This window comes from Oncorhynchus nerka, linkage group LG1 (assembly GCF_034236695.1).
Source record: "Oncorhynchus nerka isolate Pitt River linkage group LG1, Oner_Uvic_2.0, whole genome shotgun sequence".
NCBI lineage: Eukaryota > Metazoa > Chordata > Actinopteri > Salmoniformes > Salmonidae > Oncorhynchus > Oncorhynchus nerka.
Window position 1 is genome coordinate 59,268,942 of NC_088396.1, and position 72,089 is coordinate 59,341,030.

The 72,089-nt window shown below is 42.6% G+C and overlaps 2 protein-coding genes across 2 annotated transcripts; one reads left to right on the plus strand and one right to left on the minus strand.

Moving 5' to 3' along the window:
- The first annotated feature begins 5,650 nt into the window (after positions 1-5,650).
- Positions 5,651-6,671, plus strand: LOC135573667 (trace amine-associated receptor 6-like). Its single transcript, XM_065023168.1, has one exon. The coding sequence runs from the start codon at positions 5,709-5,711 to the stop codon at positions 6,669-6,671; it is 963 nt and encodes a 320-aa protein (XP_064879240.1). The 5' UTR covers positions 5,651-5,708.
- A 15,524-nt stretch (positions 6,672-22,195) lies between these two features.
- Positions 22,196-23,186, minus strand: LOC135571815 (trace amine-associated receptor 13c-like). The gene is made up of 2 exons (XM_065018816.1): positions 22,682-23,186; positions 22,196-22,509 (listed from the first exon to the last, which is right to left on the minus strand). Exons 1-2 carry the CDS (start codon positions 23,121-23,123, stop codon positions 22,196-22,198), a joined length of 756 nt encoding a protein of 251 aa, XP_064874888.1. The 5' UTR covers positions 23,124-23,186.
- Positions 23,187-72,089: the final 48,903 nt, after the last annotated feature.

Consider the following 72,089-nt stretch of genomic DNA (forward strand, 5'->3'; position numbering starts at 1 on the left):
TGGAATATCTACATAGGAGTACAGAGGCCCATTATCAGCAACCATCACTCCTGTGTTCCAATGGAATATCTACATAGGAGTACAGAGGCCCATTATCAGCCACCATCACTCCTGTGCTCCAATGGAATATCTACATAGACGTACAGAGGCCCATTATCAGCCACCATCACTCCTGTGCTCCAATGGAATATCTACATAGGCGTACAGAGGCCCATTATCAGCAACCATCACTCCTGTGCTCCAATGGAATATCTACATAGGCGTACAGAGGCCCATTATCAGCAACCATCACTCCTGTGTTCCAATGGAATATCTACATAGGAGTACAGAGACCCATTATCAGTAACCATCACTCCTGTGTTCCAATGGAATATCTACATAGACGTACAGAGACCCATTATCAGTAACCATCACTCCTGTGTTCCAATGGAATATCTACATAGGAGTACAGAGGCCCATTATCAGCAACCATCACTCCTGTGTTCCAATGGAATATCTACATAGGAGTACAGAGGCCCATTATCAGCAACCATCACTCCTGTGTTCCAATGGAATATCTACATAGGCGTACAGAGACCCATTATCAGCAACCATCACTCCTGTGTTCCAATGGAATATCTACATAGGCGTACAGAGGCCCATTATCAGCAGCCATCACTCCTGTGTTCCAATGGAATATCTACATAGGAGTACAGAGGCCCATTATCAGCAACCATCACTCCTGTGTTCCAATGGAATATCTACATAGGAGTACAGAGGCCCATTATCAGCAACCATCACTCCTGTGTTCCAATGGAATATCTACATAGGAGTACAGAGGCCCATTATCAGCCACCATCACTCCTGTGCTCCAATGGAATATCTACATAGACGTACAGAGGCCCATTATCAGCCACCATCACTCCTGTGCTCCAATGGAATATCTACATAGGCGTACAGAGGCCCATTATCAGCAACCATCACTCCTGTGCTCCAATGGAATATCTACATAGGCGTACAGAGGCCCATTATCAGCAACCATCACTCCTGTGTTCCAATGGAATATCTACATAGGAGTACAGAGACCCATTATCAGTAACCATCACTCCTGTGTTCCAATGGAATATCTACATAGACGTACAGAGACCCATTATCAGTAACCATCACTCCTGTGTTCCAATGGAATATCTACATAGGAGTACAGAGGCCCATTATCAGCAACCATCACTCCTGTGTTCCAATGGAATATCTACATAGGAGTACAGAGACCCATTATCAGTAACCATCACTCCTGTGTTCCAATGGAATATCTACATAGGAGTACAGAGGCCCATTATCAGTAACCATCACTCCTGTGTTCCAATGGAATATCTACATAGACGTACAGAGGCCCATTATCAGTAACCATCACTCCTGTGTTCCAATGGAATATCTACATAGACGTACAGAGGCCCATTATCAGTAACCATCACTCCTGTGTTCCAATGGAATATCTACATAGGAGTACAGAGACCCATTATCAGTAACCATCACTCCTGTGTTCCAATGGAATATCTACATAGGAGTACAGAGGCCCATTATCAGCAACCATCACTCCTGTGTTCCAATGGAATATCTACATAGGAGTACAGAGACCCATTATCAGTAACCATCACTCCTGTGTTCCAATGGAATATCTACATAGGAGTACAGAGGCCCATTATCAGTAACCATCACTCCTGTGTTCCAATGGAATATCTACATAGACGTACAGAGGCCCATTATCAGTAACCATCACTCCTGTGTTCCAATGGAATATCTACATAGACGTACAGAGGCCCATTATCAGTAACCATCACTCCTGTGTTCCAATGGAATATCTATCTATCAGTAACCATCACTCCTGTGTTCCAATGGAATATCTACATAGAGTACAGAGACCCATTATCAGTAACCATCACTCCTGTGTTCCAATGGAATATCTACATAGGGGTACAGAGACCCATTATCAGTAACCATCACTCCTGTGTTCCAATGGAATATCTACATAGGAGTACAGAGACCCATTATCAGCAACCATCACTCCTGTGTTCCAATGGAATATCTACATAGGCGTACAGAGGCCCATTATCAGCAACCATCACTCCTGTGTTCCAATGGAATATCTACATAGGAGTACAGAGACCCATTATCAGCAACCATCACTCCTGTGTTCCAATGGAATATCTACATAGGAGTACAGAGGCCCATTATCAGCAACCATCACTCCTGTGTTCCAATGGAATATCTACATAGGAGTACAGAGACCCATTATCAGCAACCATCACTCCTGTGTTCCAATGGAATATCTACATAGGCGTACAGAGACCCATTATCAGTAACCATCACTCCTGTGTTCCAATGGAATATCTACATAGGGGTACAGAGACCCATTATCAGTAACCATCACTCCTGTGTTCCAATGGAATATCTACATAGGAGTACAGAGACCCATTATCAGTAACCATCACTCCTGTGTTCCAATGGAATATCTACATAGGCGTACAGAGGCCCATTATCAGCAACCATCACTCCTGTGTTCCAATGGAATATCTACATAGGAGTACAGAGACCCATTATCAGCAACCATCACTCCTGTGTTCCAATGGAATATCTACATAGGCGTACAGAGACCCATTATCAGTAACCATCACTCCTGTGTTCCAATGGAATATCTACATAGGCGTACAGAGGCCCATTATCAGCAACCATCACTCCTGTGTTCCAATGGAATATCTACATAGGAGTACAGAGACCCATTATCAGCAACCATCACTCCTGTGTTCCAATGGAATATCTACATAGGAGTACAGAGACCCATTATCAGCAACCATCACTCCTGTGTTCCAATGGAATATCTACATAGGCGTACAGAGGCCCATTATCAGCAACAATCACTCCTGTGCTCCAATGGAATATCTACATAGGCGTACAGAGGCCCATTATCAGCAACAATCACTCCTGTGCTCCAATGGAATATCTACATAGGCGTACAGAGGCCCATTATCAGCAACAATCACTCCTGTGCTCCAATGGAATATCTACATAGGCGTACAGAGGCCCATTATCAGCAACAATCACTCCTGTGCTCCAATGGAATATCTACATAGGCGTACAGAGGCCCATTATCAGCAACCATCACTCCTGTGTTCCAATGGAATATCTACATAGGCGTACAGAGGCCCATTATCAGCAACAATCACTCCTGTGCTCCAATGGAATATCTACATAGGCGTACAGAGGCCCATTATCAGCAACCATCACTCCTGTGTTCCAATGGAATATCTACACAGGCGTACAGAGGCCCATTATCAGCAACAATCACTCCTGTGTTCCAATGGAATATCTACACAGGCGTACAGAGGCCCATTATCAGCAACCATCACTCCTGTGTTCCAATGGAATATCTACATAGGTGAACAGAGGCCCATTATCAGCAACCATCACTCCTGTGTAACAATGGAATATCTACATAGGTGTACAGAGGCCCATTATCAGCAACCATCACTCCTGTGTTCCAATGGAATATCTACATAGGTGTACAGAGGCCCATTATCAGCAACCATCACTCCTGTGTTCCAATGGAATATCTACACAGGCGTACAGAGGCCCATTATCAGCAACCATCACTCCTGTGTAACAATGGCACGTTGTGTTAGCTAATTCAAGTTAATCATTTTAAAAGGCTAATTGATCATTAGTAAACCATTTTGCGATTATGTTAGCACAGCTAAAAACTGCTATTCTGATTAAAGAAGCAATAAAGCTGGCCTTCTTTAGACTAGTTGAGTAATTGGAGCAACAGCATTTGTGGGTCCGATTACATGCTCAAAATGGCCAGAAACAAGTTTCTTTCTCCTGAAACTCGTCAGTCTATTCCTTTTCTGTCTACTCCATGTGAGAAATTGCCTAGTAACTGAAGATCTCATATAACGTGGTGAACTATTCCCTTCACAGAACTGGCTCTAAACAGAATAGAAAGACTATTGAGTCTGTAATACCAACATGTTTCAAGCAGACCACCATAGTCCCTGTGCGCAAGAACACAAAGGCAACCTGCCTAAATGACTACAGACCCGTAGCACTCACGTCCGTAGCCACGAAGTGCTTTGAAAGGCTGGTAATGGCTCACATCAACTCCATTATCCCAGAAACCCTAGACCCACTCCAATTTGCATACCGCCCAAATTGATCCACAGATGATGCAATCTCTATTGCACTCCACACTGCCCTTTCCCACCTGGACAAAAGGAACACCTATGTGAGAATGATATTCATTTACTACAGTTCAGCGTTCAACACCATAGTACCCTCAAAGCTCATCACTAAGCTAAGGAACCTGGGACTCAACAGCTCCCTCTGGAACTGCATCCTGGACTTCCTGACCAGCCACCCCAAGGTGGTGAGGGTAGGTAGCAACACATCTGCCACACTGATCCTCAACACTGGAGCTCCCCAGGGGTGCGTGCTCAGTCCCCTCCTGTACTCCCTGTTCACCCACAACTGCATGGCCAGGCACGACTCCAACACCATCATTAAGTTTGCAGACGACACAACAGTGGTAGGCCTGATCACCGACAACGATGAGACGGCCGATAGGGAGGAGGTCAGAGACCTGGCCGAGTGGTGCCAGAATAACAACCTATCCATCCAAGACAAAGGAGATGATTGTGGACTACAGGAAAAGTAGGACCGAGCATCCCCCCCATTCTCATCGACGGGGCTGTAGTGGAGCAGGTTGAGAGCTTCAAGTTCCTTGGTGTGCACATCACTAACAAACTAACATGGTCCAAGCATATGTAGACAGTTGTGAAGAGGGCACGACAAAGCACATTCCCCATCAGGAGACTGAAAAGATTTGGCATGTGCCCTCAGATCCTCAAAGTTTAACAGCTGCACCATCGAGAGCACTGGTTGCTTCACTGCTTGGTATGGCAACTGCTCGGCCTCTGACCGCAAGGCACTACAGAGGGTAGTGAGTACGGCCCAGTACATCACTGGGGCCAAGCTTTCTGCCATCCAGGACCTCTATACCAGGCTGTGTCAGAGGAAGGCCCTAAAAACTGTCAAATACCCCAGCCACCCAGGTCCTAGACTGTTCTCTCTACCACTGCATGGCAAGCAGTACCGGAGCCCCAAGTCTTGGTCCAAGAGGCTTCTAAACAGCTTCTACCCCTGAAGCCATAAGACTGCTGAACAACTTATCAAATGGTAATTTGCATTGCCCCCCGCCTCTTTTACTCTGCTGCTACTCTCTGTTTATTATCTATGCATAGTCACTTTAACTCGACCTACATGTACATATTACCTCACTTACCTCGACTAACCAGTGCCCCGCACATTGACTCTGTACCGGTACCCCCTGTATATAGCCTCCACATTGACTCTGTACCGTTTCCCCCTGTATATAGCCTAGCTATTGTTATTTTACTGCTGCTCTTTAATTATTTCTTACTGTTATTTTTTACTTATCTATTTTTCACTTAACACTTATTTTTTCTGCATTGTTGGTTAACGGCTTGTAAGTACGCAATTCACTGTTCAGCAAAGAATAAAATGTGGTTTGATTTGATTTGTACCTTTTCTTTCTATCAGTAACTCAGGGATAAACAGAAAGGCAGAGCTAAGAGTTTGTCAGAAGATGGACCTGACAGGGTCACACACAGGACCAAGCAGGAGCAGGACCTCAGCATTTTTACTTTTTAATACAAATGGAGAAACATGAAGATGTTCAATACTGTTTTCAAGACAGAAACTCTTCTTGCAGAAAGGCTTTTCTATCGACATCTATCTACATAACACTGTACATCTTCTTCTCATTGATTTCAGCAGTTACAGTATTTTTGAACCTACTGGTGATCATCTCCATCTCTCACTTCAAGCAGCTCCACACTACAACCAACCTGCTCATCTTCTCTCTGGCTGTGTCAGATCTCCTGGTGGGACTGATTGTGATACCAGTAGCGACTTTAACAATAATGGAACCATGCTGGGGTTTTGGGGAATATTTCTGCGTGTTTCAATTCTACATTACTTTTTTATGTACTTCTTTATCGCTGGGTAATTTGGTCTTGATATCTATTGACCGCTATGTTGCTGTGTGTGATCCCTTATTGTACCACTCTAAAATAACAGTAACAGGAACTATCTGTTGTATATCCATTACCTGGTGTTGTTGTATCATATACGATGCTGTTATTATACAAAACTTTGTACATGTACAGACACCCAGTAGGTGTTTAACAGAATGTGTTATTGTTGAAGGAATAACATGGGTTAATATAATGTACATTGTAATTATAATGTTTGTCCCGTGCTCTATTATTATAACACTTTATTTGAACATCTTTGTGGTGGCCAGATCACAGGCCAGAAAGGTATTTTCAAAAGAGGCTGACAGTGAGTCTGGTGTTCAAACTGTACATGCAAATAAGTCTGAGAGAAAAGCAGCAAAAACTCTAGTTATTGTTGTTTTCACCTATCTCCTTTCTTGGATTCCATCTCTATTTATTTACTTTGTTTTTTCTGTTATAGGTGATCATTTAATATCATATTTCACTAGTTATCTGGCATTTGTTAATTCCTTAATTAATCCAATAATGCATGCTTTCTTTTATCCATGGATCAAAGTGACAGCCAAACTTATTTTAACTTTGAAGATAAGACGATTATAGTTCCTATAATATGATTTCCTAGTTCGGCAAACATAGGTTTGATATAGTTTTGTTCAACAATCGTTGTAATTATTTCATGTTACAATACACCGACATGACTTATCTCAGTGTTGTCATGATTGATACATGTGGTGTTGATACAGAATGATTGTCTGGATTGGATTGGAATGAATTGGAGAAGTTATAAGAATGCATAAGCTTGTTTTATAAAAGACATTGTAGTCATTGTGGATTGTGTACTCCAAATAGCTTAGGCTGTGGTTGTTCCATGTTACTTAATGATAAATAGTATGTAAGTGTTCTAATATAACATTCAGGGGACGTCATGACTCATGCTATATGTTGTTTAACATCTCCCTCTAGTGGCTCAATTGTGGCACAACGTCTTCATCAAGTAAAGTAAAGTTCAAATGAACAAGGAATTTACAGTCTGCTCACCATTTAATATTAAGGCCACATTTACTAACTAGAGAGAGAGAGAGAGAGAATGATTAGTAAAGCAGTTTAAATACCCTGAGCCCAGGTGACTTGTCACGGTGCTGACTTCGCCTGCAGCAAAAGCCTCTATCCTGTCCTCTGGCTGGGCAGAGTACTTTAGGATTTTAGTCACTTCGGTGTAACAAGGGCCTAGCCGTGCGGCCCTACCAACCCTTCTATTTATTCGTAATGGCCCTTTGCGTGAGTTGGGTTTGTTCCTTCGTTCACGTTGTCAATCCCTTTATCTCCCGGTCTAGTATGGGGCCTTGGATAAATGTACTCTTCTTAGTATGCTAAGTTTATAGATTCTTCCTATACACCCTTACCTTGAGTCTTTTTCTCTTATATATCAATACCTAATAACTAATCTTCTGTTAGTTATTATGCTCGTCAGCTAGTAGTCACTTGGAAACTAGTATTGGTATATGTTTTGACTCTCCTAAAAATATATTATTGTCCACACAATGAAATATTCTTTAGTGCAATCACTTTAACCTACAACCAGGGTCACTTTCTGTTCCGTGAGAGTGTCAAAGGCGTTTGCTCTCCATATCGTTAATCTGGCCTAGTTGTCAAAGTTTCAAGCTTTTACTCTGTTTTTTGTCTTATACACGTTATTACAATTCAATGGTTCTACAGTTTCTCAATACAACAATAATGCTCAATCAATCCTTAATGCGCTATACTATGCCAGAAAATATTGCAAATATAATCAGCTTAAACAGTTTCTACAAACTCTTAATCAAAGCAAATAACCATATATTTACCTTCCCGAAACTGGTCTTTATAAGAGTAATATCAGCAGCCTCTGCTGTCTACAATATTTTAATCTCTTATTTATTCCAAATTTCATAGGTTACACTTTTCACTGCCTGCTGCTTAGATATGGACTTTTTTTGTTGACCCTTGGCTACTACGAGGCTTATGGCTTCCTGGGCTTTTTCAATCTTGCCAAACTGCAATTGTCCCTCGCACACCAAAGATGGAACCGGTGCTCCCAAGAGTTCTTCTAGGCCTCGCTCTGTTGAGGGGTGAAGTTCTCTCTTACACAACCTTGTCCTCTTACTCTTATAAGTGGTGTGAGCTTCCAGTGCACAACACAATTCTTAAGATTACCAGTCAAAACTGTGCTCGTGCCTTGATGTCAAAAATAGTCAATACAAACAGAGTATAGTAAAAAGTAATTTACCTTACCAGATGATTCTCTATGATGTTCAAATCATAATGGTATGAGGATCGTACCTTAGGTACTGATCTCTCCTTTTATACTCCCTTAGAGACCCAGTTTGGGGCGGGGGGGCGCTTGGGAGTTCAATTCATTTTATCTCATTGTGCTTCTCTTGCAGTATACTCAGAATTATGTAGGACTCAGTCCAATGTTAAGTCCCTCAGTACTGATGCCCATAAGTCTTCTTCCGTTGGGGCGTCGGTTTGGTAGAGCTGTTCATGCCACTCCTCCTCAGGTTTCACATAGAACTGGAAATAAAACAAGAACCAACCTATCAGAGCCTGTTCGTTTGGCTCCCCCTGCTGGTCACTTTCCGTTGTGGCAGTTTCTTCCTGCACTCCTCAGTCAATAGTTAGTCCTAGAGCCCATAGATGTGGCTCTGGATCTGGGCCGGTTACTGGGGGAGGGGTCCGATCTCTTTTGGTTTTTGCCAGACTCCAATCACTAACGACCCTCCTCTGCCTGCAGGAGGAACCGCCCCTGCACTGCAGAGGAGCCGTCGTGACAGTATGAACAATACCACTACTCTCACTACATCTCTGCTGCCAGGTCAGGGGTCACACCAGAGCAGCTCTCTCAGATGCTGTTTACTCTGAATGAATATAAAGAGTGGGTTTCACAATAAATAATTTATAATGGATCAGTAAATTGTTTATTCATAATTTATGTCATTAATCTGATATTTAAATAAACTGGTAATTCACATAATTATAAACAACTTTTATAGTACATAATGATTCATAAGATCATTCCAAAGATGTGAAAATGTATTTTAACCATTTAATACTCAGTAAAGTAGTTTTTCCCTAATCTAAAGCGAAGACTATTCTCTCTAAATGTTTTGAGCAGTGACCAGTTGTCACGCCCTGGTCGAAGTATTTTGTGTTTTTCTTTATGTTTTGGTCAGGCCAGGGTGTGACATGGGTTTTTGTATGTGGTGTGTAGCTTAGTGGGATTGTAGCTTAGTGGGGTGTTCTGGGAGAGTCTATGGCTGTCTGAAGTGGTTCTCAATCAGAGGCAGGTGTTTACCGTTGTCTCTGATTGGGAACCATATTTAGGCAGCCATATTCTTTGGTTGTATTGTGGGTGATTGTCCTTAGTGTCTTGATGTCCTGAGTCTGTGTTAGTTTGCACCAGTTTAGGCTGTTTCGGTTTTCATTACGTTTATTGTTTTGTTGAGTTTATATTTTGATTCGTGTTACGTTGTTTTATTAAACATGGCTCGAAATCTACACGCTGCAGTTTGGTCCGACTCTCCTTCTCCATTAGAAAACCATTACACCAGTGTAATTTATCACATAAAGATGGACATGCTATTGGTAGATATTCCAGCAGTACCTGATGCTCCTTAAGATCTCAAATTGACCTGGAACATATCAATGGTTAAACAATAAGCAAACAACACAGAGGACGATAAAGGAAATATATTGAACATTTTATTCCAAAACAGTCACACTTGTAGTAGAGTGCTGAAGGAAGTAATGTGTTTGGCTGAAAATTATGGCATTCTTGTTTCTTCTTTCTGATTGCAGATGTAGTGAGAGTTTTATGTCACTCAGTAGAAATAAAATAAAAACTTGTCAAAAGCTTTTGTTTAGCCGATGTTATTGCAGATGTAGTGAGAGTTTTATGCACCTAGTTCCAACAGTGAAGAAATATGTAACAATTTACCAGATACCTAATACACATAAATCTAAGTAAAGGACTGGAATTAAGAATATTTTAATATATGGATGAGCAATGTCCGAGTGGCACAGACTAAGAGCAGTTCAGACTGCTTACAGGGGAAGGGAACCAGTATCTAAATACATAAATTAACTGAACATTACATTTAAAGGGTTACTACCTTTAATACACTACCAAATCAAAATCATATTTTATTGGTCACATACAAATATTCAGCAGATGTTGCAGCTGAAGCAAATTACTTGAGTTCCAAGCTCCAACAGTGCAGTAGAATCTAACAATTCACAATACACACACACACACACACACACACACACACACACACACACACACACACACACACACACACACACACACACACACACACACACACACACACACACACACACACACACACACACACACACACACACACACACACACACACACACACACACACACACACACACACACACACACACACACACACACACACACAAATAAATAAAAGTAAAAGAATGGAATTAAAAAAGATAAATATTTTGTTAAGCAATCTCTGAGTGGTATTGATATACAATACAATACATATATATACACATATTAGATGAGTAAAGCAGTATGTAAACATTAAATTGACTAGTGTTCCATTATTAAAGTGACCAGGGATTCCATGTCTATGTACATAGGGCAGCATACTCTAAGGTGTAGGGTTGAATAACTGGGTGGTCGTCTGCTTGTGCTGGCTATTTAACAGTATGAGGGCCTTGAGTGCCAGCTTTGATGCACCTGTACAGACCTCGCCTTCTGAATGACAGCGGGGTGAACAGGGCGTGGATCGGGTGGTTGATGTCCTTGATGATCGTTGGGCAGACCACACCACTCTCTGGAGAGTCATAAGAATTCAGATCCTTTACTCAGTACCTTGTTGAAGCACATTTGCCAGTGATTCCAGGGTATGACGCTTCAAGCTTGGCACACCTATATTTGGGGAGTTTGGCCCATTCTTCTCTGCAGATCCTCTCAAGCTCTGTCAGGTTGGGTGGGGAGTGTTGCTGCACAGCTATTTTCAGGTCTCTCCAGAGATCTTCGATCGGGTTTAAGTCCGGGCCACAAAAACATTGAGACTTGTCCCGAAGCCAATCCTGCGTTGTCTTGGCTGTGTGTTAGGGTCGTTGTTCTGTTGGAAGATGAACTTTCGACCCAGTCTGAGAACCTGCTCAGAGCTATCAGTACTTCAAGGATCTCTCTGTACTTTGCTCCGTTCATCTTTCCCTCAATCCGGACTAGTCTCTCATTCCCTGCTGCTGATAAACATCCCCACAGCATGATGCACCACCACCATGCTTCACCGTAGGGATGGTGCCAGGTTTCCTCCAGACGTGACACTTGGCATTCAGGCCAAAGAGTCTTGTTTTTCCATGGTCTGAGAGTCCTTTAGGCAAACTCCAAGGCTGTCATGTGCCTTCTACTGTGGCGTGGTTTCCAACTGGCGACTCTACAATAAAATCTTTATTGTTGGAGCGCTGCAGAGATTTATCCTTCTGGAAGATTCTCCCATCTCCAAAGAGGAACTCTCTCGTGTTCTTGGTCACCTCCATGACCAAGGCCCTTCTCCCCAATTGCTCAGTTTGGCCGGGCTGCCAGCCCGGGCTGCTAGGAAGAGTCTTTGTGGTTCCAAACTTCTTCCATTTAAGATTGATGGAGTCCACTGTTCTTGACATTTTTTTGACCCTTCCCCAGATCGGTGCTTCTGCACAATTCTGTCTCGGAGCTCTACAGACAATTCCTTTGACCTCATGGCTTGGTTACTGCTCTGACATGCACTGTCAGTTGTGGGACTTTATATAGAGAGGTATGTGCCTTTCTCAACAACAACAAAAAAAACATTTTAACTCAGAAAGTCAGTTAAAAATAAATGATTTACAAATGATGGCCTACATCGGCCAAACCCAGACGACGCTTTGCCAGTCGTGCGCCGTCCTAAGGGACTTCCAATCACGGCCAGTTGTGATACAGCCTGATTTGAACCAGATGCAGTGCCTTAGACCGCTCTGCCATTCAGGAGCCAAAATCAATCAAGTTGTATTAATATCTCAAGGATGATCAATGGAAACAGGATGCGCTTTAGCTCAATTTTGAGTCGCATAGCAAAGGGTCTGAATACTTATGTAAATGAGGTATCTGTTTTTTTATTTTTTTTCAAAAAACCTGTTTGTCGGGTATTGTGTGTAGATTGATGAGCGGTAAAAAATAACTTAAGCAGTTTTAGAATGTCTGACGTAACAAAAAGTGGGAAAAGTGAAGGGGTATGAATACTTATAATGTCGCCTCATATTAAACATTTAACCTCATATCCAAAGTAAAGAATAAAGAGCAACATTTCTTTAAACATTTTCCTGCAGAGTGAAACAGAGGACAGGTATTGCTTTCAGTATGTACAGTAGCCAGAGGAAGGCATCATCAATCACAATCTGTGACAGAGGAATAACTTTACTTATTCCATTCTGAACAAAAATATAAATGCACGATTTTACTGAATACAGTCATATGGAAATCAGTCAATTTAAATGAATTCTAGGCCTATGATTTGAATCCAGGCTGTATCAAAAACTGGGAGTCCCATAGGGCGGCGCACAATTGGCCCAGCATCGTCCGGGTTTGGCAGGTGTAGGCCGTCATTGTAAATAAGAATTAGTTCTTAACTGACTTGCCTAGTTAAATAAAATGTTTGGTTTTTAAAGGCTGTTGAATGTTGTCCTACTCCTCTTCAATGGCTGTGCAAAGTTGTTGGATATTGGCGGGAACTGGAACATGCTGGATTGGATTTGAAGGATTTGAAGAAGGCATAAGTCTGTTGTTTTTCCATGTTATTCAATGATAAATAGTATGCAAGTATTCTAATTGTACATTCTGAGGACGTCATGAGTCGTTCTATATGTTGTTAAACACCTCCCTCTAGTGGCTCAATTGTGACACAGCGTCTTCATCAAGTGGAGTAAAGTTGAAATGCACAATACTCCATGATATCAGATAACATCCAAGTCTATCACACTGGTGTATTGTGTAAGTAGTTGAGGGTAAAATGCAAGAATATGCAATTAAGGGTAACACTATAATGTTAAGTAATAAAAACTTTGTAAGTCATTTACAGGTTGTTCACAATACATTAATCATTCCTCCCACATTTGTTAAATTTTAGTCAGCCTGGGATTCTCACATGTATAAATAACTACAATATGCATGAATGATTAAGCACAACAGCACAGGAGACCACAGCAGACAACACCACCACCACTCTCATTACTGCCAGGTCAGGGGTCACGCCATAGCAGCTCTCTCAGAGGCTGTGGAGTCAGAATTAATATAGCGACTGTAAACATTTAATAGCAACACTTTGTAATAAAGAATGTATAATGGATTAGTAAATAGTTCATTCATCATTCATGTATCATTACTCCCCCATTTGTTTAAGTTAGCTGGTTATTCACACATTAATTAACAACTTTTATAGTCTGTAATAATGATTCATAAGATAATTCATAAGATGTTTAATGAGTTAACTTAAAAGTCATTTTGCAGCCCCGAATCTAAAGTGAGGACTATACACACTTTCTAATACTTTATAAATGTTTTGAACAGTTTATCACAAAAATATGGACATGCCATTGGAGGACATTCCAATCCTGATTCTACTTAAGGTCTCAAAATAATCTAGAACAAATCAATGGTAAACGATAAGCACACAGCACAGAGGATGTTAACTAAAGGAGATATGGTTGTCACGGTCGTCCTCCTCTTCATCTGAAGAGGCGAGAAGGATCGGAGGACCAAAATGCGGCGTGGTCTGTGTTCATGATGAATATTTAATAAAAGAAAGCACCGAACACTGAATAGAAACTATACAAAAACAATAAACAAATAACGACCGTGAAGCTATAAATGAGACCTGTGCTGAACACAAGCAACTAACATAGACAATCCCAGGCTACCTAAGTATGATTCTCAATCAGAGACAACTAATGACACCTGCCTCTGATTGAGAACCATACTAGGCCGAAGCATACAAATCCACAAATCATAGAAAAACAAACATAGACTGCCCACCCCAACTCACGCCCTGACCATACTAAATAAATACAAAAAAAAGGAAATAAAGGTCAGAATGTGACAATGTTGAACATTTTATTCCAAATCAGTCAAACTTGTAGTAGTGTGCTGAAGGATGTAATGTGTTTTGTCTGAATATGATAACATCCGTGTTTGTTGGCAGTGACTACCAAACCCAAAGTGTGGATTGCAGTCACCCATTAGAGCAGTTCATAGACTGCTTACAGGGTAATGGAACCAATATGTAAATACTTCATTTCATTCATTAAGTTTAAGGGGTTACAACCTTTAACCATACTTCTTCAAGTTGAGGTAGACTTTGTCTCAGTTACATCATGGGGACAAATACTATTTGTCAGACATCTTAACAACCACACTGTAATCTGACCCAATCGTCCCTTGATGTTGTTTTCCATTTCTGTGGTGGTGTTTTCTCAGAAGAAAATGTGACTGAGAAATGTGATTTCTAGTTCAGTTGTATCAATCAATGATCTCAAAAGCATCTCAAGTAATTAGGGAAAGTTAACAATTTACACTGAATCTTTTCATGACCCTCCCTTTGTACTTAAAAATGTATCCAAAATAATGTCTGCGACCACAAATAACAATAACTGTAGCAACCCTAAAAATGTGGGTATAGACTTTGCCACTTCAGGATGCTTTTGTGGCGATGACGATGCCACTCAGGGCTACGGGCCAGAAGGTTGAGGGTTCGCCGACCACTAAGAACCAGCTCACTCTCCCTGTCTGTTTCATGAGGCCTACACTACGATCAGAGCTGGCCACAGATAATGATCAGCTAGGGGGATATCAGATTTCCAACATTTTGATGCCAATTTCATAACATCTATGCAACTCGTTTTCCACCAACAGGTGTCTCTTGTAAACTCTGTAAATGCCCCTGAAGGTTGGTTCCTCTTCTCCTAAAAACTCCAAAGCCTGAACTGGAAGAACATCTGGAAAAGGTCCACCAGGACATGAAAAGGCATGAGCAGATAGTCATCCCACATGACATCCCACCTATTCAACCACCAGAATTCAATCTGGACACTGACCCTCCAAAATGGAGGGAAGTAGAGAACGTTGTCCGAAGAGCAAGAGCGGCCTCTGCTCCTGGGCCTAATGGAGTACCATACAAGCTCTACAAGAACGCCCCGGATGTTCTACGCTTTCTTTGGAGGCTCATGAGGATAGTGTGGCAGAAGGAAATAATACCAAAGGCATGGCGAAGGGCTGGTGGTGTGCTAATCCCGAAAGAGAAGGATGCGACAGACATCAGTCAATTCCGACCAATCTCCCTTCTCAACGTCGAAGGGAAGATCTTTTTTCAGTATAATAGCACAGAGGCTGTCCACTTATCTGGAAAGGAACAAGTACATTGATACATCTGTACAGAAAGCAGGCATTCCTGGTTTCTCTGGTTGCCTGGAACATACTAGTATGATTTGGCACCAGATCCAAACAGCTAAGAAGGACAAGAGAGACCTCTATGTCATCTTCCTCGACCTGGCCAATGCCTTTGGCTCAGTTCCCCATGAACTCCTCTGGGAATCCTTCAACATTTTCCACGTACCAGAACCCATCACTACACTGGTAAAGGCCTATTTCCAAGACCTGCAATAGTGTTTCACAACACCTGACTTCACAACAACATGGCAGCGCTTGGAAGTAGGCATAATGGCAGGCTGTACAATTTCTCCTCTGGCCTTCACTATGGCCATGGAAGTCATCATCAGGGTATCGAGATGGGTGGTCGGCGGTGAGAGAACTAAGGAAGGGCTCCGTCTCCCACCTATCCGAACATACATGGATGACATGACTACACTGACCACCACTGCAGCATGCACCAGGCGGCTACTTGCAAAACTGCAAGATAACATCAAGTGGGCCCGGATGAAAATCAAGCCAAGCAAATCTCGAAGCATATCCATAGTCAAGGGACAGCTTAAAGATGTGAGGTTCTGCATTGTAGATGACCCGATACCAACGGTGTCTGAGCAACCCATCAAGATCCTGGGTAGATGCTACAACGAAAGCCTCCGGGATAAAGATCAAGTGCAGCAAGTAAGGCAGGACATCGCCGACGGTCTTGAGAACATCAACAAGACCCTACTGCCTGGGAGGCTCAAGCTTTGGTGCCTACAGTTTGGACTTCTTCCCCGGGTAATGTGGCCACTCACCGTCTATGAGGTCCCAATAACAACAGTGGAGAAGATGGAGCGAACCATTACCTCATACGTGAAGAAATGGCTGGGTGTCCCACGATGCCTGAGTAACATCGGCCTCTATGGCAAAGGGGTCCTTGAACTACCTCTTACAAGTCTAACGGAAGAGTACAAGTGCTCTAAAGTAAGACTTCAGATGACATTGAAGGACTCCAAAGACCAGACCATTAGCAAGGCTGCACCTCCCCTACAAACTGGACGGAAATGGACATCATCCAAGGCTGTGCAGCAAGCAACATCAGCCCTGAAACACCAAGACATTGTGGGGAATATCCAGCATGGAAGAGGAGGCTTTGGCCTGGCAGCAAGCAAACCAACGTTCCATAAGGCAACAACATCTGAACGCAAGAAGCTGGTGGTCGAGGAGGTGCGCAGACAGGAGGAGACTGCAAGAAGTGCAAAGGCTGTCTCTCTGGCTAAACAAGGGCAATGGACGCGGTGGGAAGGCCTGGAGAGGAGAAAGATCAACTGGAGTGAGCTTTGGCAAATGGAGGCAAGCAACATCAGCTTCATCATAAGAGCTGTTTATGATGTGCTTCCATCACCAAAAAATCTACATCAATGGTATGGCGAGGACTCGACCTACCCCCTCTGCCCAGCTCCAGCGACTCTCAGGCATATAATGACAGGTTGCAAGACCAGCCTCTCACAAGGCCGCTACACCTGGAGGCACAATCAGGTCCTCAAGAGCCTGGCTGCAGCACTTGAGACCAAGAGGAGTGCAACCAATTCATTACCTCCAAAAACAAGCAATCCCGTCAAAACAACAACATTCATCCGGGAGGGACAGAAAAGGCCCAAGTATCCTCCTACAAAGCCAGAAACTGGACACCTAGCCATGGCCCGGGACTGGAAGATGCTTGTCGATATTGGCCAGCAACTCATTTTTCCACCTGAGATTGCTTCTACCAACCTTAGGCCAGACATGGTACTCTGGTCCCCTTCACGAAAGGCTGTGTACATCATAGAGCTCACAGTCCCGTGAGAAAACTCTGTTGAAGAGGCCTACGAGCGTATGAAACTGCGTTACACAGAGTTGGCAGCAGACGCCACTCAGCGTGGCTGGAATGCAAAAGTCTGGCCAGTTGAAGTGGGATGCAGAGGATTCGTGGCTTCTTCCATCATCAGGTTGCTGAAAGAACTTGGAATCCATGGACAGGCTCTGTGGCAGACCGTCAGAGCAGTTTCTCAAGCAGCTGAAAGAGGCAGCCAGTGGATCTGGATCAAACGGAAGGACCCTTGCTGGGCTATAACTTCATGACCCCCCACCCCCACCTGAGAACCCAATTCAGATCCCTCCAACTTGAGGAGGGCATATGAGGTATGCGGTCAGCTGTATGGCTGGCTCAGGGAAGAGGACGCCCCTGCCTTGCATAGTCCCGTGGGACATCTTAATTGGGCATGGGACACAAGCTAAGGCTTGATCACCCTTTAGCTGGCCACCTTTGATGAGGGTGTTTAGTGATTAAAGGCCGAAACACCCACTGATTCGAAGGCACACTACTGAGGATGAGGATGATCTTACCCCAGTCTACGAAATAAACCTCCCATGCCACTCTGTCAACATCACGGCAAATCTCATGCGAGTGCATTCCATCTATTGGCACAATGGACAGTTTTTAACATCTCGTCCCGTGTTTTATGATTCTCTGGACAGGTCGATGTTTGTAGCCGAGGGTATCTGGATAACAGCTCAGGCCCAAAGTTGGTTCTTGTGGATGGTGGTCTGTTAGAGCCATAGCTCAATGCTCTTTGACCTCCCTTCTGGAGGACGGTGTTCCCCAGAGGTAATGTTACTGGCCCATTCAACCCCCCGGCCAAGAGGCAGCTTTGTAGCCTGTCCACCAGGGACTTTGCTTCGGCCCCCATGGGTAGACTTTGGAGACCATTGTCAACATAGAAGGTGTGCTTGACTGACTCCTTAACATCTGTGTTGCCATCATGGTGGTGCTGAGAATGTTTCTGGTGGGCATAGATGGCACAGCAGGGCCTACACATCGTTACGAAGGGTAAGACCTGCCATTCATAGGTGTTCGGCACTGCTTTTCAGTCTAAATTAAGATCCACAACATTTATTCCACGGGACAAAACTAGGTCCAGAGTGTGACTATGGCAGTGAGTAGTTCCGGAGACATGTTGGACAAAACCCACTGAGTCGACTATGACTCCGAAATACTTTTGAAGTTGGTCTGGGGATTTTTCCATGTGAACATTAAAGTCACCAAAAATTTGAATATTATCTGCCATGACTACAAGGTCCGATAGGAATTCAGGGAACTCAGCGAGGAACGCTATATATGTAAACAGTAGCTATAAAAAGTGATTGAGTAGGCTGCGTAGAGTTCATGACTAGAAGATCAAAAGACAAAAAGTTTGGTTTTACCATCATAAATGTTAGCAACACCTCCGCTCTTGCGGGACGCGCAGGGGATATGGTCACTAGTGTAACCAGGAGGTGAGGCCTCATTTAACACAGTAAATTCGTCAGGCTTAAGCCATGTTTCAGTCAGGCCAATCACATCAATATTATGATCAGTGATAAGTTAATTGACTATAACTGCCTTTGAAGTGAGGGATCTAACATTAAGTCGACCTATTTTGAGATGTGAGGTATTACAATCTCTTTCAATAATGGCAGGAATGGAGGAGGTCTTTATTCCAGAGAGATTGTTAAGGCGAACACCGCCATGTTTAGTTTTGCCCAACCTATGTCGAGGCACAGACACGGTCTCAATGGGGATAGCTGAACTGACTACACTGACTGTGCTTGTGGCAGACTCCACTAAGCTGGCAGGCTGGCTAACAGCCTGCTGCCTGGCTTGCACCCTATCTCATTGTGGAGCTAGGGGAGTTAGAGCCCAGTCCATGTTCGTAGATAAGATGAGAGCACCCCTCCAGCTAGGATGGAGTCCATCACTCCTCAACAGGCCAGGCTTGTTCCTGTTTGTGGATGAGTCCCAGAAAGAGGGCCAATTATCTACAAATTCTATCTTTTGAGAGGGGCAGAAAACTGTTTTCAACCAGCGATTGAGTTGTGAGACTCTGCTATAGATGTTACGATCTTCTTAATCTGAGGAACAGGAATATGAAAGATCGAACCAAAGTACAGTGTGGTACGTGTCCATGTTAAATGTATTACAACTGAACACTGAATCCAAAATAACAAAAGTGAAACAACGAAAATTGAAACAGTCCTTTCAGTTGACACAACACAAAACAGGAAACAACTACCCTCAAACACAGGTGGGAACAGGCTACCTAAGTATGGTTCTCAATCAGAGACAACGATAGACAGCTGCCTCTGATTGAGAACCATACCAGGCCAAACACAGAAACACAAAACATAGAACAAAACATAGAATGCCCACCCCAACTCACGCCCTGACCAAATCAAAATAGAGAACTAAAAATCATATCATATCAAATCAAATGTATTTATATAGCCCTTCGTACATCAGCTGATATCTCAAAGTGCTGTACAGAAACCCAGCCTAAAACCCCAAACAGCAAGCAATGCAGGTGTAGAAGCACGGTGGCTAGGAAAAACTCCCTAGAAAGGCCAAAACCTAGGAAGAAACCTAGAGAGGAACCAGGCTATGTGGGGTGGCCTGTCCTCTTCTGGCTGTGCCGGGTGGAGATTATAACAGAACATGGCCAAGATGTTCAAATGTTCATAAATGACCAGCATGGTCGAATAATAATAAGGCAGAACAGTTGAAACTGGAGCAGCAGCACGGCCAGGTGGACTGGGGACAGCAAGGAGTCATCATGTCAGGTAGTCCTGGGGCATGGTCCTAGGGCTCAGGTCCTCCGAGAGAGAAAAGAAAGAGAAGGAGAGAATTAGAGAACGCACACTTAGATTCACACAGGACACCGAATAGGACAGGAGAAGTACTCCAGATATAATAAACTGACCCTAGCCCCCCGACACATAAACTACTGCAGCATAAATACTGGAGGCTGAGACAGGAGGGGCCAGGAGACACTGTGGCCCCATCCGAGGACACCCCCGGACAGGGCCAAACAGGAAGGATATAAAAAAAAGGAACTTAGGTCAGGACGTGACAGTAGAGCTCATCACTCCCCCTAACTGGGAGGGGGCCAGAGACAATTACACGATGCCGACACATCTTTCTAGCTGATTTACACGCTGAAGCTATGTTGCGCTTGGTGACCTCTGACTGTTTCATCCTAACATCGTTGGTGCCGATAACAATATCCCTATACTCTCTACACTCGCCAGTTTTAGCTGTAGCCAGCACCATCTTCAGATTAGCCTTAACGTCGGTAGCCCTGCCCCCTGGTAAACAGATTAGCCTTAACGTCGGTAGCCCTGCCCCCTGGTAAACAGATTAGCCTTAACGTCGGAAGCCCTGCCCCCTGGTAAACAGTGTATGATTGCTGGATGATTCGTTTTAAGTATAATACTGCGGGTAATGGAGTTGCCAATGATTAGGGTTTTCAATTTGTCAGAGCTAATAGTCAGAGGCTTCGGCGTCTCAGATCCTGTAACGGGAGGAGGAGAGACCAGAGAAGGCTCGGCCTCTGACTCCGACTCGCTGCTTAATATGGAGAACTGGTTGAAAGTTTCTGTCGGCTTAATGAGCGACACCGGTTGAGCATTCCTACAGCATTTCCCTCCAGAAGACATGGGAAAGTTGTCTGGCTGCGGGGACTGTGTGAGGGGATATATACTACTATCTGTACTTACTGGTTCTACAGACGTTGTTTCATCCTTTCCTACACTGAAATTACCCTTGACCAATCACCATCCTATGGCCACAGCACATACTGAAATGAATCCCTGCCCACTGGGCACAGACATGAATTCAATGTCAACTCTATGTTGGATTAAAAAAAAAACATTGATTCAACCAGTGTTGGCCCAATGGGTGTAATACACCTTCACTTGTAGTGTATTAAAGGTTGTAACCCTTTAAATATAATGTTCAGTTAAATGATGTATTTAGATATTGATTCTATTACCCTGTAAGCAGTCTATGAAGTACTCTAATGAGTGTCTGCAATCGACACTTTGTTTTAGATTCTCAAGGCTAACAAACACTAATGTTATAGTTTTCAGACAAACACGTTACTTCCTTCAGCACAGTTTGTTTTTGGAATAAAATGTTCAATGTATTTCCTTATGCTCTGTTGTGTTGAATAATTCATGTATATACTGTAGTAGTTATTTATAAATGTGTGAAAACATAGCTGAATAACATTTCACAAATGAGGCCTTAATATTAAATGGTGAGTAAACTGTAAATGCCTTTCAAATGGTTTATTACTGAATGGTATTATAAAGTGTTACCCATAATTGCATATTCTTACATTTTCAACTACTTACACAATACAGCAATTATTTAGACCTGGACGTTATCTGATATCATGGAGTATTATACATTTCAACTTTACTGCACTTGATGAAGACGTTGTGTCACAATTGAGCCACTAGAGGGAGATGTTAAACAACATATAGAATGACTCATGACGTCCTCAGAATGTTATATTAGAACACTTACATACTATTTATCATTAAGTAACATGGCACAACCACAGCCTTAGGTATTTGGAGAACACAATCCACAATGACTACAATGTCTTTTATAAAACAAGCTTATTCCTTCTTATGCCTTCTCCAAGTCATTCCATTCCAATCCAGACAAATCATTCACTATCAACACCACTTGTATCTATGATGACAACACTGAGATAAGTAATGTCAGTGCATTGCTATATGAAATAAATAAATACAACAGCTGTAGATCAAAACTATATCAAACCTATGTTTGCCAACCTAGGGAATAAAATTATAGGAATTATGAACGTCTTATCTTCAAATGTAATAAAAGTTTAGCTGTCACTTTGAACCATGGATAAAATAATGCATAAATTATTGGATTAATTAAGGAATTAACAAGTGGCAGAAAAATGATGAAATATGATGAGAAAATGTCAATTAAAAAAGAGTAAAAATGGTAAATAAATAGAGATGGAATCCAACAAATGAAATAGTTGAAAACAACAATAGACAAGAGTTTTTGCTGCTTTTCTCTCAGACTTATTTGCCTGTACAGTTTTAACACCAGACACACTGGCAGCCTCTTTTGAAAATACCTTTCTGGCCTGTGATCTGGCCACCACAAAGATTTTCATGTAAAGTGTTATAATAATAGAGCACGGGACAACCATTGTAATTACAATGTAAATTCTATTAACCCATGTTATTCCTTCAACAATAAAACATTCTTTCAAACATGTAACAGCATCGTATATGATACAACAACACCAGGTAACGGATATACAACACGTGATTCTTGTTGTTGTTATTTTAGAGTGGTACAATAAGGGATCACACACAGCAACATAGCGGTCAATAGATATCAAGACCAAATTGCCAAGTGATAAAGAAGCACATAAAAAAGAAATGTAGAAATGAAACGCACAGAAATGTTCCCCAAAACCCCAGCATGGTTCCAATATTGCTACAGTCACTACTGGTATCACAATCAGTCCCACCAGGAGATCTGACACAGCCAGAGAGAGGATGAGCAGGTTGGTTGTAGTGTGGAGCTGCTTGAAGTGAGAGATGGAGATGATCACCAGTAGGTTCAAAAATACTGTTACTGCTGAAATCAATGAGAAGAAGATGTACAGTGTTATGTGGATAGATGTCGATAGAAAAGCCTTTCTGCAAGAAGAGTTTCTGTCTTGAAAACAGTATTGAACATCTTCATGTTTCTCCATTTGTAATAAAAAGTAAAAATGCTGAGGTCCTGCTCCTGCTTGGTCCTGTGTATGACCCTGTCAGGTCCATTTTCTGACAAACTCTTAGCTCTGCCTTTCTGTTTATCCCTGAGTTACTGATAGAAAGAAAAGGTACATTTTCTCCAATTCAAATCATATCAAACCACATTTTATTATTTGCTGAACAGTGAATTGCGTACTTACAAGCCGTTAACCAACAATGCAGTTTTAAGAAAAAATAAGTGTTAAGTAAAAAATAGATAAGTAAAAAATAACAGTAAGAAATAATTAAAGAGCAGCAGTAAAATAACAACAGCTAGGCTATATACAGGGGATACCGGTACAGAGTCAATGGGCGGGGCACCGGTTAGTCGAGGTAATTGAGGTAATATGTACATGTAGGTAGAGTTAAAGTGACTATGCATAGATAAGAAACAGAGAGTAGCAGCAGCGTAAAAGAGGAGGGGGGCAATGCAAATGACCATTTGATAAGTTGTTCAGCAGTCTTATGGCTTCGGGGGTAGAAGCTGTTTAGAAGCCTCTTGGACCAAGACTTGGGGGTACCTCTACCGCAGTCTATGCTCTCGATGGTGCAGATGTTGAACTTTTTTTTTTTTTTGTTGAATTATTTTATTTTTTTGCCCATTTTCTCCCCAATTTTGTCGTATCCAATTGTTGTAGTAGCTACTATCTTGTCCCATCGCTACAACTCCCGTACGGGCTCAGGAGAGACGAAGGTTGAAAGTAATGCGTCCTCTTAACACAGCGTGCAACATGAGTTATTGTTATAGTTTGTTCCATTTAACATTTTACATAGATACAGATACATTACATAGATACAGATACATTACATAGATACAGATACATTACATAGATACATTACATAGATACAGATACATTACGTAGATACATTACATAGATACATTACATAGATACAGATACATTACATAGATACATTACATAGATACATTAAATAGATACATTACATAGATACATTACATAGATACAGATACATTACATAGATACATTACATAGATACATTACATAGATACATTACATAGATACATTACATAGATACAGATACATTACATAGATACATTACATAGACACATTACATAGATACATTAAATAGATACATTACATAGATACATTACATAGATACAGATACATTACATAGATACATTACATAGATACATTACATAGATACAGATACATTACATAGATACATTACATAGATACATTACATAGATACATTACATAGATACATTACATAGATACAGATACATTACATAGATACAGATACATTACATAGATACATTACATAGATACATTAAATAGATACATTACATAGATACATTACATAGATACAGATACATTACATAGATACATTACATAGATACATTACATAGATACAGATACATTACATAGATACATTACATAGATACATTACATAGATACATTACATAGATACATTACATAGATACAGATACATTACATAGATACATTACATAGATACATTACATAGATACATTACATAGATACATTACATAGATACAGATACATTACATAGATACATTACATAGATACATTACATAGATACATTACATAGATACATTACAAAGATACATTACATAGATACATTACATAGATACAGATACATTACATAGACACATTACATAGATACAGATACAATACATAGATACAGACACATTAAATATATATATTTGACATAGATACAGTACATACAGTTGAAGTCGGAAGTTTGCAGCCCCATCACAGAGATACAGACCGAAAAAGGTTGTACTTTTCACACATTAGCCAGCTTTTGACCTTTTTAAAATTTGTTTTGGTTGGTACAGCTTTGAGTTATTGTAGTAGTTTGTTCCATTTAACAGTGCCAGTGTATATAAATGTAGTTAAACTCTTATATTTAATATAGTGAATATGAGACTTTCTGACTCAGGTTTTATGATGGTGGACATCTCTCTTACAAATGGAAAATAGTTATATTGGTACCTGGGGGCTGAGTCTGTGATAATTATGTGGACCAGACGAAGTTAAATTAATACTACTCTTTTTTTCCACAGATGGCCAACTTAGCTGCTTAAAATGCTTGACTTCCAGAGGAGTATGAGGCGGGAGTTTAAGTACAATTCTTACAAGCTCTTTGGCTGGTCTGTAGCTTATTCTTTCGATGTTTGGGGCTGCTGGTGAACTATCATGTACAGGCATAATCAAAGTGACACTAGACTAGTACACTTGCCAGAGACTTTTGGGTGACACTAGCAAGGTTTTTCATCCAATTGGCGACAGACATTAAAAAAATGGTGAAAGCCCTTAATGGTGCTGCCCAAGCCAAAATAAGCTTTGGGCCAAGAGGGCCCTCTATCCACTCAATGATCAGTTCAAACAGCTGAGCTCCAGAAAACAGAGGGGGCAGCTGTTCTGAAGTTGCCCCTTACCTGACTTTTCAGCTGCTTCTTCAGATGTAGAAGAGATACAGTAGTATGTGATCAGCTGAAGTGTGTATCTGCACACTAAAAACAGATGGTTCTGTATGGTGCCAATTGAGTTCTTTATCTTGTAACCATCGCAGATCCCTTTTTGGTGAAATATTGAACACTTTGTTAAGGTTCTACCTGTCTACCTGGGCCTGTTTTGACAATGGATTTATTATTGGATATGAAACAAACCTTCACGTGAACCTGATTGGTCAACTCCCCTAACCCTCCTGCATCAATTAACATGAACCTTTCCCATTCAGAGGGCTATAAGAAAACTCCATCTGTCACCAATGATGATTATTTGTTTATATTTGACCTTTATTTAACCAGGCAAATCAGTTAAGAACAAATTCTTATTTTCAATGACGGCCTAGGAACAGTGGGTTAACTGCTTGTTCAGGGGCAGAAGATGTTGGATAGAAGTCAGGAATTCAATTGGTGAGGGATGAATATAGCACCATTCATGTAAGTAGAGACCGTGAACCGTAGGAATATGGTAGCATAGTGGAAACATGGTGGAAGGACCTGGTCTCATTGAAATGTAAGAAAACCAACACCACCTGAAAATGGATTCATTTCATTCACACATATGCAATTAACATAATTCATACACATTTGACATCAGTCCTCATTCAATTTGAACAGTGCTTAACTACATACAGAGTAAAATCCAATGTAAGCAGACCTAAAGTAATGTTTGTAATATTGTTGAGATTAGTAAAAATGTTATGCAAATTGCTATTCTATAATGGCATAGCTGGTATGACCCTCTTGACTTCTCAACTGTCTGGTAGAGTTGGGTTATTTCCAAAATAAACATCAAGTTAAAAAATAATTAACAACTATTGGAAATTCAACATGTGTTTCAAGAAGGGACATGATCGTAAGGTTCTAGTTGAAACCAACAAGCCTGCTATCATAAGATACAAAACTAATGGCAAGCGTTGGAAGCCAAATCTGATGATAGTCTCTGTAATGTGTTTTCGGACCTTCCCTTGGTCGTATTCTCGCGCGGCAGAAATCTCAGAGACCAATTGGTACACTCTGATTTACCACCCCAAGATATTCCTGAACAACGTCTATTTGCGCCCCTACTGGATGGAAATTACAAGTGTAATGGCTGTGCTCAATGCAATGGCACGTATAAATGTAGATCCTTCAAACACCCACAAACAGGAAATCAATCCCAATCAAAGGTGTTATTACGTGCTCCACTCAGGCAGTTATTTATCTTATAACTTGTCCTTGTGGTAAAAAATTATGTGTGTAGAACAAAGCGTGAATTAAAAGTACGTATCTCAGAGCATCGTAGCACCATTAGGTGTAAAAACTTGACCTACCCAGTTGCGGCCCACTTTTTGGAGGCAGGCCACATGATTTCGTCTCTGCGTTACATTGGTATTGAACATGTCACCCTCACTAGGAGAGGGGGTGACCTTGATAATTTGTTGTTAAAACTAGAGGCTGCCTGGATCTTTAACTTAAAGACCCTTGCTCTCTTCGGTCTCAACGTAGACTTTGATCTGAAGCCATTCTCGTGATTGTGACTTTGCCATTGTAATTGTTTGTAAACTTGTGTAGTCTAAAATGAATCTATGATCATATGCTATCCACTTGTTGTTTGTATGCTGCTCTTTCTATGCCATTTTAATATTTGAGAAATGAACCAATGATATTAGGCCACTCTTGGCCATGATTACAGACACGTGTGTCTTGACGCTATATAAACGAGACATCCCGCAGTGTTTGTGATTGTACGCTGATGAAGACACCTCGGCTGTCGACAAGTTGGTAAACTATTATTTTTGCATCTGAGTGTGCGGCTCTCCTTTATTTTTAAGCGTTAGAAGCCAGCCCTGCCAATGAAATGCAAAATGTGAAACTGAAGTTCTTTAGACATAGAATATTCAAGACAACAAAATGAGACTTGGAAGGATGGCCTTGTGAAACTACAGGACACATCATGGCATATGTCATTTGGCCAGTGCATAAGAAAATAACAGTCAGGCAGTTGATAAGACGGTACATCTTTATGGTGTATGTTCTCATGGCATTTCATAGGAACATTCCATAGACTTGTACAAATGTCCATCTGAACTGAATTATGAAACAATGATTCAAGTTGAGGGAGACAGTTACATCATTGGGACACATAATGTTTGCCAGAGATCACTCTGCAGTATTCTGACCCAATCATATTTTTTGTCTAATTAGTTGTCTCAGATTCAAGAGGGACCTGTTAGCACTAATATGCAAGGCTCTGTAATAATGACACGTCACTCTACCAATTAAAGGTGTCAAACAAGAACACACACACACACACACACACACACACACACACACACACACACACACACACACACACACACACACACACACACACACACACACACAAACACACAAACATGCAAACATCATCTAGTACACTGTCATTTCACCTCTCTAGTTCTCATGATTCTCAAAGAGCATATTGCATCAGCAAAACTCAATCTGACTATGTCATGAGACTATATTGTCTCTACTGGGTAAGTGAAAAACTCTTTAATAATGTTAGTTTTACTTTTTAAAGTTTCTGACACCAGAGGGTCCTGTTATCCAATGTATCCAAGGCTCAGGAACAATGAGGTCCAAAACTCTAAGGAATTCTACCAATTAAAGGTGTTGGAAACACACAAATGCTTTCCTCCAGGGCCCTAATAAGGCCCCAATTCAGCATAAACATTCAAAGTGAACCTAAGTAAAGCTCTATTGTCGTTTGTGTGAGTGTAACAGTGTTCCTTCTGTACCTCTCCTCACCCTTACCTGGGCTCGAACCAGGAACCCTCTGCACACATCACCCTCGAAGCATTGTTACCTATCACTCTACAAGAGCCGCGACCATTGAAGAGCAAGCAACAACTACTTCAAGGTCTCAGAGAGAGTGACGTCACCAAATCAAATGCTATTAGCGTGCATCCCGCTAACTAGCTAGCCATTTCACACCGGTTACATGAGCACAACTTCCATTAGGCCTCAGCCTCAATACAACTCTTACCCCAAACACATCTCATCAGGAGACCATGAGTCTGACTCACCTCTGCTACACATTTTACATTTTAGTCATTTAGCACATTGTGGCATTGATAAAGATACTCATGAAGAGGTAGGTTTTCAGACTAAACCTCCCCCTAAACTCACTCAAGTCTCAATGCTACACCCTCTCTGTAGTGTCTTTGACAAATAACAAGACATTTTCACAAGTACAGAACTGAAATTACATTTGTTTTACCTGGCCTCTCTGAGTTGGCACATCCTGATTTCATGGAGCATGGTCCAGGATCAACACATATATAATATGATCCAGGGTCAATATAGACATATCTAACATGCCAAAAGACTCTTGTGTGACCCCTGACCTGCCAGCAGTGATGTAGGGAGAGCAGTGGTAGTGAGAGTAGTGGTAGTGAGTAGTGGTAGTGAGAGTAGTAGTAGTGAGAGTAGTGGTAGTGAGAGTATTGGTAGTGAGAGTAGTGGTAGTGAGAGGTGGTAGTGGTAGTGAGAGTAGTGGTAGTGAGGTATTGGTAGTGGTACTGAGAGTAGTGGTAGTGAGTAGTAGTAGTGAGTAGTGGTAGTGAGAGTATTGGTAGTGAGAGTATTGGTAGTGAGAGTAGTGGTAGTGAGGTAGTGGTAGTGAGTATTGGTAGTGAGTAGTGGTAGTGAGAGTAGTGGTGTGAGTGAGTGAGTAGTGGTAGTGGTACTGAGTAGTGGTAGTGAGTAGTGGTAGTGAGAGTAGTGTTAGTGAGTAGTGTTAGTGAGTAGTGGTAGTGAGAGTAGTGGTAGTGAGGTAGTGGTAGTGAGTAGTGGTGTGAGTGGTGGTAGTGAGTGGTGGTAGTGAGTGTGGTAGTGAGTGGTGCTAGTGGTAGTAGTAGTGACAGTAGTGGTAGTGAGTGTATTGGTAGTGAGGTATTGGTAGTGAGAGTAGTGGTAGTGAGAGTGGTGGTAGTGAGTGAGTGGGTAGTGAGTGAGTGGTAGTGAGAGTAGTGGTAGTGGTACTGAGAGTAGTGGTAGTGAGAGTAGTGGTAGTGAGAGTAGTAGTAGTGAGAGTAGTGGTAGTGAGAGTAGTGGTAGTGAGGTAGTAGTGGAGGTAGTAGTGAGGAGAGTAGTGGTAGTGAGAGTAGGTAGTAGTGAGAGTAGTGGTAGTGATAGTATTGGTATTGAGAGTAGTGGTAGTGAGAGTAGTTGTATTGAGAGTAGTGGTATTGAGAGTAGTGGTATTGAGAGTAGTGATAGTGAGAGTAGTGGTAGTGAGGTAGTGGTGGTGAGAGTAGTGGTAGTGAGAGTAGTGTTGTGAGTGGTGTGGTAGTGAGTGTGGTAGTGAGTAGTGGTGGTGAGAGTAGGGTAGTGAGAGTAGTGGTAGTGAGTAGTGGTAGTGGTAGTAGTAGTGACAGTAGTGGTATTGAGTAGTGGTAGTGAGGTAGTGGTAGTGAGTAGTGGTAGTGAGAGTAGTGGTAGTGAGAGTAGTGGTAGTGAGAGTATTGGTGTGAGAGTAGTAGTAGTGAGAGTAGTGGTGTGAGTGGTAGTGGTGAGTAGTAGTAGTGGTAGTGTAGTGAGGTAGTGGTAGTGGTAGTGGTAGTGAGTGGGTAGTGAGGGTAGTGGTAGTGAGTAGTGGTAGTGAGTGTAGTGGTAGTGAGTAGTGTTAGTGAGAGTAGTGGTAGTGAGTGTAGTAGTAGTGAGTAGTGGTAGTGAGAGTAGTGTTAGTGAGAGTAGTGGTGTGAGTGTAGTAGTAGGAGAGTAGTGGTGGTGAGTGTGGTAGTGAGTGTAGTGGTGTGAGGTAGTGTTGGTGAGAGTGGTGGTGTGAGTGTAGTAGTAGTGAGTGGGTAGTGAGAGTAGTGGTAGTGAGAGTAGTAGTAGTGAGAGTAGTGGTAGTGAGTGTAGTAGTAGTGAGAGTAGTGGTAGTGAGAGTGGTGGTAGTGAGTGTAGTGGTGTGAGTGGTGGTAGTGAGTGTAGTGGTGTGAGAGTAGTGGTAGTGAGTGTAGTAGTAGTGAGTAGTGGTAGTGAGAGTAGTGGTAGTGAGTGTAGTAGTAGTGAGTAGTGGTAGTGAGTGTAGTAGTAGTGAGAGTAGTGGTAGTGAGTGTAGTAGTAGTGGTGTTGAGTAGTGTTAGTGAGGTAGTGGTAGTGAGAGTGTGGTGTGAGAGGTGGTGGTGGAGTAGTGGTGGTGAGGTAGTGGTAGTGAGTGTAGTAGTAGTGAGAGTAGTGGTAGTGAGTGTAGTAGTAGTGAGTAGTGGTGTGAGAGTGTGGTAGTGAGTGTGGTAGTGAGTGTAGTAGAGAGTAGTGGTGTGTGTAGTGATAGTGAGAGTAGTGTTAGTGAGAGTAGTGGTAGTGGTGTAGTGGTAGTGAGAGTAGTGGTAGTGAGTGTAGTAGTAGTGAGTGAGGTGGTGAGTGTAGTGGTAGTGAGAGTAGTGGTAGTGAGTAGTGGTAGTGAGAGTAGTGTTAGTGAGAGTAGTGGTAGTGAGTGTAGTGTTAGTGAGGTAGTGGTAGTGAGTGTAGTAGTAGTGAGAGTAGTAGTAGTGAGAGTAGTGGTAGTGACAGTAGTGGTATTGAGAGTAGTGGTAGTGAGTAGTGGTAGTGAGTGTATTGGTAGTGAGTAGTGGTAGTGAGAGTAGTGGTAGTGGTACTGAGAGTAGTGGTAGTGAGGTAGTGGTAGTGGTACTGAGAGTAGTGGTTGAGGTAGTAGTAGTGAGTAGTGGTGTGCTATTGGTTGAGAGTGTGGTTGAGATAGTGGTAGTGAGCTAGTGGTGTGAGAGTAAGTGAGGAGTGGTAGTGAGACTGAGTGGTATGAGAGTAGTGGTAGTGAGACACAGTGGTACTGAGAGTAGTGGTAGTGAGACTAGTGGTAGTGAGAGTAGTGTTAGTGAGACAGTAGTGTTGAGTGAGGTAGTGGTAGTGAGACAGTGGTAATGAGAGTAGTGGTAGTGAGACTAGTGGTAGTGAGAGTAGTGGTGGTGAGAGTAGTGGTAGTGAGAGTAGTGGTAGTGAGAGGTGCTAGTGAGAGTAGTAGTAGTGACAGTAGTGGTAGTGAGAGAGTCTATTGGTAGTGAGAGTATTGGTGTGAGAGTAGTGGTAGTGAGAGTATTGGTAGTGAGAGTAGTGGTAGTGAGAGTGTGGTAGTGAGGTGGTGGTAGTGATAGTGGTGGTGGTGCCAGTGGTAGAGGTTGGTAGTGAAGTTATGCCCTGGTGGTAAGAGTAGTAGTAGTGAATTGGTAAGACTCAGTGAGAAACATGAGAGTTAGTAGTTTTAGTGATAGTATTGGTATTGAGAGTGTGGTGAGTGAGAGTATTGGTATTGAAGTAGTGGTATTGAGAGTAGTGGTATTGAGAGTAGTGATAGTGAGGTAGTGGTGGTGAGTGAGTAGTGGTAGTGGTGAGTTTAGTGAGAGCAAAGTTAGTGAGGTAGTGGTGGTGAGAGTAGTGGTGGTGAGTGGTGGTGGTGGTGAGTAGGTGGTGGTGAGTAGTGGTAGTGAGAGTAGTGGTAGTGAGAGTAGTGGTTTTAGTAGTGAAGTAGTGGCAAAGAGTAGTGGTGGTGAGTAGTGGTAGTGGTTGGTAGTGAGAGGTGGTGTGAGAGTAGTGGTACAGTGGCACTGAATTAAAGCTACAGTGAGTAGTGGTAGGGAGGTAGTAGTAGTGATTCACCAATTAGTATGAGAGTTGGTAAAATGCTGGTTGAGAGTAGTGGTAGTGGAGGGTCAGTGAGAGTGGTAGTGAGTATGGTAGTGAGAGTGGTGTTAGTGAGCACCCTGAGTGTAGTAGTAGTGAGAGTAGTGGTAGTGAGAACGACAGTGTTAGTGAGAGTAGTGGTAGTGAGTGTAGTAGTAGTGAGAGTAGTGGTAGTGAGAGAGTGGTAGTGAGTGTAGTGGTAGTGAGAGTCGTGTTGGTGAGGTAGTGGTGTGAGTGTATAGTGAAAGTGGTAGTGAAAGTGGTAGTGAGAGTAGTAGTAGTGAGGAGTGGTAGTGAGTGTAGTAGTAGTGAGAGGTAGTGGTTGGAGTACTGGTAGTGATGTAGTAGTAGTGAGAAGTGGTAGTGAGTGTAGTGGTAGTGAGTAGTGGTAGTGAGTGTAGTATTAAGTATGGTTGAGATAGTGGTAGTGAGTGTAGTAGTAGTGAGAGTAGTGGTAGTGAGTGTGTAGTAGTGAGAGTAGTGGTAGTGAGTGTAGTAGTAGTGAAGTGTTAGTGAGAGTAGTGGTAGTGAGAGTAGTGGTAGTGAGAGTAGTGGTAGTGAGAGTAGTGGTAGTGAGTGTAGTAGTAAAAGTGGTAGTGAGTGTAGTAGTAGTGAGAGTAGTGGTAGTGAGAGTAGTGGTAGTGAGAGTAGTGGTAGTGAGTGTAGTAGTAGTGAGAGTAGTGGTAGTGAGTGTAGTGATAGTGAGAGTAGTGTTAGTGAGAGCTGGTTGAGTGTAGTGGTAGTGAGAGTAGTGGTAGTGAGTGTAGTAGTAGTGAGAGTAATGTGAGTGTAGTGGTAGTGAGAGTAGTGGTAGTGAAATGGTAGTGAGAGTAGTGTTAGTGAGAGTAGTGGTAGTGAGTGTAGTGTTAGTGAGAGTAGTGGTAGTGAGTGTAGTAGTAGTGAGTAGTAGTAGTGAGAGTAGTGGTAGTGAGTGTAGTGTTAGTGAGAGTAGTGGTAGTGAGTGTAGTGGTAATGAGTGTAGTAGTAGTGAGAGTAGTGGTAGTGAGTGTAGTGGTAGTGAGAGTAGTGGTAGTGAGTGTAGTGGTAATGAGTGTAGTAGTAGTGAGAGTAGTGGTAGTGAGTGTAGTGGTAGTGAGAGTAGTGGTAGTGAGTGTAGTGGTAGTGAGAGTAGTGGTAGTGAGAGTAGTGGTAGTGAGTGTAGTAGTAGTGAGAGTAGTGGTAGTGAGAGTAGTGGTAGTGAGTGTAGTAGTAGTGAGAGAGTGGTAGTGAGGGTAGTGGTAGTGAGAGTAGTGGTAGTGAGTGTAGTAGAGTGAGAGTAGTGGTAGTGAGTGTAGTGGTAGTGAGAGTAGTGGTAGTGAGAGTAGTAGTGAGAGTAGTGGTAGTGAGAGTAGTGTTCATAACCAGCATGTTGAGGTTGAAGTGTCTCCTGCTCTGTTGTGTTTCCATCGTTCAGCTAGTTGATAACAGGAAGAGGATTGTCACAGGTTAGAGACACAGGGTTGTTCACCACCAGACTCACATGTTCTAGACCTGGTTCTGACCACAGATAATGGGGAAACTGGAGGGACAAAACACACAGACTGTATATTAACACACACACACACACACACACACACACAGCAAGGTGTCAGATCGATTAGATCCTGGGTGGCCGTGTGGCGCTCCATCGCTGACCCTGGGTTGTGGCTAATAATGTGGAGTTGCCAAGAGGTTAGCCATTATGCCCTTAAAGGGAAATTAAACTCAAAAACATCTTTAGTTTTTTTGTTTACTAGTCCACTGTTGATAGAGTCCCAAAATGATTTTACTGTCATATGTCAACTTTTCAAGATATTGGACTTTCAAGAATCAAAGTGTCACTGGCCACAGCATCACACAGTATGATGATGCCTTTTGCATCATACAATCTTTGCTTCATCATGATGATGTGGCTGTCGACACTTTGGTTCTTGTTTTTGAGTGACATTTCCCTTTAAAGATGGAATTCGTAATGGTGAAACTGCCATGTCCGTTTGCGATATTACAGGTGGGATTGTCACACCCTGATCTGTTTCACCTGTCGTTGTGCTTGTTTCCACCCCCCTCCAGGTGTCGCCCATCTTTCCGTTATCCCCTGCGTATTTATACCTGTATTCTCTGTTTGTCTGTTGCCAGTTCGTCTTGTCTTGTCAGGTATTACCAGCGTTCTATGCCAACTTCCTGTTTCTCTAGTTCTGTTTCCTAGATTTTCCTGAACTTTCTTAGACACTACGTTGCCAAAAGTATGTGGACAGCTGCTCATTGAAAATCTCATTCCAAAATCATGGGTAATAATACGGAGTTGGTCGTAGATGACTAGATGGCTAATTGCTGCTGGGACTTCCATTCAGCTTCCATTCAGCCACTAGACCATTAGTAAAGTTTGTCATTGATGTTGGATGATTAGGCCTGGCTCGCGGTCGGCGTTCCAATTCATCCCAAAGGTGGTCATTGGGGTTGAGGTCAGAGCTCTGTGCAGGCCAGTCAGTTCTTCCACACAGATCTCAACAAACCTATTTATGAATGGACCTCACTTTGTGCATGGGAGCATTTTCATGCTGGAACAGGAAATGGCTTTCCCCAAACTGTTGTCACAAAGTCTAGAATGTCATTGTATGCTGTAGTGTTAAGATTTCCCTTCACTGGAACTAAGGGGTCTAGTAGCTCCAACCATGAAAAACGGCCCCAGAACATTATTCCTCCACCACCAAACTTTACAAGCAACATGCATTGGGGCAGATAGCATTCTCATGGCATCCAACAAATCCAGATTTGTCACTCCAGGGAAGGCATTTTTCACTGCACCAGAGTACAACGGTGGTGTGCTTTACAACACTCGAGCCAACACTTGGCATTGCGCATGGTGATTTTAGGCCAATGTGCGGCTACACGGCCATGGAAACCCATTTCATGAAGCTCCTGACGAACAGTTCTTATGCTGACGTTGCTTCCAAAGACAGTTTGGAACTCGGTAGTGAATGTTGCAACTGAGAACAGAGGACTCCCGCCTTCCCGTTCTTTGAGCTTGTGTACCACTTCTCGGCTGAGACATTGTTGCTCCTAGATGTTTCCATTAAACAATAACAGCAATAACAGCTGAAAGGGGCAGCAGGGCAGACATTTGATGAACTGACTTGTTTGAAAGGTGGCATCCTATGACGGTACCACGTTGAAAGTCACTGAGCTCTTCAGTCAACCCATTCTATTGCCAATGTTGGTCTATATGCCAAAGTTGGTCTATGGAAATTGCATGGCTGTGTGATTGAGTTTTTACCACTGTCAGCAACGTGTGTGGCTGAAATAGCCAAATCCACAAATATGAAGGGGTGTAACCATCTTATATATGTATATCATATGTATATTTGTATTCCCAATCATGTGAAATCCATCTAATGAATTAATTTCAAATGACTGATTTCCTTATGACTGTATTCAGTAAAATCTTGCGTTTATATTTTTGTTCAGTATAGAATAAGTCAAGTTATCCCTCTGTCACAGATTGTGAATTATACTGCCTTACTCTGGCCACTGTACATACTGAAAGTAATACCTGTCCTCTCTTTTACTCTGAAGGAAAACATTTTTAAAAAATGTAGCTCTTTACTCCAGCACTTTGGATATGAGATCAAATGTTTAATATGAGGCGACATTATAGAATGTCACCTTTTATTTGAGGGTATTTTCATATATGAAGGGCACAATTCGGCATTTGCTGTATGATTGATGAGGATCTCCATATCGCAAACGTACAGTCCCTTACTAGACGTCCGCAAATGTTTTTAAAATAGACTAACATCCTGGAGCCGTACCCCAGGGCCAGATCTACAGGGAAGTCATCAAAATAAGTCTCTCGGACATTTGTTTTCCATTTAATTATTTTAATTTATTTTCCCGCTGTTCGGGAAAATTCCACCAAATGGGGAGTGGCTGCTTAATGCAAATGGACAAAACATCACCAATGTGACATGGCCATTTCTCCTAAATGGAAAAGACTTCAAAGATGAAACTCGGTGAGCACGGGTTTGGCCAAATGAGCTGTTAGCCCAGAAACATGATGGTGTCAAGGCATCAACGCTTTTTGAGTTAAAAAAAATATTAGAAAATAAATATTTAAAAAAACAGTACACCCTTTGGAAGTCCTCTAACACAATATTTTGCTGCCTGTGCCATGTCCCATAGCAGTCTCTTTCTGATGTAAAGCAGAGGCAAACTGAACAAGTGGTGCAGTTCATGCAACACAGAACACAACAACGCCTTCATGCTGTGCCCTTTTGGCCCTGAGGCACAGTCATGCCTGCAGTAATGAACTGTGGTATAGGAACACCACTGGGGGCAGAGGTAGAGCGGGCAGCTTGGCACCGGGGGCTCCCAGTCAGAGTTGCTATCACTGTGGAAGAAAACATTAAGAAAATATTTGTATTGTATGAGCCTTTTATCGTCACATAAAATAAACAGATATGTATTGTATAGAGCAGAGGGAACAGTCACTAAGGTGAAGTGCTGTTCCATTCAACTCCGGCCATTGTTGTGGGCCTGCCCTCCCCTGAACAGCACCCAATGGCTATTTCAAATGGAAAAGGAGAGGAGTAGCAGGCGCAGTGGCCATGTGTGTGTTTGCTGTTCTACTCCATTCCATTTGAATAAAATAATGGAATATATAATCCGACATGGAAAATATATATATCTGACATGGAATATATATATATATATATATATATATATATATACACATACATATATACACACACACACAAACAAACCACACATTTTATTGCAAATTGCAAAATACATATATATATATATACTGTATATGTACATACTCTGCAATGCCTTCACCACGTGTAGTAAAATGTAAATGTACAATATGCATGATATCAGATAACATCCAAGTCTATCTCAATGGTGTATTGTGTAAGTAGTTAATGGTCAAATTTAAGAATTTGCAAATATGGGTAACACTTTATAATAGCAGTCAGTAATAAAACATGTGTAAGGAATGTACAGTTTGTTCACCATTTATTAATCATTACTCCCAAATGTGTTAAATGTTAGTCACGTAGGTATTCTCACATGTGTAAATTACTAGTATGTGCATGTAATAATGTCTGTAATAATGATACATAAGATCATTCATAAGATGTTTAATGAATATCCTTATAAACTATTTACTAATCATTAGTATATGCATTAATGATTAAGCACAACAGTGAAGGAGACCACATCAGACAGCTCAACCTCAACATACTGTGTATGAACAGTACCACTACTCCCACTACATCACTGCTGCCAGGTCAGGGGTCACACAAGAGCAGCTCTCTCAGATGCTGTGGAGTCTGAATTAATATATAGATTGGTAACAGTTTATAATAACACTTTGTAATAATGAATGTAAAATGTTTATTTTGACTCCACATCATTAATGACTCATTACTCCCACATTAGTTTTAGAAAGCTAGTTATTTATTTTTTTAAACATTTTTATTTCACCTTTATTTAACCAGGTAGGCAAGTTGAGAACAAGTTCTCATTTACAATTGCGACCTGGCCAAGATAAAGCAAAGCAGTTTGACACATACAATGACACAGAGTTACACATGGAGTAAAACAAACATACAGTCAATAATACAGTATAAACAATTCTATATACGATGTGAGCAAATGAGGTGAGATAAGGGAGGTAAAGGCAAAAAAAAGGCCATGGTGGCAAAGTAAATACAATATATCAAGTAAAACACTGGAATGGTAGATTTGCAGTGGAAGAATGTGCAAAGTAGAAATAAAAAATAATGGGGTGCAAATGAACAAAATAAATAAATAAATAAAATAAATACAGTAGGGAAAGAGGTAGTTGTTTGGGCTAAATTATAGGTGGGCTATGTACAGGTGCAGTAATCTGTGAGCTGCTCTGACAGTTGGTGCTTAAAGCTAGTGAGATCAGTGTTTCCAGTTTCATTCACACATTGATAAACAACTTTTACAGTATGTAATAATGATTTTAATGATCTCTCATCAGATGTTTAATAAATTAACGTATAAACCATTAACTGATCATCAGTAAAGTTGTTTTGCAGTCCCTAATCTAAAGGGAGGACTATTCAGACTTTCTTAATACTTTATAAATGTTTTGAACAGTGACCAGTGTAATTTATCACATAAAGATGGACATGCTATTGGTAGACATTCCAGCAGTACCTGATACTCCTTAAGATCTCAAAATGACCTAGAACATATCAATGGTTAAACAATAAGCAAACAACACAATAATGGACACAACACAGAGGATGTTAAAGGAAATATATTGAACATTTTATTCCAAAACAGTCAGATTGTTGTAGTGGTGTGCTGAAGGATGCTAAAATCTTTATCTGAAAATAATAACATTCGATTTTGTTGGCAGTGACTATCAAAACCAAAGTGTGGGTTGCAGTCACCCATTAGTGTCACAAACATGTGTTTAGCAGATGTTATTGCGGGTGTTGCGAAATGCTTGTGCATCTAGTTCTGACAGTGCAGCAATATCTAACAAGTAATATCTAACAATTTCACAACAAACACCTAATACACATAAATCTAAGTAAAAGACTGGAATTTAGAATATTTTAATATATGAGTTTATATTTTGATTCGTGTTACGTTGTTTTATTAAACATGGATCGAAATCTACACGCTGCAGTTTGGTCCGACTCTCCTTCTCCATTAGAAAACCGTTACACCAGTGTAATTTATCACATAAAGATGGACATGCTATTGGTAGATATTCCAGCAGTACCTGATGCTCCTTAAGATCTCAAATTGACCTGGAACATATCAATGGTTAAACAATAAGCAAACAACACAGAGGACGATAAAGGAAATATATTGAACATTTTATTCCAAAACAGTCACACTTGTAGTAGAGTGCTGAAGGAAGTAATGTGTTTGGCTGAAAATGATGGCATTCTTGTTTCTTCTTTCTGATTGCAGATGTAGTGAGAGTTTTATGTCACTCAGTAGAAATAAAATAAAAACTTGTCAAAAGCTTTTGTTTAGCCGATGTTATTGCAGATGTAGTGAGAGTTTTATGCACCTAGTTCCAACAGTGAAGAAATATGTAACAATTTACCAGATACCTAATACACATAAATCTAAGTAAAGGACTGGAATTAAGAATATTTTAATATATGGATGAGCAATGTCAGAGCGGCACAGACTAAGAGCCTTCAGAGACTGCTTACAGGGTAATGGAACCAATATCTAAATACATCATTTAACTGAACATTACGTTTCAAGGGTTGCTACCTTTAATACAGGGTATTTGGTGATTTTCTCCCATTCTTCTCTGCAGATCCTCTCAAGCTCTGTCAGATTGGATGGGGAGCGTCGCTGCACAGCTATTTTCAGGTCTCTCCACAGACGTTCGGTCAGGTTCTAGTCCGGGCTCTTGCTGGGCCATTCAAGCACATTCAGAGACTTGTCCCGAAGCCACACCTGCATTGTCTTGGCTGTGTGCTTAGGGTCATTGATCTGTTGGAAGGTGAACCTTTGATGCCGTCTGAGGTCCTGAGTGCTCTGGAACAGGTTTTCATCAAGTATTCCTCTTTACTTTGCTCTATTCATCTTTCCCTTTATCCTGACTAGACTCTCAGTCGCTTCCACTGAAAAACATTCCGACAGCATGATGTTGCCACCAGTATGCTTCACCGTATGGATGGTGTCAGGTTTCCTCCCAACGCAATGCTTGGCATTCAGGCCAAAGAGTTCATTTTTGGTTTCCTTTAGGTGCCATTTAGGTGCCAAAAGAGTCCTTTATGTGCCATTTGGCAAACTCCAAGGCTGTTATGTGCCTTTTACAGTGGTGTGGCTTCAGTCTGGCCACTCTACAATAAAGGCCTGATTGTTGGAGTGCTGCAGAGATGTTTGTCCTTCTGGAAGGGTCTCCCTTCTCCACAGAGGAACTCTGGAGCTCTCTCAGTGACCATCAGGTACTTGGTCACCTCCAGGACCAAGGCCCTTCTACCCGATTGCTCAGTTTGGACGGGCAGCCAGCTCTAGCCAGTTCAGCTTTTGTGGTTCCAAACTTCTTCCATTTAAGAATGGAGGCCACTGTGTTCTTGGGGGCCTTCAATGCTGAAGAAAAGTTTTGGTACCCTTCCACAGATCTGTGCCTCGACTCTTTCCTGTCTCTGAGCTCTACGGAGAATTCCTTCGATCTCATGGCTTGGATTCTGCTCTGACATGCACTGTCAACTGCGGGACCTTATATAGACAGGTGTTTGCCTTTCCAAAAGTAATTTTATTTAACTAGGTAAGTCAGTTAATTAAGAACAAATTCTTTTTAACTTTTTTACAATGACAGCCTACACCGGCCAAAGCCAGAGGACGCTGGGCCAATTGTGCGCCGTCTTATTGAACTTCCAATAACGACCAGTTGTATTGCAGCTGGATTTCAACCAGGGGGTCTGTGGTGACACGTCTAGCACTGAGATGCGGTGCCTTAGACCGCTCCTCCACTCGGGAACCCAAATCATGTCCAATCAATTGAATCTACCACAGGTGGACTCCAATCAAGTTTAAGAAACATCTCCAGGATGATCAATGGAAACGGGATGCTATTTAGCTGAATTTCGTGTGGTATAACAAAGGGTCTGAATACTTATGTAGATAAGGTATTTCTGTTTTATTTTTAATACATTTGCAAACATTTCTAAAAAACTATTTTGGGGGTTTTGTGCGTAGATTGATGAGAGACAAAAATATTTAAAACATTTTGGAATAAGGCTGTAATGTAACAACATGTGTAAAAAGCCAGGGGTTCTGAATACTTTACGAATGCACTGTATGTATGAAAATACCCTCAAATAAAAGCTGACATTCTATAAGGTCGCCCCATATTAAATACAATCTCATATCCAAAGAGCTGGATAAAAGCACTTTTGATATGGACACTGCAGAGTGAAATAGAGGACAGGGATTACTTCAGTATTTGCAGTAGCCAGAGGAAGGCAGTAATCTATGACAGAGGGATAACTTATTTGATTCTATACTGAACAAAAATATAAATGCAATATTTTACTGATTTACAGTCATATAAGGAAATCAGTCAATTGAAATAAATGTGTCAGGCCCTAATCTATGGATTTCACATGATTGGGAATACAGATATGCATCTGTTGGTCCCCGATATACTGTATATAAAAACGTATGGGGACACCCCTTCAAATGAGTTGAACTAGTTATTACAGCCACACACGTTGCTGACAGGTGTATAAAATTGAGCCCACCGCCTTGCAATCTCCATAGACAAACATTGGCAGTAGAATGGTCTTACTGAAGAGCTAAGTGACTATCAATGTGGCACCTTCATAGGATGCCACCTTTCCAACAAGTCAGTTCATCAAGTTTCTGCTCTGCTAGAGCTGCCCCGGTCAACTGTCAGGGCTGTTGTTTTGAAAAAGAAACGTCTAGGAGCAACAATGACTAAGCCGCTAAGTGGTAGGCCACACAACCTCACTGAACGGGAAGGCCGAGTGCTCCAGCACGTAACGAGTAAAAATCCTCTTTCCTCGGTTGCACATCTCACTACCAAGTTCCAAACTGCCTCTGGAAGCAACGTCAGCACAAGAACTGTTCATCGGGAACTTCATGAAATTGGTTTCCTTGGCCGAGCAGCCGAAAACAAGCCTAAGATCACCATGCACAATGCTGTGTTGGCTCGAGTGGTGTAAAGCACTTCGTCATTGGACGCTGGAGCAGTGGAAACACCTTCTCTGGAGTGATGAGTCACGCTTCACTCTCTGGCAGGCCGATGGACGAATTTGGGTTTGGCGGATTCCAGGAGGACTCTACCTGCCCCATGCATAGTGCCAACTGTAAAGTTTGGTGGAGGAGGAATAATGGTCTGGGGATGTTTTTCATGGTTTGAACTAGGCCCCTTAGTGCCAGTGAAGGGAAATCTTAACACTACAGCATACAATGACATTCTAGACTTTGTGGCAACAGTTTGGGGAATGCTCTTTCCTGTTTCAGCATGAAAAAGCCACCGTGCACAAAGTGAGGTCCATAAAGAACTGTTTTTTTGAGATCTGTGTGGAAGAACCTGACCGGACCGCACAGAGCCCTGACCTCGACCCCATCGAGCACATTTGGGATGAATTGGAACTCCGACTGAAAACCAGGCCTAATCGCCCAACATCAATGGCCAAATGAACTTGTGGCTGAATGGAAGCAAGTCCCCGCAGCAATGTTCCAACATCTAGTGGAAAGCCTTCCCAGAAGAGTGGAGGGTGTAATAGCAGCAAAGGAGGACTAGCTCCATATTAATGCCCATGATTTTGGAATGAGATGTTCGACGAGCAGGAATCCACATTATTTTGGTCATGAAGTGTACAAGTAGAGGGGTGGATCAGAAAAACAGTCAGTATCTCATGTAACCACAATTTGCCTCATGCAGGGAAAAACATCTCCTTTGCAGTGTTGATTAGGCTCTCGAGTGGCGCATTGCATCTCAGTGTTAGAAGTGTCAGTACAGACACCCTGGTTCAAATCCAGGCTGTATCACAACAGGGAGTCCCATAGGGCGGTGAACAATTGGCACAGGTTTGGCTGGTGTAGGCCGTCACTGTAAATAAGAATTTGTTCTCAACTGGCCTAGTTAAAGAAATGTGAAATAGAAGGTGGCTGTTTCAATGGCTGTTGGATATTGTCGGGAACTGGAACATGCTCCCGTACACATCATTCCAGAGCATACCAAACTGATCAATATGTGACATGTCTGGGGAGTATGAGGCCACTGAAGAACTGGGACATTTTCAGCTTCCAGGAGTTGTGCACAGATCATTGCGACGTGGGGGTGTGAATTATCATGCTGAAACATGAGGCGATGGCGGCGGATGAATGGAACTAAAATGGGCCTCAGGATCTCGTACTGTATCTCTGTGCATTCAAATTGTCATCGATAAAATGGAATTGGTTTGTTGCCCGTAGCTTATGCCTGCCCATACCATAACCCCACCGCCACCATGGGGCACTTATTAACAAAATGTGGACAAAGTCAAGCGGTCTGAATACTTTCCAAATACACTGTATATCATAAGATAGTGTTGTAATTATAATTATTTTGAAAACCACAATATCCTTAATTAACTAAAACAACATTATCAGTAATGGTTTACAGATATGTTTTACTTTCTATGTATGTGATACGCGTTATTTGTTATCAACCTTGGTTGAATGGACTGACTGTACGTTACTAAGGACAAGAGCGCCCGCTAAATGACCAAAATGTACAAATGAAAACTTGCAAAGAACACTGGGTAATATGTAGCCGCATGGGCAATTCCAGTAATATACTGTAAAGTAGACTACAGTAACATTTGTATTACCATAAAATTGATTGCCATAAAATTGATTGCAGTCACTGTACTGTAAAATAAATTACAGTAACTTACTGGCCAATTGCTTCCTGTAAGTTACTGTACATTTTACAGGAAATGTTTTAGAGTGGTTCCAGTTGCACCTACTGGGACAGCAACAGTCTGCGGTTGGTCTTGTGGCACCTTGTACAGGGACATGATGAGGGCTGTGGGACCAGGAGGAGCCTTGGTTTCCACTGGATCTTTATTTCCAACTGTGCCAGAGAAAGCTGCTCCACTGGCTGCAGGACGGACATGTTGGGGAACAGATGTTTCTCTACACAGCCGTGGCAGCTGCCGCTCCAGCCTGACACCAGTCTCCTGCAGACAAAATGAGACATTAGGTTCACAGCTAGGTTTCAATTTACAATATTTGGAATGTCAAATCAAATTTTATTAGTCACATCCCCCGAATACAACATGTGTAGACATTACAGTGAAATGCTTAATTACAAGCCCCTAACCAACAATACAGTTAAAAAAATATGAATAAGAAATAACAAAAAGTAACAAGAAGAATAAGTAAAAGTATCAATAAAAGTAACAAGTATTTATAACTTGCAGTAAAATAACAATAGCGAGACAGGGTGGTACCAGTCAGGATGCTCTCTATGGTGCAGCTGTAGAACCTTTTGGAGGATCTGAGGACTCATGCCAAATATTCACCTGAGGGGGAAAATAGGTTTTGTCGTGTCCTCTTCATGACTGTCTTGGCGTGCTTGGACCTTGTTAGTTCGTTGGTGACGTGGACACCAAGGAACTTGAAGCTCTCAACCTGCTCCACTGCTACCCAGTCGATGACAATGGGGGTGTGCTCGGTCCTCTTTTTCCTCTAGTCCACAATCATCTTCTTTGTCTTGATAACGTTGAGGGAGAGGTTGTTGTCCTTTAACCACACAGACTCTGACCTCCTCCCTGTATGCTGTCTCTTTGGTGTCGGTGGTCAGGTCTACTTAATGGTGCTGGAGTCATACCAAGCTGTGCAGTCATGAGTGAAAGGGGAGTACAGGAGGGGACTGAGCACGCACCCCTGAGAGGCCTTTGTGTTGAGGATCAGCGTGGTGGATGTGTTGTTACCTACCTTTACAACCTGTTGGCAGCCCATCAGGAAGTCCAGGATCCAGTTGCAGAGGGAGGTGTTTAGTCCCAGGGTTCTTAGCTTAGTGAAGAGCTTTGATGGCACTATTGTGTTGAACACCGAACTGTAGTTAATGAATAGCATTCTCATAGGTGTTCCATTTGTCGAGGTGGGAAAGGGCAGTGTGGAGTGCAATAGAGATTGCATTATCTTTGGATCTGTTGGAGCGGAAGGCAAATTGGTGTGGGTCTAGGGTTTCTGGGATAATGATGTTGATGTGAGACATGACCAGCTATTCAAAGCACTTCATGGCTACAGACAAGAGTGCTACGGATTGTTAGTCATTTAGGTTACCTTAGTGTTCTTGGGCACAGGAACTACGGTTGTTTGCTTAAAACATGTTGGTATTACAGACTCGGACAGGAAGAGGATGAAAATGTCAGTGAAGACACTTGCCAGTTGGTTACCAATGCTTGCAGTACACATCCTGGTGATCCGTCTGGCCCTGTGGCCTTGTGAATGTTGATCTGTTTAAAGGTCTTACTCACATCGGCTGCGAAGATGGCAATCACACAGTCTTCCGGAACAGCTGGTTGTGGGTAATTAAAGGGTAATAAGGCTGGTGGAACTCTACATAGAGGGTTCTAGGATGAACCCTCCAAAGATTATAAACTGAGACATGGTATTGATTTCAGATGTTCATACTATGTATCATTTAGCTATTTTTTTAATCCATTTTATAATAAAGCTGTAATGTAACAAAATGTTGAAAATGTAAAGGAGTCTGAATATTTTTTCAATGCACCGTATACATGGTAAAACAGATACTTCCTTTTGATTTATTTTTGGACTGTTTTGAATCGCTACAAGACCATGGTGCTTGCCTACGGAGCTGTGAGGGGAACGGCACCTCAGTACCTCCAGGCTCTGATCAGGCCCTACACCCAAACAAGGGCACTGCGTTCATCCACCTCTGGCCTGCTGACCTCCCTACCACTGAGGAAGTACAGTTCCCGCTCAGCCCAGTCAAAACTGTTCGCTGCTCTGGCCCCCAATGGTGGAACAAACTCCTCACGACGCCAGGACAGCTGAGTCAATCACCACCTTCCGGAGACACCTGAAACCCCACCTCTTTAAGGAATACCTAGGATAGGATAAAGTAATCCTTCTCACCCCCTTAAAAGACCTAGATGCACTATTGTAAAGTGGCTGTTCCACTGGATGTCATAAGGTGAAAGCACCAATTTGTAAGTCGCATTTAGCGTCTGCTAAATGACTCTGTCCTATATATATTTGTTGACACTAAAGTATTTCCATACTTCCATTCATTTAAAAAAAACTGGTACGGGGTTACCTTGAGGGCAAGTCTTGTAGGCGTCAACCACCCTCCTGTATCTTAAAACAATTCCATGTCTCAGTTTAGAATCTTTGGAGGGTTCATTCTATAACCCTCTATGTAGAGTTCCACCAGCCTTATTACCCTTTAATTACCCACAACCTTCATTCAGAATGATTGCCAGGGTAGAGTAGATTTAATACTGACACTACCTCAATCATCTCAACTGGAACAACCATCTCAGTAACGGGTTAAATAAATTAAATTACTAGTAGATTGGTTTAGTTTGGAAGACTGTTGTCTTTGTGTAGTATAAAATGGATCAACCAATCACTGAAATGTTACAGATATTACAGTAAAACAATTCTGTAAATCTCTCTGCAATGTAGGTGTTTGTGAGAGTCTTAGTTATCGATGGTGGGGTTATATTAGTTTGTAGTCCAAACCGTAATGAAATTGTAATTGACATTGTAATGAAAAGACCGATTTTCGGGATGTCTCCTGGCCTGACAAACACCGCTGTAGCTAGACCGCAGAAGAGACATCGGTGGATGCGGGGATTGAAATGCAGCCTGTGCCAAAAAATAGCTATCTCTAGCTTAAGGATGGATTTGGATGGGGAGGCCTGTTTTGTCATGGGCAGCCCCATTGAGGGCTCTCACCATTTTTAAATAGTCAACACATTAACATCAACACGCCACAGGATATACCCATTGGACGTTGGGCTCTGCTGGGAGTTTACCTCATAGCCTATGGGATATTCATTGAATATTTAATGGAGGAGGATGGTAAATGTGATCTGCATAACATACCAATAGACATACCTTTATATTCCTCCTGAATCCTTCAAACACAGACACAAAAGTGAGCAGCTCATTCATCTGCACCCAATACATCTAGCCTTCAACATAATTATTATAGCATAGATATTCTTACCTCTGTTGATTCATATCCATTGAATTGTGTCCAATCTCGGTTTTAGAAATATTTGTACGAATATGAAAAGATAGATGGTATCATCATAAAACAATATCAATTTTGATCATCACAAACCTTACCTTAAACTGAGGAGATCTTGACATTTTTCTGTTAAGTGGCTGCACCTACTGTCCTTTCAAATTAAAATCCATATGTTTCAGTTGGACAGTTAGGTTCCAGCAAGAACCCCCACCAACTAAGGCAGTTCCTTGGTGAAACCCACCTCCTATGGGGTTCTTGGAAAAACCTTTTCGGGGCCATTTTCGGTGCCAAAAACCCTGATGTTCTTGAAACAACTTAGAGGATCTTAGAAGAACCCTTGTTGAACCTCTAATTTTTAGAGTGTACAGGGATGTAGTACCGTCATAGTGCGGGGGAGAATATAACGAGTAAAAATATGTCTGGAAATGTTATTCTAATCAATTCTAAATTAATTATAGTTAATTACCACAAAATTCCACGAAAACAAAACACTAAGTAAATATTCAAATATAATAATTCAAGAAAATCTATATGCATATTCCCATGAAACAGATTGACATCAAATGATTGGCATGCAGTGTCACACCATGACCATAGTTTGCTTTGTATGTTTCTATGTTTTGTTTGGTCAGGGTGTGATCTGAGTGGGCATTCTATGTTGGATGTCTAGTTTGTCTGTTTCTGTGTTTGGCCTGATATGGTTCTCAATCAGAGGCAGGTGTTAGTCATTGTCTCTGATTGGGAACCATATTTAGGTAGCCTGTTTTGTGTTGGGTTTTGTAGGTGGTTGTTTCCGTGTCTGTGTTTGTTTCACCACACAGAACTGTTTCGTTTTCACATTTATTGTTTTGTATATTTGTAGTGTTTTCTCGGTATTCGTCTTGATTAAAGATGTTTAACCCTAACCACGCTGCGTTTCTGTCCGCCTCTCCTTCCCGGGAAGAAAACCGTGACATGCAGTTACAACATTTCACCTGAAAAACGTGAAGAATTATCATCACCATTGACAGTGATGGCCTATTTTGAAATGAGGCATTCCTAACTGTCTGCGACGGCATTAAAAATATACATTTTTCTTGAGACAAAAGACCTTGCTTTGTCATAGGCAAATGTTGCAATTGGAGGATGCATTTTATGCCTATTCTACGGTGATATTCAATGGGCTGTCGGTACAATGATGAGAAATTATGACCTCAAAGAATTGCTCTCCCCCTAAAACGTTAGGTGAGGGATTGTTGCAGTCACTCATTAGAGCAGTTCATAGACTGCTTACAGGGTAAGGGAAACAATATCTACATACATCATTTAACTGAACATTACATTTAAAAGGTTACTACCTTTAATACACTACAAGTGAAGTTGTCCAAATACTTATGACTTCTTCAAAATGGGGGAGGGGGGGACTTGATTCATAAGTGGAATTCATTTCTTAACACTGTTCAAATCAAATCAAATGTATTTATATAGCCCTTCTTACATCAGCTGATATCTCAAAGTGCTGTACAGAAACTCAGCCTAAAACCCCAAACAGCAAGCAATGCAGGTGTAGAAGCACGGTGACTAGGAAAAACTCCTAAGAAAGGCCATAACCTAGGAAGAAACCTAGAGAGGAATCAGGCTATGAGGGGTGGCCAGTCCTCTTTTGGCTGTGCCGGTTGGAGATTATAACAGAACATGGCCAAGATGTTCAAATGTTCATAAATGACCAGCATGGTCAAATAATAATAATCACAGTAGTTGTCGAGGGTGCAACAAGTCAGCACCTCAAGAGTAAATGACAGTTGGCTTTTCATAGCTGATCATTGAGAGTATCTCTACCTCTCCTGCTGTCTCTAGAGAGTTGAAAACAGCAGGTCTGGGACAGGTAGCACGTCCGTGATAGTCTGGAGACCCTGCCTCATACGTCTCGTGTCTGAACAGTTGAATTGCGACTCCACTTTGTCTCTCTACTAACGTTTTGCCTGTTTGATTGCTGAAGTTGTCCAAATACTTATGAATTGTTCAAATGGGGGGACTAGATACATAAGGTGTCTTCATTTCTAAACTGTAAAACAGATACAGTGCATTCAGAAGTTATTCACACCCCTTGAATGTTTTCAATTTTTTTTTACGTTACAACCCTATTCTAAAATTGTTTGTTTTCTCCTTAACCTCTTCAGTCGACCCTCTACTTTTTTGAACATTTTGTTAAAAATCGCGCAACATTTCAGCGCCCTGCTACTCATGCCAGGAATATAGTACGTTCATATGGTTAGAATGTGTGTATAGGAAACCCTCGGACGTTTTTAAAACTGGTTAAATCACGACTGTGGCTATTACATAACGTGCGTTACATCGGAAAGCGCAGGAAAACCTGATCACAGAAAATGGAAATAAATATCCTTGCGCCACTACCGCAATTGTTAACAGTGAGCCGAATTAGATAAGACCGAGCATTCAACTCCCACAGCATCCCCATGTTGTCGAGTATCTTGTGAATTTAATCCTCTTTGATTCTTGGTTGAACCGAAAGAGGGGCACGACGTACCTCCGGTCTCCGCCCAGATCATTCCGGAAGAGCTCTCTCCTGAAATTTTTTCCAAGACGACAGCTAATGATATGTACATCGCCTACGGATGATTTTTATCGCTTATTAACGTTTACTAATACCTAAAGTAGCATTACAAACGTATTTCAAGTGTTTTGTGAAAGTTTATCGTCTACTTTTTGAATTTTAAAAATGACGTTACGTTGTGAAATCGCTGTTTTTTTCGTTTATCACACAGTCTACATATAACGATATCTTGGCTTTATATGGCCCGATTTAATCGAAATAAAGACCCAATAGTGTTTATGGGACATCTAGGAGTGCCAACAAAGAAGATGGTGAAAGGTAATGACTGTTTTCTATTTTATTGTGCGGTTTGTGTAACGCCGAAATGCTAATTATTTTGTTTACGTCCCCTGCTGTGCTTTTCTGTTGTAGTGTATTGGTGCATGCTATCAGATAATAGCTTCTCATGCTGTCGCCGAAAAGCATTTTAAAAATCTGACTTGTTGCCTGGATTCACAACGAGTGTAGCTTTAATTTGATACCCTGCATGTGTATTTTAATGAACTTTTGAGTTTTAACTAATACTATTAGCATTTAGCGTAGCGCATTTGCATTTCCAGAGCTCTAGTTGGGACGCAAGCGTCCCAGGTAGAGGTAAGAGGCCTTAACAAAAAAAGTGGAATTCAAGGAACATTTGATTAGAGTGTTTTCTACTGTAACGATGTGCGCTGAGAGTCGGCAATTAAGTTTAGGGAGTGAGTGTTTTAATAAATAAACACGACATGATACAAAATAAACAACAGGAACAACGTGCAGACATAAAACAGAAACAGAAACAATGACCCCTGGGGGAAGGAACCAAAGGGAGTGACATATACGTATAGGGAAGGTAATCGGGAAAGTGATGGAGTCCAGGTGAGTCTGATGGTGCGCACCATAACGAGCAGCCTGGTGACCTAGAGGCCGGAGAGGGAGCACATGTGACATCGGGTCTCCATGGAGCTGAGTAAATCTGTTTTTATTTCTCTCTCTAAACATTTTTGGAATCACTTACAAAAACCCTGATGATAAATTAGTTCACTGAGGTGTACATGTTTTTTTATTGATTGGTTTAATAACTTGTTAGTAATTGGCTGTGATGTTAATGATGTTCTACTGTAATGTCTGTCACGCACTGACCTTAGTTTCTTTGTTTTCATTATTATTTTGGTTAGGCCAGGGTGTGACGAGGGTGGTTTGTTTAGTTTTTGTATTGTCTAGGGTTTTTATGTCTAGGGGTTTTGGAAAGTCTAGGTGTTTATATGTGTATGGTTGCATAGATTGGTTCTCAATCAGAGGCAGCTGTTTATGGTTGTCTCTGATTGGGGACCATTTTTTAGGTAGCCATATTCCTTGGGTATTTTGTGGGTTCTTAGTCTATGTTAGTCTATGTTAGTTGCCTTTATGTACTAGCCATAATAGCTTCACGGTTCGTTTTGTTGTTTTGTATTAGTTTTGTTCAGTGTTCGTTCTTCCATTAAAAGAAGTATGTACGCTCACCACGCTGCGCCTTGGTCTCCTCTATATGATGACCGTGACAGAAGAACCCACTAGAAAAAGGACCAAGCAGCGTGAAAAGGAGGAGCAGCGTTTGATGAAGCAGACAACATGGACATGGGACGAAATACTGGACGGTAAAGGATTCTGGACGTGGCAGGAAATATTGCCAGGAGAGAATCGCCGACCATGGAGGCAGGTGGAGATAGCACGGGAGGAACGGCGACGATATGAGTGTACACGGCTAGCACGGAAGCCCGAGAGGCAGCCCCAATAAATTGTTTTTGGGGGGCACACGAGGAGATTGCATGAGTCAGGTCGGAGACCTGAGCCAACTCCTCGTACTTACTGTGTGGAGCGTGTTACTGGTCAGGCACCGTGTTATGCTGTGGAGTGCACGGTGTCACCCGAGCGCTATTCTAGCCCGGTGCGCTCTATTCCAGCTACTCGCATTGGCCGGGCTATAATGGTTAACCAGCCAGGAAGGAGGGTGCCGGCTCAGCGCTCCTGGTTTCCAGTATACCTCTTTGGACCAGGATATCCTGCGCCGGCTCTGCGTACTGTGTCTTCGGTGAGTCTGCACAGCCCAGTGCGTCCTGTGCCAGCGCCCATTTGCAGGGCAAGAATAAACATCCAGCCAGGACTGGTTGTGTCAGCTCTACACTCCAGACCTCCAGTGCGCCTCCACAGTCAAGTTCGCCCTGTAACTGCTCCCGCACTCGCCCTGAGGTACGTGTCACCAGCCCAGTACCACCAGTGCCGGCACCAAGCACCAGACCTACAGTGTGCCTCGGCAGTCCAGGGCGTCCGGCGACAGTACCCAGTCCAGAGCGTCCGGCAACAGTACCCAGTCCAGAGCGTCCGGCGACAGTACCCAGTCCAGAGCGTCCGGCGACAGTACCCAGTCCAGAGCGTCCGGCGACAGTACCCAGTCCAGAGCGTCCGATAGTTCACAGACCGGAACCTCCATCGACGGGCCACAGTCCGGAACCTCCAACAACGGGCCACAGACCGGAACCTCCATCGACGGGCCACAGTCTGGGAACCTCCAACGACGGGCCACAGTCTGGGAACCTCCAACGACGGGCCACAGTCTGGGAACCTCCAACGACGGGCCACAGTCCGGAACCTCCAACGACGATCCCCAGTTCGGAGCCTCCAGCGACAGTCCCCAGCCCGGGGCCTCCAGCGACGGTCCCCAGTTCGGAGCCTCCAGCGACAGTCCCAGCCAGGGGCCTCCAGCGACGGTCCCCAGCGACGGTCCCCAGTCCGGGGGTTACAGTCATGCACTGTCATGCACTGACCTTAGTTATCTTTGTTTTCTTTATTATTTTGGTTAGGTCAGGATGTGACGAGGGTGGTTTGTTTAGTTTTTGTATCGTCTATAGGTTTTGTATGTGTAGGGGTTTTTGTAAGTCTAGGTGTTTATATTACTATGGTTGCCTAGATTGGTTCTCAATCAGAGGCAGCTGTTTATCGTTGTCTCTGATTGGGGACCATTTTTAGGTAGCCATATTCCTTGGGTATTTTGTGGGTTCTTATTCTATGTTTAGTTGCCTGTATGCACTAGCCATATTAGCTTCACGGTTCATTTTGTATTAGTTTTGTTCAGTGTTCGTTCTTCCATTAAAATAAGTATGTACACTTACAACGCTGCGCCTTCTCATCTATACGACGACTGTGACAATGTCCTTGTCATTGTATCTTCTTATATATATTTTTATTTTACTTAAAGTCTCAATTGGGCTCCCTGATTAAATTTAAGGTAATAAAATATTACGTTTTAAAAGTTAAATTACTCATATTTATATGTTGAAGCGTTATGTTCTATGTGCAACTAATAGCTGCTCAGATTGGAGAGGAGGCAGAGCACATTGAACGTGCCAGGAGCATATGTGGTCACGTTACTATTGGAAGACTTGGGAGATTGATTATCTGCAACAGACAGCGCATATCAGTATGAGAAGTACAAATATAGCCTTTCTAGACCTTATAATCTGTCGATTGTAGACACACAACTGATCCAATTGGAATGAAATAAACACATCACAGGGCTTTTTTTTTACGGAAAACCGTAGTCCTTAAAGGAACTGCAAAAACACAAGCAAGCAATGAGAACATTTGACTAGGATGGAAGAAATGATACAGTAAAACCTACAAAAGAACAAATGTAAACCAGGTAAAACGCACACTGTCCAATAAAAAAACCACACAACATTCCTAAAATAAAGACATGTTTGGGACACCTCCCCTACCCCAGTAAATTACAAACAGTCCCTTACATTAAAAGAACATTTCATGAAAAAATTACAGCTGTTTGGGAATAATTCACTATTAGCCATTTAATCAAGTCAGCCCTCCTCAACAGCTTCAACAGAATCCCCCAAAGCCTGGGCACAAGGACCACCTATTATACAAGTCTTACTGCTGTATTGTAACATTAACCATACCTTGCACAAAATCCTGTGATTGTTCCATGTAGTCAATGACTTCTTCTTCTACTTCTATGACTGTGTTGGCAGTTCATAAATTAACTGAAAATGTGCATAGCACCACCTACTGTGTCTGAACAGACATAAAGCTAAGATCGGTAGGATAAGTTCCACCAGCAATTATGGAATGTCTGCTGACCTGGATGGAATTATGTAATTCTTACTTAGCACTTAGCAAGTCCCACCCAGCTGACTATTTAAAAATGGTGAAAGCCCTCAATGTTACTGCCCATTCTATAACAGGATTTGGGACAAGAGGGCCCTCTATCCACTCGATGATCATCTGAGACAGCTGAGTTCCAGAAAACAGAGGGGGCAGCTATTCTGAAGTTGCCCCTACCTGCATTTCCAGCTGTGTCTTCAGATGTAGAAGAGATACAGTAGTATGAGATCAGCTGAAACCAATGCTTCTATATGGTGCCAAATAAGGGTTCCTTGTAACCATAGCGGATCCCTTATTGGTGCTATATGGAACCATTTATGAAGGCTCTACCCTTTACTGAATCCTGTTCTCAACCGGCTTGTAGAACATGTTTAGACAATGGATTTAGAAGTGGATATGAAACAAACCTTAAACCTGATTGGTCAACTCCCCCAGCCCTCAAGCATCAATTAACATCATTTGTATTGATTTTGGTTGCTGCAGTTCAGTATTGTGAGACTCTAACTTTGCACATTCAAAGGGCTGTAAGAGAACTCAAAAGCAGTCACCAGACACAGACACAAGGCAGGAATTCAATTGGTGAGGGATTAATATAGCACCATTCCTGTTAATAGAGACCTTGAATAGTAGGAATATGGCTGTGATAAATAGTCAAAATGTAAAAAGGCTGAAAATCAAGAATTGTCAAAGAATGTGCTTAACCACTTGGTTGATATGCCAGTAAAAAGTACGGTGGACTAAGAATAGGTACATTTCGTTTTTATTAAAAATACTTATTTTGGTTAAAGATATAATTGAATTGTTGACAATCCACTATATTAGGCAACATACATTGGTTTAACCATATTTCATGACCCATCAGTATTAATCATTAATGCCTATTCTAGTTATTTAATGCCTATTCTAGTTATGTAATGATTAATATATAGTGAACAAACTGTAAATGGCTTACAAATGTTTTTTTATTACTTAACATTATAGTGTTACCCTTAATTGCATATTCTTGCATTTAACCCTCAATTACTTACACAATACACCAGTGTGATAGACTTGGATGTTATCTAATATCATGGAGTATTGTGCATTTCAACATTACTACATTTGATGAAGACGTTGTCTCACAATTGAGCCACTAGAGGGAGGTGTTTAACAACATATAGAACGACTGATGACTTCCTCAGAATGTACTATTAGAATACTTACAAACTATTTATCATTGAATAACATGGGACAACAACAGACTTATGCCTTCTCCAAGTCCTTCAAATCCAATCCATCCAAATCATTCTGTATCAGTACCACATGTATCTTTTGATGAGAACACTGAGATAAGTAATGTCAGTGTATCGTTAAATGAAAGAAGCAATTACAACAATTTTATTACTTGACTATATCAAACCTTTGTGAAACTAGGGAATAAAATTCTAGGAACTTCAGAGTTAAAATATGTTTAGCTGTCACTTTGAACCATAGATAAAATAATGCATCAATTATTAAGGAATGAAATATACATTTTACTAGGCAAGTGAGTTAAGAACAAATTCTTATTTTCAATGACGGCCTAGGAACAGTGGGTTAACTGCCTGTTCAGGTGCAGAACGACAGATTTGTACCTTGTCAGCTTAGGGATTGCGATGTTGCAACCTTTCAGTTACTAGTCCAACGCTCTAACCACAAGGCTACCCTGCCTCCCCACTATTGCAACAAGTGGTAGAAAAAGGATGAAAAGTGATAAATTGTCACTTAAAAAGACAAAAATAAGAAAATGAATAGATTTGGAATCCAACAAATTAAATAGTTGACAACAACAATAGAAAGTCTATTTGCTGCTTTTCTCTCAGACTTATTTGTCTGTGCAGTTTTAACACCAGACACGCTGACAGCCTCTTTTGAAAATACCTTTCTATAAATTCCTAACAAATGGTTTATTACTGAACATTTTAAAGTGTTACCCATATTTGCATATTCTTAAATTTGACCATCAACTACTTACACAATAAACCATTGAGATAGACTTGGATGTTAGCTGTTATCATGCATATTGTACATTTACATTTTACTGCACTTGTTGAAGGCATTGTGTCCCAATTGAGCCACTAGAGAGTGATGTTAAACCTACAAAATGACTCATGACGTTCTCAAAATGTACTTTTAGAATAGTTACATACTGTTTATCATTAAATAACACGGAACAACAACAGACTTTGGTATTTGGAATATACAATCCACAATGTCTAAATTGTTTTTTATAACACAAGCTTAATCCTTCCGTTGCCTTCTCCAAGTCATTCCAATCCATACAAATTATTCTGAATCAACACCACATATATCTATGATGATAAGATAAGTTATATCAGTGTATTGTTACATGAAAGAAGCAATTATAACAATTGTATTACAAAGCTATATTAAACCTGTTAATCAAACTGGGGAATTTTTTTATTTTATTTCACCTTTATTTAACCAGGTAGGCAAGTTGAGAACAAGTTCTCATTTACAATTGCGACCTGGCCAAGATAAAGCAAAGCAGTTCGACAGATACAACGACACAGAGTTACACATGGAGTAAAACAAACATACAGTCAATAATACAGTATAAACAAGTCTATATACAATGTGAGCAAATGAGGTGAGAAGCGAGGTAAAGGGAAAAAAGGCCATGGTGGCAAAGTAAATACAATATAGCAAGTAAAACACTGGAATGGTGGTTTTGCAATGGAAGAATGTGCAAAGTAGAAATAAAAATAATGGGGTGCAAAGGAGCAAAATAAAAAAAATAATTAAATACAGTTGGGAAAGAGGTATTTGTTTGGGCTAAATTATAGGTGGGCTATGTACAGGTGCAGTAATCTGTGAGCTGCTCTGACAGTTGATGCTTAAAGCTAGTGAGGGAGATAAGTGTTTCCAGTTTCAGAGATTTTTGTAGTTCATTCCAGTCATTGGCAGCAGAGAACTGGAAGGAGAGGCGGCCAAAGAAAGAATTGGTTTTGGGGGTGACTAGAGAGATATACCTGCTGGAGCGTGTGCTACAGGTGGGAGATGCTATGGTGACCAGCGAGCTGAGATAAGGGGGACTTTACCTAGCAGGGTCTTGTAGATGACATGGAACCAGTGGGTTTGGCGACGAGTATGAAGCGAGGGCCAGTCAACGGAGCGTACAGGTCGCAATGGTGGGTAGTATATGGGGCTTTGGTGACAAAACGGATTGCACTGTGATAGACTGCATCCAATTTGTTGAGTAGGGTATCGGAGGCTATTTTGTAAATGACATCGCCAAAGTCAGTATTGGTAGGATGGTCAGTTTTACAAGGGTATGTTTGGCAGCATGAGTGAAGGATGCTTTGTTGCGAAATAGGAGGCCAATTCTAGATTTAACTTTGGATTGGAGATGTTTGATATGGGTCTGGAAGGAGAGTTTACAGTCTAACCAGACACCTAAGTATTTGTAGTTGTCCACGTATTCTAAGTCAGAGCCGTCCAGAGTAGTGATGATGGACAGGCGGGTAGGTGCAGGTAGCGATCGGTTGAAGAGCATGCATTTAGTTTTACTTGTATTTAAGAGCAATTGGAGGCCACGGAAGGAGAGTTGTATGGCATTGAAGCTTGCCTGGAGGGTTGTTAACACAGTGTCCAAAGAAGGGCCAGAAGTATACAGAATGGTGTCGTCTGCGTAGAGGTGGATCAGAGACTCACCAGCAGCAAGAGCGACCTCATTGATGTATACAGAGAAGAGAGTCGGTCAAGAATTGAACCCTGTGGCACCCCATAGAGACTGCCAGAGGTCTGGACAGCAGACCCTCCGATTTGACACACTGAACTCTATCAGAGAAGTAGTTGGTGAACAGGCAATCATTTGAGAAACCAAGGCTGTCGAGTCTGCCGATGAGGATGTGGTGATTGACAGAGTCGAAAGCCTTGGCCAGATCAATGAATACAGCTGCACAGTAATGTTTCTTATCGATGGCGGTTAAGATATCGTTTAGGACCTTGAGCGTGGCTGAGGTGCACCCATGACCAGCTCTGAAACCAGATTGCATAGCAGAGAAGGTATGGTGAGATTCTAAATGGTCGGTTGACTTGGCTTTCGAAGACCTTAGAAAGGCATGGTAGGATAGATATAGGTCTGTAGCAGTTTGGGTCAAGAGTGTCCCCCCTTTTGAAGAGGGGATGACCGCAGCTGCTCTCAATCTTTGGGAATCTCAGACGACACGAAAGAGAGGTTGAACAGGCTAGTAATAGGGGTGGCAACAATTTCGTCAGATAATTTTAGAAAGAAAGGGTCCAGATTGTCTAGCCCGGCTGATTTGTAGGGGTCCAGATTTTGCAGCTCTTTCAGAACATCAGCTGAATGGATTTGGGAGAAGGAGAAATGGGGAAGGCTTGGGCGAGTTGCTGTTGGGGGTGCAGTGCTGTTGACCGGGGTAGGAGTAGCCAGGTGGAAAGCATGGCCAGCCGTAGAAAAATGCTTATTGAAATTCTCAATTATTGTGGATTTTTCAGTGGTGACAGTGTTTCCTATCTTCAGTGCAGTGGGCAGCTAGGAGGAGGTGTTATTATTCTCCATGGACTTTACAGTGTCCCAGAACTTTTTTGAGTTAGTGTTGCAGGAAGCAAATTTCTGCTTGAAAGTCTAGCCTTGGCTTTTCTAACTGCCTGTGTATAATGGTTTCTATCTTCCCTGAACAGCTGCATATCACGGGGGCTGTTCGATGCTAATGCATAACGCCATAGGATGTTTTTGTGTTGGTTAACCTCTTCAGTCGACCCTCTACTTTTTTGAACATTTTGTTAAAAATCGCGCAACATTTCAGCGCCCTGCTACTCATGCCAGGAATATAGTACGTTCATATGGTTAGAATGTGTGTATAGGAAACCCTTGGACGTTTTTAAAACTGGTTAAATCACGACTGTGGCTATTACATAACGTGCGTTACATCGGAAAGCCCTGATCACAGAAAATGGAAATAAATATCCTTGCGCCACTACCGCAATTGTTAACAGTGAGCCGAATTAGATAAGACCGAGCATTCAACTCCCACAGCATCCCCATGTTGTCGAGTATCTTGTGAATTTAATCATCTTTGATTCTTGGCTATACCGAAAGAGGGGCACCGCTTACCTCCGGTCTCCGCCCAGATCATTCCGGAAGAGCTCTCTCCTGAAATTTTTTTCCAAGATGACAGCTAATGATATGTACATCGCCTACGGATGATTTTTATCGCTTATTAACGTTTACTAATACCTAAAGTAGCATTACAAACGTATTTCGAAGTGTTTTGTGAAAGTTTATCGTCTACTTTTGAATTTTAAAAAATGACGTTACGTTGTGAAATCGCTGTTTTTTTCGTTTATCACACAGTCTACATATAACGATATCTTGGCGTTATATGGCCGGTTTTAATCGAAATAAAGACCAATAGTGTTTATGGGACATCTAGGAGTGCCAACAAAGAAGATGGTGAAAGGTAATGACTGTTTTCTATTTTATTGTGCGGTTTGTGTAACGCCGAAATGCTAATTATTTTGTTTACGTCCCCTGCTGTGCTTTTCTGTTGTAGTGTATTGGTGCATGCTATCAGATAATAGCTTCTCATGCTGTCGCCGAAAAGCATTTTAAAAATCTGACTTGTTGCCTGGATTCACAACGAGTGTAGCCTTAATTTGATACCCTGCATGTGTATTTTAATGAACTTTTGAGTTTTAACTAATACTATTAGCATTTAGCGTAGCGCATTTGCATTTCCAGAGCTCTAGTTGGGACGCAAGCGTCCCAGGTAGAGGTAAGAGGTTAAGGGCAGTCAGGTCTGGGGAGAACCAAGGGCTATATCTGTTCCTGTTTCTAAATTTCTTGAATGGGGCATGTTTATTTAAGATGGTTAGGAAGGCATTCAAAAAAAATATCCAGGCATCCTCTACTGACGGGATGAGATCAATAACCTTGCAGGATACCCCGGCCAGGTCGATTAGAAAGGCCTGCTCGCTAAAGTGTTTCAGGGAGCGTTTTACAGTGATGAGTGGAGGTTGTTTGACCGCTGACCCATTACGGATGCAGGCAATGAGGCAGTGATCGCTGAGATCTTGGTAGAAGACAGCAGAGGTGTATTTAGAGGGCAAGTTGGTTAGGATGATATCTATGAGGGTGCCCGTGTTTAAGGCTTTGGGGAGGTACCTGGTAGGTTCATTGATAATTTGTGTGAGATTGAGGGCATCAAGTTTAGATAGTTCAGGCTTTTATTTTGAAAAATGAGCGAGAAAGATCACATTGCGTAATTGGATAGGTGGGGGCTCTCAGAGTGAGTTTTGCATAACAGAGTAAAGCGGACATTGTTTCTCCCGGTCCTTTTGAAAAACCTACACTCCCGGTTGATATATTATCGAATATATATTTTAAAAACAACCTGAGGATTGATTATAAAAAACGTTTGTCATGTTTCTGTGGACATTATGGATATTATTTGGAATTTTCGTCTGCATTGTTGTGACCGCTCTTTCCTGTGAATTTCTGAACATAACGCGACAAACAAACGGAGGTATTTTGGATATGAAAAATAATCTTTATGGAACAAAAGGAACATTTGTTGTGTAACTTGGAGTCTCGTGAGTGAAAGCATCCGAAAATCATCAAAGGTAAACAATTCATTTGACTGCTTTTCTGATTTTCGTGACCAAGCTACCTGATACTAAGTGTACTTAATGCTTTGTTATGCGATCGATAAACTTACACAAACGCTTGTATTGCTTTCGCTGTAAATCATCATTTCAAAATCTGAGACGACAGGTGGATTAACAAAAGGCTAAGCTGTGTTTTGCAATATTGCACTTGTGATTTCATGAATATTAATATGTTTTAGTAATATTATTTCACTGTAGTGCTATGCTATTCAGCGTTGCTGATGACAATTATCCCGCTATTGGGATGGGGTGTGTCAACAAGTTAAACATAGCCAGCAAGTCACCATCCATTAGTCAATTAGACATCATTCTGACACCAAACTGATACAAACGGATACCACACCCACTTTTTCAAACTGGTTTAGAAGCCAAATATCAAATATTCCAGAGTAGGCCCAAAATTCACAGGGCCTTTTATGTAAACCATAATAAAAACATAAAACATGTAGTAACATTCTAGTTGCGGGTCCAGTTCAGACATTATGTGTAGGCCTAGCTGAGGGTTGCGTAATCACACATATGAAGTTTTGGAAAGATGTGACTTTTTATCCCTTCGAAACAGACACTGTGACCACAATTTAAGGCATTTCCGGTTTGGCACAGGAAGCTAAAAGTAAACACATACCCTGATTGGGTTATGCTCTTACAGAATCCTGAGTTTAAAGTCTTTACATTCAGAATTGACCTATCTACACAGGGTTGAATGCAGTGTCTCACAAACTGCAGGTTTGGTATATCAAAACATCTTTAGGGTGAATTTAATAATCACTTCCGGTTTCTCCAGGAAGCTTAGAATCAACACAGGTAGACCTCATAGTGGCCTGATGAATTGTCATCGAAGACAGTTTCGTAAGGCATTCATAACCCACATAGGCTTCAGGTTGAATTTAGGGGAGCAGGCAATGTATTCCTACTTGGAGAGATATCATTGTAAACTGTGAGATGAAAAAACCCTGTTTTCACTGTTAATGGTTAATGCCACACAGTCAAGTTTAGGCTTGCACTGGTTGAAATGTCCTTCTAACCCTAACGGTTCCGCCGCTGTCCCCCAAAAGCACCTGAAATTTAGGGCCAGGCTTCGTTATGGGCCTACTTTTTATCACGGTCGTTGCGCTCAGACCAAGCGAGGCATCTCGTTGAACTCTGCACTGCCTAGAGTTTATGGCAATGCCATTGCAGGCTCTGTGTGTCTTTAAGCCCCGCACTGTGTCACTCCATCCTTACTGTGTTTGTGTGTGTGTGTGTGTGTGAGTTTTTCTTTGACAGCTGTTGGAAGAAATGAGTGATTTATAGTTCATGAGGGTTTTCTAATCACACATATGATGTTTTGGAAAGAGCTGACCTTTTTAACCCTTCGAAACAGCCCCTGTGACTCCAATTTAAGGCACTTCCGGTTGACACAGGAAGCTGAAAGTGAACACATACCCACCTTTTTTTTAATCTTTTTTTTTTTACCTTTATTTAACTAGGCAAGTCAGTTAAGAAAAAATCGTATTTTCAATGACGGCCTAGGAACAGAGGGTTAACTGCCTGTTCAGGGGCAGAACGTCAGATTTGTACCTTGTCAGCTAGGGGGTTTGAACTTGAAACCTTCCGGTTACTAGTCCAACGCTCTAACCACTAGACTGCCCTGCTTCCCCTTTGGGTAGGCTCTTACAGAATTTGGAGTTTTAAGTCTTACATTAAGAACTGACTTATTTACAGAGGGTTGATTGAATGATTGAGTGTTATTTCAGAAAATCAAAGAAAATCACAGAAATCACGTAGAGTTCTGAAACCCATCTTAACGGATTCGAACATGCCGCAACTGGATCTGTAACTTTTTGGGGAAAAACAACATTTCTTTGAGCATCACCGATTGTACATTTTGCTATTTCTCTCAAATTACGATAGATTAAATGTCTGGTTCTTTTTTCCTGACACCGTAGGTTCATGTACTTTGATGTGATGCGGTCAAATTAGCACTCTATTTTCGTTTTGACCTTCAATCCCAGAAAAATGGCCTTAATTCAAAAAACATTGAGGCCTCGACACCATCTTGTTCGGTTCTAACTGCACATTATGCCAAACCTATGCTCACCAAGTTTCGTCTCCGAAGTCTTTTCCGCTTAGGAAAAATGGCCATGTCGTGATTGGTGATGTTTTGTACGTTTGCAATATGATTCCATTCGCCATCTGGTGGTATTTGCCGGGACAGCGGAAAAAATGACCAACATTTGAAAATGTTATAAACGGAAACTAAATGTCCGAGAGACTTCGTTCAATGACTTCCCGGAAGATCTGGCCGCTACGTGCGGCCCAGCGCTGTCGGTTTTAGAAACATTAGCGGAAGTTGAGTAAGGGACCGTACATTTGCAATATGGAGTTTCTCATCAATCAAACAGCAAATTACAAAATGTTCCCTTCATGTATGGAATGGTACCATTCATTTTGACTGCATGTGCTTTAGGCAAAAGGCAAAATTCAGTAACTACGTCATTTACTTTACTGCAAAATATGACATCAAGGTATTTTTCTGTCTAGACAGTGTATTGTGGTCTGTGTGTAGCTGGTGTTGAGGAGTCAGGCGCAGAACAGCAGATATAAAGTAAATCTAATAGACAAATACAATACAATATAGCCCACATAAACGGACCGATTTACATAAAAACAATCACTCACAAGCAAACATGGGGGAACAAAAGGGTTAGATAATGAACAAGTAATTGGGGGATTGAAACCAGGTGTGTAAGACAAAGACAAAACAAATGGAAAATGAAAAGTGGATCGGCGATGGCTAGAAGGCCAGTGACGTCGAATGCCGAACGTCGCCCAAACAAGGAGAGGGACCGACTTCGGCGGAAGTCGTGACAGTACCCCCCCTTGAGGCGCGGCTCCAGCAGCGTGCCGACACCGACCTCGGGGACGACCCGGAGGACGAGGCGAAGGTCGATCCGGATGGAAACGGTGGAACCCCCACAGCAATGAAGGGTCCAAGACGTCCTCCACCGGCATTCAGCATCTATCCTCCGGACCGTACCCCTCCCACTCCACGAGGTACTGAAGGCCCCTCACCCAATGCCTCGTGTCCAGGATGGCTCGAACAGCATACGCCGGGGCCCCCTCGATGTCCAGAGGGGGCTGAGAACTTCCCGCACCTCAGACTCCTGGAGTGGACCAGCCATCAATGGCCTGAGGAGAGACACATGGAACGAGGGATTAATATGATAATCTGGGGGAAACTGTAACCTATAGCATACCCCGTTCAGTCTCCTCGGGACATTTAATGGCCCCACAAACCACGGACTCAGCTGCCGGCAGGACAGGCGGAGGGGTAGGTTTCGGGTCGAGAGACAGACCCAATCCCATGGTGCGAACACCAGGGCCTCACTGCGGTGGCGGTTGGCGCTCACCTTCTGCCTTCTCACGGCCCGTTGCAGGTGCACATGGGCGGCGTCCCAGGTCTCCTCCGAGTGCTTAAACCTTTCGTCCACTACAGGAGCTTCGATCTGGCTCTGATGCCAAGGTGCCAAAAAGGTGCCAAAAACAAAAAGTGAGTTTTGGGCCATCTCTGCGCAGGGATGAACGCCACCCACTCTGCCGTCCGGTCCTGGCAATATGACCACAGAAACCTACCCACATCCTGTTTTACTCTCTCCACCTGCCCGTTATTCTCGGGTGAAAACCTGAGGTGAGGCTGACCGAGACCCTCAGACGTTCCATGAATGCTCTCCAGACCCTGGACATGTACTGGCTTAAGCAGGGGGACACGTCTGGCACTGCAGGATTTGAGTCCCTGGCGGCGTAGTGTGTTACTGATAGTAGGCTTTGTTACTTTGGTCCCAGCTCTCTGCAGGTCATTCACTAGGTACCCCCGTGTGGTTCTGGGATTTTTGCTGACCGTTCTTGTGATCATTTTGACCCCACAGGGTGAGATCTTGCGTGGCGCCCCAGATCGAGAGAGATTATCAGTGGTCTTGTATGTCTTCCATTTCCTAATAATTGGTGGTACGGCTTTGAGTTATTGTTATAGTTTGTTCCATTTAATAATGCCAGTGTATATAAATGTAGTTCATCTCTTATATTTAATATAGTGAATATTAGACTTTCTGACTCAGGTTTTATGATGGTGGACATCTCTCTTACAAATGGAAAATAGTTATATCGGTACCTGTGGGCTGAGTCTGTGATAATTATTTGGACCAGACAAAGTTAAATTAATACTATTCTTTTTTTCCACAGATGGCCAGCCTAGTTGCTTAAAATGCTTGATTTCCAGAGGAGTATGAGGCGGGAGGGAGTTTAAGTACAATTCTAACAAGCTTTTTGGCTGGTCTGTAGCTTATTCTTTCGATGTTTAGGGCTGCTGGTGAACTATCATGTACAGGCATAATCAAAGTGGCACTAGACTAGCGCACTTGCCAGAGACTTTTGGGTGACACTAGCAAGGTTTTTCATCCAATTGGCAACAGACATTTAAAAAATTGTGAAATGGTGCTGCCCAAGCCAAAAAAAGCTTTGGGCCAAGAGGGCCCTCTATCCACTCAATGATCAGTTCAAACAGCTGAGTGTTACGGTTTTCTTCCGTCGAAGAGAGTCGGACCAAAATGCAGCGTGGTTAGTTCAATATATCTTTAATGTAGAAAAAACACGAACAATACAAAAACAACAAACGGACCGTGAAAACCTATACAGCCTATCTGGTGACAACTAACACAGAGACAGGAACAATCACCCACAAAACACTCAAAGAATATGGCTGCCTAAATATGGTTCCCAATCAGAGACAACGAAAATCACCTGCCTCTGATTAAGAACCGCCTCAGGCAACCATAGACTTTCCTAGACAACCCTACTCAGCCACAATCCCAATACCTACTAAAACCCCAATACAAAAACACACCACAAAATAAACCCATGTCACATCCTGGCCTGACCAAATAAAGAAAGAAAACACAAAATACTAAGACCAAGGCGTGACAGAACCCCCAAGGTGCAGACTCCGGCCGCACACCTAAACCCATACGGACGGTCCGGGTGGGCGTCTGTCCACGGTGGCGGCTCCGGCTCGGGACGTGGACCCCACTCCAACCAAGTCTTAGTCCCCCTGTAACGCGTCCTATGACGCGACGTTGGCCTAATAACCCTCACCAAGCTCAGGACTGAGGGGAAGCTCGGAACTGAGGGGAAGCTCAGCCCTGAGGGGAAGTTCAGCCCTGAGAGGAAGCCCAGTACTGAGAGGAAGCTCAGGCAGGTAGTTGGCTCTGGCAGATCCTGGCTAGCTGGTGGTTCTGGCAGATCCTGGCTGACTGGCGGATCCTGGCTGACTGGCGGATCTGGAAGATCCTGGCTGACTGGCGGATCCTGGCTGACTGGCGGATCTGGAAGATCATGGCTGACTGGCAGATCCTGGCTGACTGGCGGATCTGGAAGATCATGGCTGACTGGCAGATCCTGGCTGACTGGCGGATCTGGAAGATCATGGCTGACTGGCGGATCCTGGCCGACTGGTGTATCCTGGCTGACTGGCGGCTCTAGCTGCTCTGGCTGCTCCATGCAGACTGGCAGCTCTGGCTGCTCCATGCAGACTGGCAGCTCTGGCTGCTCCATGCAGACTGGCAGCTCTAGCTGCTCCATGCAGACTGGCAGCTCTGGCTGCTCCATGCAGACTGGCAGCTCTGGCTTCTCCATGCAGATTAGCATCTCTGGCTGCGCTGAACAGGCAGGAGACTCCGGCAGCGCTGGAGAGGAGGAAGGCTGTGGCTGCGCTGGACAGGCGGGAGACTCCGGCAGCGCAGGAGAGGAGAAAGGCTCCGACAGTGCTGAACAGGCGGGAGGCTCCGGCAGCGCAGGAGAGGAAAAAGGCTCTGGCAGCGTTAAACAGGCGGGAGACTCCGACAGCGCTTAACAGGCGGGAGACTCCGACAGCACTGGAGAGGAGAAAGGCTCTGGCCGCGCTGACCAGGCGAGGCGCACTGAAGGCCTGGTGCGTGGTGCTGGCACTGGTGGTACTGGGCCGAGGACACGCACAGGAAGCCTGGTGCGGGGAGCTGCCATCGGAGGACTGGTGTGTGAAGGTGGCACAGAATGGACCGGACCGTGAAGGCGTACTGGAGAGCCTGAGAGCAGGACGGCACAGGATGTGCAAGGCTAGGGAGGTGCACAGGAGGCCTGGTGCGTGAGGCTGGCACAATTTTCACCAGCCGACTAACACGCACCTCAGGACGAGTATGGAGCGCTGACCCAGGTGCCATTAAATCCCCGACACGCTCCGTCGGGCGAATATCGTACTTAAAGCACCAAACTAGCAACTCCCTCATAACTCTCTCCTCCACTTTCCCCATTAACTCCTTCACAGTCTCTGATTCACTCACCTCCAACACCGGCTCTGGTTCTGGTCTCCTCCTTGGCTCCTCACGATAAACAGGGGGAGTTGGCTCAGGTCTGAACCCTGACTCTGCCACACTCTCCCTGAGCCACCCCCAAGACATTTTTGGGGCTGACTCTCGGGCTTCCTTCTGCGCCGCCGTGCTTTTCTCTTCAACTCCATTCTTCTATAACCCTCTTCGCACTGCTCCAGTGAATCCCAGGCGGGCTCCGGCACTCTCTCTGGGTCGACCGCCCACCTGTCTATTTCCTCCCAAGTCGTATACTCTAAACTTTGCTCCTGCTGCCGCTGCCTGTCACCACGCTGCTTGGTCCTGGTGTGGTTCCCAATCAGAGACAACGAAAATCACCTGCCTCTGATTAAGAACCGCCTCAGGCAACCATAGACTTTCCTAAACAACCCTACTCAGCCACAATCCCAATACCTACTAAAACCCCAATACAAAAACACACCACAAAATAAACCCATGTCACACCCTGGCCTGACCAAATAAAGAAAGAAAACACAAAATACTAAGACCAAGGCATGACACTGAGCTCCAGAAAACAGAGGGGGCAGCTGTTCTGAAGCTGACTTTTCAGCTGCCTCTTTAGATGTAGAAGAGATACAGTAGTATGTGATCAGCTGAAGTGTGTATCTGCACACTAAAAACAGATGGTTCTGTATGGTGCCAATTGAGAGTTCTTTATCTTGTAACCATCGCAGATCCCTTTTTGGTGAAATATTGAACACTTTGTTAAGGTTCTACCTGTCTACCTGGGCCTGTTTTGACAATGGATTTATTATTGGATATGAAACAAACCTTCACGTGAACCTGATTGGTCAACTCCCTAACCCTCCTGCATCAATTAACATGAACCTTTCCCATTCAGAGGGCTATAAGAAAACTCCATCTGTCACCAATGATGATTATTTGTTTATTTTTGACCTTTATTTAACCAGGCAAATCAGTTAAGAACAAATTCTTATTTTCAATGACGGCCTAGGAACAGTGGGTTAACTGCTTGTTCAGGGGCAGAAGATGTTGGATAGAAGTCAAATCAAATCAAATCAAATCAAATTTTATTTGTCACATACACATGGTTAGCAGATGTTAATGCGAGTGTAGCGAAATGCTTGTGCTTCTAGTTCCGACAATGCAGTGATAACCAACAAGTAATCTAACTAACAATTCCAAAACTACTGTCTTATACACAGTGTAAGGGGATAAATAATATGTACATAAGGATATATGAATGAGTGATGGTACAGAGCAGCATACAGTAGATGGTATCGAGTACAGTATATACATATGAGATGAGTATGTAGACAAAGTAAACAAAGTGGCATAGTTAAAGTGGCTAGTGATACATGTATTACAGAAGGATGCAGTCAATGATGTAGAGTACAGTATATACGTATGCATATGAGATGAATAATGTAGGGTAAGTAACATTATATAAGGTAGCATTGTTTAAAGTGGCTAGTGATATATTTACATAATTTCCCATCAATTCCCATTATTAAAGTGGCTGGAGTTGAGTCAGTGTCAATGACAGTGTGTTGGCAGCAGCCACTCAATGTTAGTGGTGGCTGTTTAACAGTCTGATGGCCTTGAGATAGAAGCTGTTTTTCAGTCTCTCGGTCCCAGCTTTGATGCACCTGTACTGACCTCGCCTTCTGGATGATAGCGGGGTGAACAGGCAGTGGTTCGGTGGTTGATGTCCTTGATGATCTTTATGGCCTTCCTGTAACATCGGGTGGTGTAGGTGTCCTGGAGGGCAGGTAGTTTGCCCCCGGTGATGCGTTGTGCAGACCTCACTACCCTCTGGAGAGCCTTACGGTTGAGGGGCGGAGCAGTTGCCGTACCAGGCGGTGATACAGCCCGCCAGGAAGTTTGTGAGTGCTTTTGGTGACAAGCCGAATTTCTTCAGCCTCCTGAGGTTGAAGAGGCGCTGCTGCGCCTTCTTCACGAGGCTGTCAGTGTGAGTTTACCAATTCAGTTTGTCTGTGATGTGTATGCCGAGGAACTTAAAACTTGCTACCCTCTCCACTACTGTTCCATCGATGTGGATAGGGCGGTGTTCCCTCTGCTGTTTCCTGAAGTCCACAATCATCTCCTTAGTTTTGTTGACGTTGAGTGTGAGGTTATTTTCCTGACACCACACTCCGAGGGCCCCTCACCTCCTCCCTGTAGGCCGTCTCGTCGTTGTTGGTAATCAAGCCTACCACTGTTGTGTGGTCCGCAAACTTGATGATTGAGTTGGAGCGTGCGTGGCCACGCAGTCGTGGGTGAACAGGGAGTACAGGAGAGGGCTCAGAACGCACCCTTGTGGGGCCCCGTGTTGAGGATCAGCGGGGGAGGAGATGTTGTTGCCTACCCTCACCACCTGGGGGCGGCCCGTCAGGAAGTCCAGTACCCAGTTGCACAGGGCGGGGTCGAGACCCAGGGTCTCGAGCTTGATGACGAGCTTGGAGGGTACTATGGTGTTGAATGCCGAGCTGTAGTCGATGAACAGCATTCTCACATAGGTATTCCTCTTGTCCAGGTGGGTTAGGGCAGTGTGCAGTGTGGTTGAGATTGCATCGTCTGTGGACCTATTTGGGCGGTAAGCAAATTGGAGTGGGTCTAGGGTGTCAGGTAGGGTGGAGGTGATATGGTCCTTGACTAGTCTCTCAAAGCACTTCATGATGACGGAAGTGAGTGCTACGGGTCGGTAGTCGTTTAGCTCAGTTACCTTAGCTTTCTTGGGAACAGGAACAATGGTGGCCCTCTTGAAGCATGTGGGAACAGCAGACTGGTATAGGGATTGATTGAATATGTCCGTAAACACACCGGCCAGCTGGTCTGCGCATGCTCTGAGGGCGCGGCTGGGGATGCCGTCTGGGCCTGCAGCCTTGCGAGGGTTAACACGTTTAAATGTCTTACTCACCTCGGCTGCAGTGAAGGAGAGACCGCATGTTTTCGTTGCAGGCCGTGTCAGTGGCACTGTATTGTCCTCAAAGCGGGCAAAAAAGTGATTTAGTCTGCCTGGGAGCAAGACATCCTGGTCCGTGACTGGGCTGGGTTTCTTCTTGTAGTCCGTGATTGACTGTAGACCCTGCCACATGCCTCTAATAGCCTTGCGGAGGGAATAGCTGCACTGTTTGTATTCGGTCATGTTGCCAGACACCTTGCCAAGATTAAAAGCAGTGGTTCGCGCTTTCAGTTTCACGCGAATGCTGCCATCAATCCACGGTTTCTGGTTAGGGAATGTTTTTATCGTTGCTATGGGAACGACATCTTCAACGCACGTTCTAATGAACTCGCACACGAATCAGCGTATTCGTCAATATTTTTATCTGACGCAAATACTTAAACATGTCCCAGTCCACGTGATGGAAGCAGTCTTGGAGTGTGGAGTCAGCTTGGTCTGACCAGCGTTGGACAGACCTCAGCGTGGGAGCCTCTTGTTTAAGTTTCTGCCTGTAGGCAGGGATCAACAAAATGGAGTCGTGGTCAGCTTTTCCGAAGGGGGGCGGGGCAGGGCCTTATATGCGTCGCGGAAGTTAGAGTAACAATGATCCAGGTTTTACCACCCCTGGTTGCGCAATCGATATGCTGATAAAATTTAGGGAGTCTTGTTTTCAGATTAGCTTTGTTAAAATCCCCAGCTACAATGAATGCAGCCTCCGGATAAATGGTTTCCAGTTTGCAAAGAGTTAAATAAAGTTCGTTCAGAGCCATCGATGTGTCTGCTTGGGGGGGATATATACGGCTGTGATTATAATCGAAGAGAATTCTCTTGGAAGATAATGCGGTCTACATTTGATTGTGAGGAATTCTAAATCAGGTGAACAGAAGGATTTGAGTTCCTGTATATTTCCTTCATCACACCATGTCTCGTTAGTCATGAGGCATACGCCCCCGCCACTCTTCTTACCAGAAAGATGTTTGTTTCTGTCGGCGCGATGCGTGGAGAAACCCGTTGGCTGCACCGCATGGATAGAATCTTCCCAGTAAGCCATGTTTCCGTGAAGCAGAGAACGTTGCAGTCTCTGATGTCCCTCTGGAATGCTACCCTTGCTCGGATTTCATCAACCTTGTTGTCAAGAGACTGGACATTGGCAAGAAGAATGCTGGGGAGTGGTGCGCGATGTGCCCTTGTCCGGAGTCTGACCAGAAGACCGCTACGTTTCCCTCTTTTTGGAGTCGTTTTCTTGGGTCGCTGCATGCGATCCATTCCGTTGTCCTGTTTGTAAGGCAGAACACAGGATCCGCGTCGCGAAAACATATTCTTGGTCGTACTGATGGTGAGTTGACGCTGATCTTATATTCAGTAGTTCTTCTCGACTGTATGTAATGAAACCTAAGATGACCTGGGGTACTAATGTAAGAAATAACACGTAAAAAAAAAAAAAAACTGCATAGTTTCCTAGGAACGCGAGCGGGCGGCCATCTCTGTCGGCGTCAGGAATTCAATTGGTGAGGGATGAATATAGCACCATTCATGTAAGTAGAGACCGTGAACCGTAGGAATATGGTAACATAGTGGAAACATGGTGGAAGGACCTGGTCTCATTGAAATGTAAGAAAACCAACACCACCTGAAAATGGATTCATTTCATTCACACATATGCAATTAACATAATTCATACACATTTGACATCAGTCCTCATTCAATTTGAACAGTGCTTAACTACATACAGAGTAAAATCCAATGTAAGCAGACCTAAAGTAATGTTTGTAATATTGTTGAGATTAGTAAAAATGCTATGCAAATTGCTATTCTATAATGGCATAGCTGGTATGACCCTCTTGACTTCTCAACTGTCTGGTAGAGTTGGGTTATTTCCAAAATAAACATCAAGTTGAAAATAATTAACAACTATTGGAAATTCAACATGTGTTTCAAGAAGGGACATGATCGTAAGGTTCTAGTTGAAACCAACAAGCCTGCTATCATAAGATACAAAACGAATGGCAAGCGTTAGAAGCCAAATCCGATGATAGTCTCTGTAATGTGTTTTCGGACCTTCCCTTGGTCATATTCTCGCGCGGCAGAAATCTCAGAGACCAATTGGTACACTCTGATTTACCACCCCAAGATATTCCTGAACAACGTCTATTTGCGCCCCTACTGGATGGAAATTACAAGTGTAATGGCTGTGCTCAATGCAATGGCACGTATAAATGTAGATCCTTCAAACACCCACAAACAGGGAAATCAATCCCAATCAAAGGTGTTATTACGTGCTCCACTCAGGCAGTTATTTATCTTATAACTTGTCCTTGTGGTAAAAA

Excerpts from the sequence above, each read along its gene's own strand:
- LOC135571815 (XM_065018816.1), bottom strand. The coding sequence starts at position 23,123 with ATGGAGAAACATGAAGATGTTCAATACTGTTTTCAAGACAGAAACTCT. Across the intron at positions 22,510-22,681 it reads AACAACAAGAATCACGTGTT|ATCACAGGCCAGAAAGGTAT; the intron begins GTATATCCGTTA and ends TGTGGTGGCCAG.
- LOC135573667 (XM_065023168.1), top strand. The coding sequence starts at position 5,709 with ATGGAGAAACATGAAGATGTTCAATACTGTTTTCAAGACAGAAACTCT.